Consider the following 72,089-nt stretch of genomic DNA (forward strand, 5'->3'; position numbering starts at 1 on the left):
AGCCGCGTTGCGACTAGAAGAAAAATATATTCGATTATACGTTCATCAACATGTTTTTTGAATAAAAAAATATGTACTGGATTACCGGAATTCTATGAATTTAAAATGGTGATGCATGTGAAAATTTGATTACATTTTTTGGTTATAATAATTAGTAATAGGTTGATCGTATGATTTAATTAAAATGTGGCTTATTAAATTTTCACTCGACAGTAGTTAAAAAAATCAGTGTACATGTATACCACATTATCTAATATAGATTTAAAATTTTTCGGGTTTAAAATTCTATACCATTTTTAAGTAATGATTATAATGATTGTTGGATTTACTCGCTCGTGCAAAATGATATAAACGTATTGTGCACCAATAAAACTTTTACAACACGTGGAATTTGCCAATTTTGACTAGGGCATAGATTCAACTTGCTATTGGCCATTGCACGAAGGGGGGCGGGGCAAGGGTTGTAACCATTACTTTTCGGAACTCCCAGTCTACATGTCCAATACACACCATGCCATGAATTCAGCTTGTTAAAGTGAACATATCATCAAAATTTTCAATACCCTGATTACTAAAACAATTTTTTTTAATATAATTGTTTATTAGTACAAATCGCATCGCATATGTTTGTTAATCGCATTATTGTAAGCGCAAAAAAAAAAACAATCGCAAGCAGCGACAAAACGAAAGATCGGTCAAAGTGACGAACACCGGACACGGAGGCGAAAATGGTGAACTGCAAAAAAAAAAAGAAAATTAGCGAGTTCGTTATCGTAATTGTTCGGTTGAGTTCGCTTTGTGACTCTGACGCGAGGTGAAGTGGGAAGGGGTCGCGTCCATTGCCCAATTCTGCGGCGCGCACGCCAACGATCATTTCGTCATTTAGACGCGATGACTCAAACAGAACAATTACGACACAGATATTTCAGGCACAACTTGATAGCGGCGTCACTTCCAGAACTCGACTTTTCTTGTTGAATGATCTGTAACGGTCGTGTAATTAGCAGAAAGTTCAGAGATTTCGCAGCCAAATTTAAAACAGCTTGCGTAATCCCCGACGTCACTGCATACACAGTCGATGGACGCGCGGCCGAGGCGATGGTGCTGACATTTAACGATGACTTTATGCCAACCATATAGGAGAGAGAAAAAGACTGACTCGTACAAAGAAGTCGAGTCGATTTCTCACCCCCACACAGCTGACATCAATAAATCTTCATTCTTCTTATATAATTCTGGAACTCCAACTGCAATTAAAACGGTTCGCGTCTCAAAATATTAAGCATCTCGGTTATTGGGTAGTAACTATTAATTATGAGAGAAACGTAAGAATTTTGTGAAAGTATACTCAGTACTAAAATCTTTCTGAACAATAAAAAAAATAGCGGTATAACCACATTACGGTAGTTACAAAAGTAGGTCGTTAAAATAACACAAAAATTTAAAACACTTTAAATGCATTCGATATCACTATATATTCCCTATATCAAGAAAATAAACATTAAAAAAGAAAGATCTACGCGAGAAAACAAACTTAAAAAAGAGTGAAGAAAAGTTTTGAGTTCCACTAGTACAAAGCGTAACCTAAGGAAACGACCGCAGCCGTCGACGAGGTAACAACGAATGGTTGCCGCTTAGCGAGAGAACGATGCCGTAGTGGCAAGCGGGAGCGGAGGGGACCGTGGCGGGTGGAAGCGCGGGGGCGAGCTGCGCGCGCAGAGAAAGGACGCGATTGGTGATGTAATCGCGATCGATGCAATCGGTTCGCTGCGACGGAACTGCCGCGCCACCAATGATCACTGCAACCTTCACACCACGTTCTTCTGTCAGGACGTAGTATGTGATAAAAAGTGCATGTAAATCGTAACACGAGTAGTCATGTTCGTGATGGAGAATGGAGGAGAGGAGCTATCTTCGGCCCTGCCACATTCGGGGTCGCCATGCGGGTGGTTCCGAAAGGTGGACCGCACCGGAGGTGTAGTAGAGCGGTGTAAACGTATGATCAAATCTGTCGGAAAATTGAAAGAATCCAAGTGGTGTGTGCAAACTGGAACGGAACGCTTGCAAGATAATATTTCTAGCATTCGGTATTGATCAAAGTGTGGCGAACGGACTTGCTCGGATCCACTCGTGAGCGTCCGCGTACGCTCGGCTTTTATCTAGGTCACACGTGTAAACGTTATCCCCACTACGCCGGCCTTGGCTTAGTTAGGATCAAATAGTGTACCTCCCCTTCTCCGTCATCACCACACACATGACGGTACTCGGTCTTCTATATCTATTATAAAACTTCGCTGTGTCCGGCAATCAAAGTATGACATTTTCTTGTCTCTTATAAAATAAAATATAGTCAAGTCTTCATTAGAGGAATTAAAATCTTCTATAAAAAATAAACAATTTATGGCATAAATAACATGACGTACAGCAATCTATTTCGTGGATACTTTTATCCTACATGTGTAAAATATATTGAATAGAGTGATGGCACTAATGTCGAGTGTGCTGTTGAATCGAACAATTGTATTATAAAAAACCCGTTATAAAACAATGGTGACCGTTGAGCGAATCGTACGAAACCAAGTCACGTTATCGAGTGAACGGCGTACAACAATCTAAGGCAGCGTGCAATTTGCGAGGCCAACCCGCCCGTAGCGGCACCATCTAATAAAACTGACTACAGATGATGAAAACAGCGGTTGGGCCGACCTCGTTCCTATCTAGGACAGTACCAAAAATAACTAGGCCATCGTTACAGCGCAAGCGTTAACGCTCTTAGGCAAAAAATATAATTTAACGGTCGATGGAAATGGACCCGTTTGGAAGAGGCCCGCTGTTCAACCAATTTACTAAGCCTATGGTGCACTGAGGCATCGTGGCTTCCTTCTCACGATTCTTTTGGACTAAATCCAATTGACAGTTCACATAAAACATCAAGTGGTAACCGTGAACCCTACCAAACAAGTTGGGGTGTCGAGTTGTACATACAGTAGTCAATAATTAATAGCTTATGGTTAATTGTTCTTTGTTTGCAATTACTAGCATTGGAGCCAAAGTATAAAAGTTTTATGATCTGTAAATATCTACCTGTTTTGCTTACTTATTAAGATGTCGGTTTATAAGATTACACATTACAGTTTAATATATCAAGAATATTTATATATGTACACAAACAAAAGATTTCCGCATATACTGACTCATTGCGATATCTCTGGAATCATAAGGCTTAAAGATTGAAATAGAATATTTCTTACGCCAAGAAGCAGTTAGCCTAAAACGGATATTACGAAAATCCTACCATCCTTGCTCTCACATAATATTTTTGGCATGTTAAAATTACTGCCAATACAGTTTATGACACTACACCCATGAGAAGGAAAACAGGCCACTATTATATACAAGATGATTGAGTTTTAAAGCTTTAAAGAGGTAAATATTTGCTGTCAATTAATGTAATGCATATCATATCCAAAACTTATGGTCTGAGAAATAATAAAGAAAGTAATGACACACAGTAATATAATACGAAAAACTGTTTTCAAAATTCATAATACTACATATTACAATTATTTAATGTTAACTATCAGTTCCTGCTGACTGTATTGCCAAAACATATTGGTCGGCGGCATTTCAAAAAGACCAATTAATAAAACATATTTCAGAGTGATCACTTCATACAGTGTAATTAGAAATAAATATAAAAGCTTTACAGCTTTATGCTTCCCAATCGGCTACAGCCCTTTGAAGCTTTTATACCTATAACTAATTACCGACTATATGAAACATAGTAAATATTAGTTACACCTTTCTATTTTTCTTTCCGTAGTGTCACCTAAATAAATAGTCATAACAAACAAATATGCATGCTGTGGCACTGCCACACGTCTGTATTTTATCGCAACTCCTGTGATAAGTGCGAAAAAATAAGGTACGACATTGGCATAATTAATTACATGAGCATTTGTGGCGAATAGCCACATGCTCGAGTAAATATTCATCTGCAAAATAAATACAGGATATTGAAATTATGCTTTAGTTGAAAGAAAAGTAAGCAATGGGCGTTTACCTCCGTGATAAATACATGAAATTGAAATTTAGCTTTAGTTGGATGAAAAGTAAACATGTCCATGATAAGTACATGAAATTGAAATATAGGTTGAGTTGAAAGAAAAGTAAACACTGCCGGCCATTGACCTTCCTAATAAATACATAAAATTAAAATTTAGCTTTAGAGGAAGAAAGTAAACATGGGCATTCTCATCCATTATAAGTATATTAAATTGAAATATACCTTTAGTTGGACGATAAGTAAACATGACCATTTACCTCCATAATAAATACATAAAACTGAAATTACGTTTTAGTTGTAAGAAAAGTATACACGGCCATTCACCTCCATGATAAATACATAAAATTGAAATTTAGCTTCAGTGGAAAGAAAAATTAACATGGGTATTCATGTCCATGATAAGTACATGAAATTGAAATTACGCTTTAGTTGAAAGAAAATAAAATATAGATATTCACCTCCATGATAAATGTACAAAATTGAAATTACGCTTTTGATAAAAGAAAAGTAGAAGGTAAATCGTTGCATCTGTGGTAGTAAAAGAAATAAATCATAATGCAACCGTAACACAAATAATCAAATAAGTTTTATAATAAAAGTTGATGTAACTGTTTATGAAAAAAATTCAACAAAAATATTTATCAATGTACAAGTAAAGATAAATAATTATTATTATTAAAAGATCCTCAAATCAACTTTGGGCACAACGTTAATTGTTATACAAAACAAAGATTAACGTGTTTTCTCATTTTGCATTTAGCTTGTAATTGAAAAAATTGCCATTACTAACTATTAATACCAAATGCATGCTCTAGTTAAATCATATTAGCGGAAATAAATCAAAAGCGAACGAAAGGAGACATCTATTTATACTACTACATTACTTATAAAACTGCTGGCAAACTGTTGTTTTACAAACTGCAAATTATTATTTATAATATTATTGCTATCATATCCGCGGCCCCTTCGCTAACCCAGGACATGAATTAATAGCAATGCTCTTGATTATAATTAAAAATTTAAACAATTAATCATTATATATAAATTTCGATTATAGTTGTTGTTTTTGATGAGTTACGAGAGAACGGATTGAACACAAGGAGTTGTATAATTATAGTGCGTCGTTTACGATTTTTAAGTTTGACGAGTCTATTAAAGCTATTGACCTATCTATCTTATGTTCATAAAACAAATCAAAGCTAGATGAGACTCAACATTGTAAAAAAAATAATCTTTTTAGTACTACCACTATCAATTTATAAGTGAATTTATAACATGACGTATTATATTTACTTAGCGATTTTTCTTTTAACCGTGACTTTTCGATAAAAACTATATTGAATTCTTAAAATTTCTTGTGGTGAAAATTGGCACTAGTTCAAAATAGTACAAATCAACTTCATGCAGATAAAGATGAACTAAATTCATTCGGTGTTCTAGACAGAAACAAATAAGAAACAACCGAAACAAAGAATCAATTGTTTCGTTACAATAATTTGTACTTTAAAATTGTAAAGAAATACTATGTAATGTCAAAAATTATGTAGACGCAAGGTTCACATTAGAACTCATCAAAAACTTTATTGAGTTACTCGTAGCTATCCGTAACAACCTTGAACACTGTTTCCATAGGCTCAACATGGGTTCACGCGACGATGGTACTAAAAGTTACATCTTTAAATAAGCCCTTGGAGGCGAAAGCAGTGGGGTACTAAATACCATCGTGGAGATTCTTGCACTGGGACAGACAAGAGTATTATGAGTTCGTGTAAAATAAATGAAATAGAATTCCTAAACAATTCATAGTCGCGTTACGCGGACGTCGAGATAAGAGCGCGATAACCCGCAATGGAAAACGCCAGCGGTGGAACAGTTGGGGATTAGATCATATCGGACGATGAAAGTAAACGCTCAGCTTTACTTACCTGGCGGGAGCCGGATTCCCGGACGCGGCGACCCCGACTTTGCCTGCTGATGGTGTGGCATCGCTGACTGCCCTCTTATACGTTTTTATGATGGGTGCGGGCACTACTACGCTGGCGCGCAGACCCACGTCGACGCAGAGCGATGCCGCATTGTGTTCTATACCAATATACGTATGCGCGGCAAATTTCTTTCCCCGTACCTCCTCCTCTCCTCCACCTCTGCCCCCTTAACACCGTTAGAACCGAAACGGCATAATGACAAGTAGAACACGCTAGATAGAATTAGTCCTTAATGACGCGGGGGCTTGTGAGCCGACTTCTATCTATATGGTAACACTGCATCAGTTTATGCGGCGATCTAATTTATCGCCCACGGAATTCGACCTGCCAGCCTGTAGTTGCTGACGTCATACGACTTCTACATAGATAGGTTAAGTTTAATATTGCAATGCTAACTAGAATGTATGATGTAGCGGAACGTCAAACGGTTTTAGTTAATATTTTCAATTGATTTTTGGAATTAACAATCATAACGGATTTTACCAAGGACTTCCCTTAAATATTTATTTCTTGATATGAAAGATTAGTATTTTGAATACTCTTTAATAATAATAAAGCGCTCTAAATGATTGTTCGAATTTCACAGTTTTTACCGGATAGGTATGCCGCAAACTCAACAACGACCTTTGGGATAAATCGCAACCAGTTGCGCTTTTACGAATTTAAAGCTTTTGTTGTGACGTTATTGTCGGTCGACGAAAACCGGTCCTTTTTACTACGTCATATCGTACCTTATGGTGCCACTGATGTACGTAATAGTATGAATAATATAACACTATTTTACACGTCTTCGTGAGAGCACGAGAGAGAAAAGTTAGAGACATCTTCACACGAATATAAATGCAATATCGTTTGTTGTTTGTCCGTGACTCCTTAATTTTTTTTCAGTTCACTAGGCAGAAAAAAAACAATGTGTTAGTTATTCAGGCAAGTTTCCTTCTTCCATAAGATTTTCTTCACTGCAGAAAAAAAGTATCTAATATAATAATTGTGCGTTAGTAAGAAGCCATATTGTAACCAAGTAGACGAATGGGATTTGTAGCTTGTTGAAGTGACAATTGAAAACGGTTATACAGTTCTAGTAACGCTGTAAATAATTGATCTGATAAAACCGAAAGCTAGTTCTATATTAATAACAAACGAAAACCAATAATACAATTTATATCCATTTTTTGTTAATTTTTCATTCTTATCTTGTTAATTATTTTAATAACAATTTTTTTGTTATTGAAATACTTATCCCAGTTGTAAATTTATAAATGTTTATTGTCCATATCAGTTATACCATATTGAAGGCTTTAGTAAGGAGTAAGTTTGAAATACGACCTTCGGGAACCCTTCACTGCAAATTGTCGTTTATTCAATTGTGGATACGAGGCGAACGTAGTCGCTAATATACGACCTAAAGCGCTCCGATTCACATGTAAAGGGGGACTCGGAGGAAATTTTTCTATTCACTTGATACTTGTTCTAAATTCCTTCAATTAAATATTTTTTTGGTGTTATCTTAGTTAGATACTTATAGACTTATTACATCTAAAACAATGTATGGACACCTGCGCGGATTATTTTGTATATCACCCAAATGCAATTAAAATTAGGTGATTAAAAAACCTCAATGATCTAACCGCAGTGCCTAATTATGTACGAGTATATCATCCCACGTTTCACCTTATATAATTTATAGTTTATTTAATAGTTTCCTACCTAATGTTTATTAATTTCTAATACAAAATCTGTCATACGCATCCCGAGAATCCAAAATCCGTATTCGAAAAAGAATATCTAGTAGAATTGAGAAGCACAACCTATTCTGTCTGAATAATTTTACAATCTTGTTTTTATAAAATAAGAACATTATCGTCGTCATTTCAACCTAAGAACGTCCACTGTTAAACATAGGCCTCTCCCGCAGATTTCTAATAACACCTCTTTACTAGTCATGTTGGAAATCTAAAGCATGCATCCTGATGACTAACAAGTTTGTCTGTATTTTCTACAATAATTTTAAAAATACTATTAATTTACCGGTTACGACCGGGCCTTCCGTCAACCTTAAAATTGTCTGTCCACGGTGTGGATCGACTGTCTAACCTACGCTGCGCTTGCCGGTCTGGGGTTTCCACTCCAACATTTAGCCCCAGCGGCCATGTAGTCTGCCCACTGCTACTCCTACTTGCTAATCCGGTGCGCTACCAGTTATCCCTCATTCTAGATACGATCGCGTCGAGAAATCCCGAGCATAGCCCTTTTAATGGCTCTCTGAACCACTCCGAGAGACTGCGATCTTGCCTATTAGGCCCGTAATGTGAGACTTCATTTCTCTGCCGTGTGCTGTACTGGTGTTACCATTGTTTGAAATAAATAGCCTGATATAAAACCTCATAAAAGCTCCAAGATCAATTCTGGAATCGTTAAATAGCCCTGTATTGTTTTATGTTATATTTAAATCTATATTGGACATCAAGACAGAAGAAAAACAAATCACGATAATTAGCCAAAAGCAGTACAAACGGTTTTTTATCGCAATATTCTTAAATTATAACCTTTAGTAAATAATAATTCGCGAATTATTAATTTCTTAATCAGACGTCAATGCGTGTTCACTCATTCTCATCAATGGATACTTTTCTGGCACAGCGACTAACTTGTAATAAATTCCGGTCGAAACTCGAATATAATCTCTTGACCAGGCAATTAACCGGCAACCCATTCACTAACTAGTCGTTAACGTTTTCCTAGTTCTGAGTTAGAACGTTTTTAGTTTCATAATATACATTGCAAATTATTGCAACAGATTCAATTATTTATATGAAAATAGACACGAAATATTATTACAAACTGTTTATTAACTCTATGCAAACTTACGTTTGTATATCCCCATACAAATCTATAGCCATATATGTTAGTCACTTTATCATCATCAACTTTATATCGTCCGAAAGACACCCACTGCTAGGCTTAAGCCGCCACGATGACCGGTCTCGTGCAGCTTGGATCCAGCGACTTCCCGCAGCCATTACTAATTTACTGGCCAAACTCACTACTTACCGAAAAAGTTTTTTGATTTGTATAAGTGTTCCATGGTCAGAATTATTACAGGTGTCATAAATAACGATAACGTTCTAAATTGAACAACTTCATATTTTGATTCCTGTTAATTTAACCGTAACGTTCGTTTAAGCATATTCCACTGAAAGATAGCATGAATTATGGTTCTGATATTCCTTTTTGAATATTTCTGAGATAAGTTGTTTAATACGAGAACACAATTTCTCACATAACTTTCTGCATTATTTAATTATAGAAATACTTACTAAGGCTTACGGAGTTAGGACCGTACCTACAATGAACTACTAAGTACTGTATACGAATATTTCTGTGAACTGTAATGTCCTGTAGCTAAACTGCAAATAAGGAGAATTAAATTACACAAAATATTACTAGATACTACCCTTACGTTTTAAAATAAACGGATATTATTTAAAAAGTATTTAATCTATTTACAAAGAAAATTACGAGTAGCGCACACTTATCGTCCATTCTTACTTAAACTTAAATGCATAACTATAATTGGCCATTGAAATCTTCTTGCAATAGGAAGTACATTTTATTTAAGTAAAACTGGTTGTTTTTTTAAATGTATAGAACAGTAGCTGCACTGCATAATCGTAAAAGTTAAATACTTATGCCGATGCTTACGTGGCAATTAATTAACATCACTGGCTTTAATTTTTTTTTATAAAAGAGGTTTGTTTATGTTTTTACACTTCGCGAAATAAAGACGCATATAATATTTTTTAATGAACTTAAGTACAAGTTTTAACCGGTTGACACTCTTTCGGCTAAAGTCTACAAGTTCTTTACACATATTAGTAATGCTTCTAGGATATACCACTTTATTACGAAGATGTATAAGTGACTTATTATTTTTGTGGTCCAGCGTTAAGGATTTACAGAAGAAGAAATAATATATGATACATTTTATAGACCGTAAACAACTTTTACTTCGTACACAAATAAATATACTTTCAATAAATTACGGAGTAGTATAACATGTATACGTACATCATTAACTACATCTTTGACTTTAAATGTGTATAGTAGAATAGTACGACTACTGATACCGGTATAATTTTGATTTGTTATTGATTTATTGAACGTGTCCTTATTTTTGTTATTTTACACTATTTATTGTTTAAATTCCCATTTTATCGCTTATATTGTCAAAATCGAATTAACTAATACCAAAAACAACAAGGTTTCGATTTTTTCCTCCGTGTTTATCAACTAAAAACAGAATCATTTTTAATTAAGAAAACTCTGTACTCCTTTGTAAAATTAAATGTATGTTAAAAGTAATGAATTGGGCCATAAAGGGCGAGAGAACTGCACATACAATTTATCAAACACTGGCGGTTCACAGGGAGTAATATCCGTCCTTTTGCTTCTCGCCGTCTATCATCTACAAATAGCTTTATTTTAATGTTTAATTCTAATTGCAGGATTAAATATGTGATAACCTTCATTTAAAAAATTCATCGCTCTAAGGGAAAAAACTGGTTTGAGTTGCAAAGAAGCGTTCAAAGGTATAAGAATAATACTGTTTCCAAATATTCTTTCTCAATATCTTGTGGAAAAGGCATCTTACTAACTCTTATTTTTATTTCTTTCGAAAAAAATTCCTTTAAAAATCTTAAAATGATTGGTTTTAAATGGTTCAGTTTCTGTAAAGCAAAATGCCTCATGCATATCCATGAATTGTGAACCCTTGGAATATAGTTTGCCTAAAGGTTATTACAGAAAAGGAAAACAAACCTAGGAACATCTTTTTCACTTCATGTTTCAAAATATATACAAAAAAATTTATCAGTTTAAATTCGCAAGTACGATTAATTGTTTGAAATTAATTAACGTTTTTAAGAATATTTTGCCCTCGAGTTTTGTTTTTAATTGACTTGTAACGTAAGTTAATTTTATCTATGCCGGAAATGGGTATCAATGCAAATACTTGATAAATTTAACTTTACTTCTCTAAACTTCTACAGAAATATGAATTCTGTAATTAAGAGCTATATTTTTATTTTCAGTTAATCATTAGCATGTACATGTTATCTAAAAAGTAAGTAAGTAGAAACTGCCCATGACCTTATCCGAATTGTCAAGATTATATTGTTAAGTATAGGGAAAATACTTGTTGAATATTACAAGCAGCTGAGTTCTTTGGAAAGTTACGTGTCCAAAGTAATTCAAAATATTTTGACGGGGATAAATTTTAGTTAGACCAACATTAAAGTGTTTTCCTTCCCTTTAGCTGCATATAATATGCGATCGCGACAAAATATTAACACTAGCGCGTGTGACAAATTTATTATTGCGAGCGGATGGCCTCAAAATCGGATCACGTGACCTACCGAATACACGGCGCCTGAGATGGATTTGCGAGCGTCACGTTTATAAACTAACTACTAAATATATGTAGGTCTAAGAAATTCTTGCTTTCTATAAGTTTTTACATATGGAAATAAAATAACATATCTTTAAAAATAACGTCATTATATGTACAGTTTGATCGTAGCTACACGGTGTATTTATTGAAAACAAATTATATCTAAAAAAACTTAGTCACCTACCGAATGATTGTTTCGGATTACTCACATATAGTATATATAAAAAGGGAATTATGAGAAACTGGTCTTCGTAATGACGTAGAAACAGTTTAAGAATGACAGTTGATTTACGGCGAGTATTGAAAATAGGTCAAACAGTTTACCTGATCCGACGATTTAGATGCTTGAATAATTAAAACTATTTTAGATTTTAAAAGATCAATTGACTATATCGAGACATATATTGTATTTTACCAATTTCTGTAAACCAAGCATGTGTAGGTTTAGTAACTTTAAAAATAATGTTTATGTATTTCAATATCATAATATGCACGAAACGTTGTGTTGTCAAACAAAGTTGTACTATCCAACCGTAGTCATCCATAGTACATTGCATGTATTACCTTTCGCGCACAGCTCTTGACCATTATTCTGTAACTAGGTCAATACTAATATTTATAATCAGTGTTGCATGCGCAAAAGCGAAAGTTCCTTTGTGGTAGTCTTTTTTACTCTTCTTAGTTAATTTCACTTTCTCATACCTTACAAAATTAGTTTATATATCTGCGGAAACCTTAGCAATTCATTTAACTTTTTAGAAAAATTTTACCATGAAATTTTGTCACTATTTAAGAAGATTTATTAAAATTTAGACACGACTTCTTTATATTTAGAGGAATGATTTGAAACATGTTCAATTAATGTCCTAAAAGCAAACACACCTTCCATAACATACGTGTTACTCTTATCCTAGGTAATCCGAATGTATTCAACAGAACATATACACTTAGCATCTCTTCCTAAAGAAATCGGTAAAAAGTTGCATAATTATATCAATAAACAATACGATGTCATTTTATATATAAATATAGCCAGCCCCCTTATTGGTGCAAGGCGACAAAGCCAGCGGTGCGGTTACATAAGGCAGAAAATAAATAGGTCACGCGAGCACGGAATCCCCCAGAGTTGGGGGTGAGGGGGTTCCGAAGTGGAGGGAGCGTCGGCGGAAAACTAGGTGGCCTAAATGTAGACCTAGCGCCACTGCACACTGTTGTCGCTTTTTTACTGTAGCCTAGCGCAGAAAATTATATATTCGAGGATTCCGCCCAACACGCGAATCCCCCGCTCTGTTGCTACCTCGATCAAATCCCCGCTTAGCCGCTATGTTCAAAATTAATTCAAATTCTTTTTAAGTTTTGTTCGATACTTTGAAGATTATACTGTTCAAGACATACTAAGAAACGTTTAATTATAAGTTAAAATATTTTATATCATTATTTTTTAATTTTCTTTATTGATTTTTTTTTGAATATTACAATTCAATATTTTCACTGAATTTTAAGGCGACTGCTTAAGTAAGCTTAATCTTATCTTCTTAACAGTAACTAACTAAGCTCGGGAGCTCGAGCCTCGGTTCAGGCTTTTATATTCGTTCTTTCTCGGTCGAACTCGCTATTTGCGTGGACAGACGCTCCAAGGAGCAAAGCAGCCAAGGATGTTGATCAATACACGTTTAACATTTCTATTTGTGGGATTCCCCGAATTTGTCGAACTGTCTACGTTGATTGTCATTATGAGAAAATTTCGATTTAATGCGATTTGCTCAAATGTATGGATACGTCATTCAATAAGAGATGAATTAATATGTCATATAAACAATAATTAATCTCGTGAAAATTTTGCACCTCAGGAGGTTTCAGTTTAATTTTTTTACCTTAAATTTTTTTGATATAGCAGTGTCTGTTACTCTGACCACACGCTCACACGTGGCATGACTGCTATTACTTATCGTCGTTATTATGTTAATAAAATCACGATCCAACACTTTTCAGCAAAGGAAGGATACTTTCAAAAGATTTACCTAGGGAATTTCTTTTTATTTAGGGGGTATTCTTAAATCCCTAGACAATATCACTAAATAACATTATAGATTAAAAACCAGTTTAACTGAAAGTCGTATTCTCTCCTTCTTTGTTAACATTCGCTTTCATACCACTAAGGAATAATTACTTATATCTATATAAAAGGGGAGCCCTTGTATTAAGCCGATATAGCGTACAACGATTGTAAATGTTTCATTGAGTTACCACAAAAAAGTTCGTTTTCCTCTACTGAATACTAATTGCTTGGTTAGAACCATCCAACAATATAAATTCAAATATTTTAATTTCTTTACACTGTTCAAAAAAGTTCTCTTAAATTTACTTAATGTAACTAATACTTATGTCTTGGTGATTTGCACAAAATAATCGAAAAGCGAAATCAAAGCAGATATTTATTTATGTTATACCTTACGTAAAATTATTATTTTGGCGTAACTACTTTTTGTGTAACGAGTGAAATCGGCTCTACAGCCTAACGACAAATAATTCTTCATTGTAATATGAATAACCAGCAGGTATAAGATTAACAATAAAGGTGCTGCTTATATATACATAGATGATTTAAATGTTTATATATACATAGATATTTAAATTACTTCAGATGTTTTATCGCTATTTTCACAAATATATAAATTTTCCAACACATAATACAGTTAGTTGTAACATATTCTCCGCTGTACTGTTACAATTAGTTTTCCTCTATTCTATGCTTTATTCGTATTGTTTTAGACGTGAAAGAGAAAGAAAACGAGTAGTGATTATTATTTTCAAATACCTATAATTTTTTATAAAAACCAATTTTTGAAAAAAATAATTAAAAATGGATATACTAGATATATCCGTAAAGGATATAAGTAGAATGCTAATAAGTCTAAAAAAAATATTTTAACTCAATTTTAATCGTTCAGTTTTATAGACAACAAAAGAATTTACATTTACGAAGAACGAATACGGATGGTTAAAAAATATTTATCTTAATGATTAATTCAAGACCACATATCTGCACGTGTTAATTTCAGATAATGCTAACAGACGTGTCCGTCTTCAATTTCTATGTTAAGTCGCATCGCCAAATACTGAGTTCGTTCTAAAATAATAAATGGCAATTGGATTTATATCGATGGACAGATGCCCTTAGTGTAAACGAGCAGCTGTGGGTGGAGACGTTAAATAGAGAAGGAAAACATATCTACAGATAATTCCTCGTAAATATAACACTTTATAGAAAACTGACTTTTGGATGTAACAGAATATATTACTTCCGTACTAGATATGCGTAGCAGTAGCTTCATAATTTTCGTTGATTTCAATGTAACTTATGTGTAATGAAATAAGGATAAAAATTAATCCTAAAAATTGCATTATCCTTAAATAGTAATTCATAATGTATTAAATACGTGCTTGTTTGTCTGTGAATAGTATTTTTAGGTACATTCAAATGCATATTTACGATGTATATGATTTTTAAAGTGGTAAAAAATATTCAAAATGAATTGCCGATTTATTTGCAACATTTTCTAGTCACAAAATGCCTTAAAACTTGTTCATCGTCCCGGTTGGCAGTGTGGTGCAGCCGGCATGCGAATCTAGGTCGAGCGCCACGTTCCACGTACTGAACTAACACATGGAACCTGCTGGTTGCTGCGCACGTTGTACGCACACATAGAACTCGGCCTCGTCCGAGATATAGGCCAAAAACTCGCGCATGCGTCGATAGGTCTCTAATCTACTGTTGTGGTAAAGCCGCAGCAGACAAGATAAACAGTAGCAAATATTGAAAACGTATAAAATCCCTAATCTACTAAGAATATATAGTTTTCAATGACTTTCAATCTGGAAAACGAAGATATTTCAAAATTAAAAACAACTATTTACTTAAGTAAAATATCTGGTGTATAATTATTTTTAATTTTATGTTTCATGTTCTGTCGTGTGGCTCTTTACATTACAATTTTTGCAGAAAGAGTAATTATTTGTGTCTGTTTAACGATAAATCAGTTTTTATACGAGTTATTCATCATTTATTTACTTTAGAAAGTGAGACCTGATATATAATTGAGTATAAACAAATTAAGAAATAATATTTTTTTAATCGGAAAATTACAGATATTACTGTTTATTTAATTTCTTCCATACAGTGGAAAATTTAGTTGTAGTAACTATAACGCACGTAAAACTCCGAACATTTTTAACGAGTTAAAATTAAATTGATAGATAAATGCTGGACACCCGAGAAACTTATTTGACTTTACTGTGAAATGTTGCTCTTTCAAGAAGTTATACGGACGGGTACTACCGAGTCATCAATTCCGGATTGGCTTTTTATTACTAGACAATAATTGCCTGGTAAAAGTCATACAGAGCTCTCTTAAGCTCACTTTTGTAAGCAACCAACATTTACAGATGATTGTAGTGGTCGTCGATAATTGTAAACAATTTAAAGATGTTTATGTTTGCAATACACAATTACACATATTTTTGTTTATTGTTGATGGACTTTACGATGTATATATATGATCAGAGAGACAATAGTTACACATTAAACAGGAATCAGTACAGAGAACGAAAATGTAAAACAAAGATAAGTAAAAATCATTTCAAAAATTAGTCAATACGTAGGAGCAATCAACATAGGAGCCATGAAACGCCACCGCAACAAAACTTCCAAGATTGTCTTCACTAACGACTGGGATAATATAAGGAAAAGTTTCCCCTTTTTCTTCCTACTTCTTAGTAGTTATATATTCTAGTCATCATAATTGAAATGTAATGCATAAAGGATTGGTTTTGGCTAATTTTTGGAGCACATTTATTGTGTACATTCATATAATTCGAAGTTAATTATTTAATGAGGTTTGTTTTAAAATCTGCTTGAAACATCCGTCTATGAAAATATGTTTGCATCTGTAATGAATGACGTCGAGAATATTTAAAAGCTTGCGGATACTTTTATAATTTTAAACGCATCTATTTTTCCAACTTATCTGTATATTTTGTATTAAATACATTTATAATGTGGTAAAAATAGTTAATAACACACAATTATTATTTAGATGTATATTAGATGTCATTATTTTTACACAAAACAAGCATAGCAGAAGCTTTGACTATATCTCCAGCAGAATTAGCGAGCTCCCGGCTGCATTCCTCCAGCGTCACAGACACTTCGTCCCCAACGGTTATCTTCACTCTAATCATTTTGATCGCGTGGTGAACGTTCCAATCGCTGAGCTCTAAAGCTTCAAGACATTCTTCTGGTGTTGCCTGTAAATAATAATTTTATTAGATAGAAAATAATGTTATATTATGTATAACTAGCTCTCCTCCGCCTGCTTCGCGTAACCCGCTTTTTGCGCGTGTAATTTCATAAAATGCTTTCTTGGTAATTTTTAACACGCGAATAATATTTTACGACCAAGTTTTATACCTATGAGAGCAATTGTAGTTTCTGAATATGCATTTTTTTGTAAACGCCTTTCCACCCCAACCCTTCTTGCGGGTGGAATTTCGTAAAATCCATTCTTAGCCGGGGTCTGATTGCGAAAGGAATATTTCTACCAAATTTCAAGTCTCTTAGCTTTATGCTTTCAGAGATAGAAGATATAAAATATAATAACAACAGTTAAATATAAACAGCTTTCCAACAACTGTTTTTATTGCTACTTATACTTTTCTTGAAATTCTAGGCGCGTTCGTGTGAGTACAATTAATCTGTTTTTGTGGTAGTATTATTGCTTCGCAATCGCTTATCCAGATAATACATTAGTCAGTTTTTAACTGATTACCTGTTGTTTAAGAACCTTATTCATTATTCTCACTTCGTCAGACTCTACTCCACGTTGTCTCCCGCATGGTTTTTGATCCGCAAACTCTAATAAATCTTCGACGGATACATGATCTGCAATAAACAAAAAATGTTACATTACGTGATTACAGTAACCTCAACTTAATATTACAGCGCCGAGTAAAAAGTATACATTGTAAATTAAAAGAATAAGCTCTTCCGATATTACATATCTGATATTTCATATTTCTCGTTTTTTTAAACTTATTTTTATCTATTTTTTAATATTTTGTCCACCGAATTTTAATATTGCACAAAAGATTCAAATCTACTACATGCTATTAAGTTATTTTGTCCACATCACTCGCAAACAATCAACTTCAACAAATCACTGGTTGTAGGGAAAGTAGACGGTTAAAAAAAAGGAGAACGATCACCTATCCATTGCCCTGATCAAGTCAAATCAATAACGGGACTCGTTACTACAACCATAAGGAAAGCAGAGCATATACGTATGACAATAACTTGTCGCTAATTCCGTCAAGGCGTTTCAAAACGGTCACGATCTTCAGAAATGAAGAAAAGTCTGAGAAGAAGTATTTAAAATTATGCACAGCCCCAGAAGGGGACAAGCATTGCTTCATCATAGTTAAAAATTAGACAATATTGCATTATATTCACTGGACAGAGTTAATACAGCGTTCGTTTCCGTCCGTTTATTGTAAAACACACAGTTTATTGTGAATGCGTGAACAAATAAATGTAAACATAAAATAGTTTAATAGGTCGTCCACCATCGTTCACCGAAAAAACATCAAGTTTCAGATTATACAGGACTCAATGCAAGAACAGGTTGAAAAAAATTACACCCAAAACACGCCGATAGGCAGGGGGTACTCAGGAGCAACCAATATACAAGCGAGAGAAATCATCTGTACGTGCAAGGCAAATATAGATTGATACTTTGCCACCAGATCACTAACACTATGAGATACTTTTTTAATATTACGATATAAAAACAAACCTTTGACGAAGGATCTTTCTTCGAAATACTGCTTTCGTTCTTTAGCAGGTTCATAATCCTTTTCATTGTCAATCGTTTCAAGATAACAGTTGAATGGGTTAACAGAGCCCTGTCCCGTTACGTTTGTGAATGGATTTGTGTCCACTTTAACAGTTTCCGGGCCATCGAATACATCGACTCCATTCTTATGCATGTGCTGTATGTGTTCTTGAATCCTCTGGCAGTTCCTTTCTTTCATTGAGCAACTTACGGTGTTTTGATATATAATAAGGCGATCGTTATGATCGTTGTTTACATTCGTGTTTATGTTCTTAGGCGTGTTGGGCAATTTCAAAGGATACTTCCGTATATGTCTTGGTTTATCGATTAATTTTGGTTTCGTTGTTCTAGGTGGAAGTTGTAGCTCATTTTTATTCTGGAACTAATATGTTTGAGGCCATTACTTTCAAAAAAACTAAAATTAATAAGTATAATTAAGACTACTCCGAATCTCAAAAAAGGAACAAAATAAAGATTTTTTTTTCCATTAATTTAACATCATTTAGAGAGTTGCGATTTATATTAGGGGAACTGAAAAGTAACGTTATTTCTGCGCAAGTCGATATTTGATTGTAATTTGGTAACTCATTACGTACTTGGACGACATTGTATACTAGATGGCAAAATATTTTCGATAGCGAAGGTGAATATATTGTTGATAAGAAAGGAAATGTTGTGAAAAATGTAGTCGTGTGAAATTGAACTTAAGAAAGTGAAATTATTTTCCGGTCCCCGTAATGTGAAAAACCAACTGGGTTATTATCTATACTACCAGAGCTGCCATTGATATAGAAAATTAATAGGTTTAAAATGAAGTTAAATAGCAGAAAATAAAGAAGGCTTTTTTATTTCCTACTATTTAACTGGGAATGGCAATAAGTGAAAAGGGGGGCTTTGTACTGACACTAGGAGTCATGCGATATACTTTTCATTAAGACTTAAATCTGTTTAATGTTATTTGTCCTTTATTATAGACATCAGTTAATACTACGCAGCAGTCCGTGACTATCGCTTGAAATGTCATATGCACAAGTGTAATAATTATCTGTTATTTATCTACCTATATAAATAAAAATGAATTGCCATATGTGTTGCTTTTATATTGCTGGATTGCAAAAATGGACGGCTCGACCAATTCAGCTTTTTATATTTTGCTTAAGGCAGGACAAGAGTTCTTATGAAGAAGAGAATAGATAAATTGCTAATAAAATGGAATAATTAAAGCAAACACATTTGTGTTATTTTTGTGTATCGTGTACGGTAAAAGGTTAAGAACTTTTGTATACAATAAAATATTTAATGAAACTTACATCGCCATCTTTCGTCCGTTGATCAACAGGCTCGTACGTCGATGGTCTAAAATTGTAATTCTGTGATGAATACTTTGATAAAGTAAAATGTGAACGAAAAGGCATTTCTTTAAAAAAAAACTCATTAAATAAGGTTTTCTGTCTGTCATCACTTTCATTGCAATATGATGTCCAATAAGATTGCCGAGAACGTTTCCCGACGACCTCAGCTAGGGTTTCACTCTACGTTTGCCAATCAACGGGGCTCTGTCTATATACATGCAATTATATATTATAACGTATTATTTTATTGCAAAGCATATAATTGTAGTTTCAGCTACAAGACATCCTCTGCTGGACATAGGCCTCCCACAAAAATTACTAGTGGACTATAAGGATATTACTATAAGGAGTGTTTGCGTCATTAAGGCTATAAACAAGGTGCGTATAATGCGTTAAAATCTTGTGAGTCCTATAAATACTTACTGATTAATGTAAGAAAGCTGCTTTTGCAGCGATAGAAAGTTTACTCGAGATTCTTTGAGCCGCGGCGCAGGCTTCGGTATTGTTGCGTGCATAGGCCCATGCGCACTCTCCGCTTGCGGCACAAGCGAAGTCGACGGCGTCGGGTCCTCGATCAGGCTCGTGTACGCGAGCTTGCTCTCCTCCGTTATTGTCGACTACTCCAAATATAAACAACACATCAATGAAACACAATTACAACTCAATTGAACAAGTTAAACCAATTTACCTGAATATCCGGTACACTTTTTGCTTCTTCACTGAAATTCCGCCTTTCTTGTTTACCTTAAAACAATAACCACATTATTGATGGTGAGCTACTTGAAAATAAATATTAAATTAAAAGAAACATTAATTATAAAAATGTAAAAAAATACTACACACACATAACACGTAGCGTTAAAAAATGATTATGTGATCTGAATAATTCATCTATTATATGATCTGGATCATTCACCTATTCTATAATCTGTACCATTCATCTATTCTATTATCGGAATCATTCATCTATTCTATGATCTAAACCATTCATCTATTCTATTATCGGAATCATTCATCTATTCTATTATCGGAATAATTCATCTATTCTATGATCTGAATCAGTCTAGTTTAGGTCAGTTAAAACCTTTTTCTTGATATGAAGATGGCCGACCGTTGCGCGTTTATCGACACCGGGAAGTGGTCACACTTTGTCATCAAAATCAAGTAGTCTCCCGTCAATCGTTCACCTACAAATTTTAACACTTAACGATAGAATTATCAAGTGAAACTACCAGAAAACACCCCTAGACCTGTGTGTAATGCCTCGTTGAAAAAAATGTAAAGAATTATAAAATAATGCCGTGACCATGAGCAGCAAGTAGAAAATAACGCATTTGCATATTGGGATAGTCGAATTTACTTTTTTTTTCATTTATTCAACATTACACAGAAGAGATTTAATTTTTTGAAAGCAGACAGCACAAGAAAGAAAGAACTTAAAACAAAATAGTTTAGAATCAGTGAAAGAGGACAGCCTCTGTTACGAGTTTAGGCATTAGCTTACTACTAGTTCAGCTGCGAACTCTAATGAGTCCGTCGTTAGTTACATTATTTAAGATGTAATACTCAAGCTTTAGTTAAATATTGTATTATGAATTATTTAGCAATTCTGTAGATAGATAGGTATTATTAACCGTTCGTCGTAAAAGATAGATATTTTAAACCGTAGATTGCCAACGGAGGCTGTACCGCCACCTTGTGGGCGCTGAAGTTTTTCTTGTGGGCGATTTGTGAGAATAAGAATTATTTTTTTAAATCGTGATTATTATTAGATAATGGACAGATACTTGTACAATAAAATATTAAATAATTTATTGTATATAATTACCTAATTTATATAAACTCTGCATTTGACGTGCATGAAACAAACACGTTTATTAATCAGGAATACACACGCAAGAATAAAGTAACTAATGTATTTACGCTAATTAACACACATACTACAATTAATGTATACAGGCTAACTATGCTATGTTACGATCACGAGGTACCGTACCCGAGAGCGAGTGTCGTTGGTTACGGTACCACATATGATGTGTTTCAAGTAATGCTGCTAGCACATACAGGCTTTTACAGCTTCATCAATATGGAGTCCGCGGAAACAGGAGGACCGCGGACTAAAGATTACGCTGGGTGATTGTACCCCACTTACAACGACACGCACGCGCACACACGTGGAGGGACTATACCCGTGCAGGTGTATAGTGTAGTGAATGAGGTGTACTGTAAGTTGAGCGAAGCGAGGACTACTCGGCGGTCGGGCCTCTCCGGACCACCCTTTTAATACGGATTAGGCGGCGCGGGGCCGCCGAGACATATGTATGAGCGTGATGGCTGTTTTGTGCATCATGACTGACGGGGCTCGATGTGCGGCACATATCCTGACGTCGAAACGGGGCGGAGTTTATTTAAATTCCGCTTTAAGGGCGGCGAGAAGTGCCGAATGCTCCTCGATACATAGAAAGAATTCCGAAGGCCCGGAGTCTCTGCGGAGTTTTGCGGCAAGTATGCAGACCTCGTCGAGGTCTAAATTGTGCGAGGTAGAGCGCAAGGGCTTTGAGTTCCTCGGTAGGCGGAGAGGGGAGCAGAGGTTTGAGAGGTTGTCAAACTTTCCCCGCGGGAGCAGACGGGAGCAGCCTGCCATCCGGTGATCCGTTAGGCACTTAAGCACCGGGGGCTGGAGAAGCAGTTACGAGCAGCGTGCCCATACAACTGGCATCTGTGGCACCAACGATGCCTTTACGATGCGGGGCCTCGAACGAGACCCCTAACGGGGAGCAGACCTCCTTGAGGCCGAAGATTTTCTTTCCCTCGGAGGAAAGTTTGGGTGTTGCTACAATGAGTGGTATAGGGAGTTTTGACGTTGAGAGTTTTCTAGACATGCGCTTTACTTCGAAGATTGGGAGGCCCGCTTTTTTGAGATCTTCGATGACGTCGGAGATTTCAATTTCGCGCGGTAGGCCGCGGATAACCCACCCTTAGGCGCTTATCCCCGGGGAGGGCGTACGTGTGGAAAGGAGATGCCTTCCTCACGCAGGTGACGAGAGAGACGACGGTAATCATCGACGGTCAGAGGGCTGATGATGATCCCTTGGCTAGTATTATTAACGTTTGTTTTGTCCATCTCATTGGCGAGAAGCCACAAGTGGACAGCTTTCCACGGCTATTTGTCGTGGAGGAAGATGGGCCGAGGAGGTTTAGTCCCGCTGTCGGGAGGCCTCTTTTTGTACCGGAGGGTGTTTAGGAGCCACCAAGGGGCGGGCTCGTGTACGGCTTTTTTGGCTGGGCTAGCAGAACGGGAAGCAGCTCCTTTAAGGTACTGCCACAGTGGGATGGGGAGGATGCAGCACGGAGCGGCCTCTTCCTCTTTCCCGTGACAAGAGTGAAGCCGTCGTTCCCGGGAGCTGGCTTCTCTCCATCGACCTCCATCTCTGAGTTCGAGCCTGGAAACTCGGATCCAGAGGTGTAGACCGAAGAGCCGTCGCTCAGGTGCCGGTCTTCGAATGAGAAGGATTTGCGCGTTGCATAGAGCACCGGGGTGTCAGGTGACTGCGGCGAGTCACTTAGGACGCGGGTGGGACGGTTCTTGGCGTCAGCTTTGTACTCGTTGGATATATACTTTGTTATACATATAATGTATAATAAACTATTTGGTAATAAGACATGGATTTTTTAGGATAGTCCACAAAAGGTTGGCCTAACATTTAAGTGAAACAATGATAACTCACCGGACGCTTCAAACTCGTGTGCGGCGTTATGATGCATGGAAACTAACGGAAATTTGAAGTGGAATTTTGAACGATCACTTGGCGAATTTGGCATCTTCTGATCACTGTCAAGATCGTTCATAGATCTGTAAACAGGTACAAAATTAAATTATACAATACAAAGTGATCGAGTTTATTTGCTGATACTGTAGTTTCATACTAAAAATATAGGTTCAATCTGCGTGAATACCTACTACATAGCCCAATCTTTAAAATAATGTTATTTGGAGTAAGGAGTTTTTTGCTCACTGGCAATGCGACAGTAAAAAATTAACTTAACCAAGAATATGCACATGTTAGGTCAATCGATTAGTCGTAATTAGTTAGGAGTGCGGTAACATCCTCGTTTTTTAAACGGCATTCTCTTACATTAGTTTATTGTACCTACTTATATTTATACTACATAATTGGTTTAGGGGCTGAGGAGTGCTATTTATAATGTTAATTAGAATGTTCCGCTAAACTATTTTATCTTTAATTCTTTAAAGCCAGCCTTTAAAAATACCAAAAGAAACCCAGCCCTTAAAAAACAAAATGAGAAGAGAGTATGAATTGTAACTTCTACAACTTTCCAAAATGTGACATTTGATGACGCCAATAATAATCATCGACTCTTTGTCTTATTTATAAAGCATACATGAATAGAAAAATATCAGAATATACATTTTCAGTAAGAACTAGGCACAAATAAGTTTTTACAATTAGAAACATTGCAATTTAATAAAACATATCTAAATATATATACTTATTAGTGATTTCGTTGGCAAGGGCTACAGCTGTGTCCAGAGTTCTCTCATCGTGTGCCGACATCGGCTTCATTGTGCCTGTGTTCAAGTTTTTCTTCTTCTCTGCCTTGTTTAGCGTGTGACACCTTGGCAAACAGAATAGAGATACAATCAGCGATAAAACTAACAACTGGTATTGGTTCTGAATTTATCTATTACTGAAAAATTGAAATAAAAGACACATCATGTTCAATGTTTAGCTAGATAATGTGCCGTTTCTACATTTTCTTACAAAAGCACACAAAAATTATAGATTATGCGAGCAAAGTTTTTACTAATCTATTGAAAGTCGTACCTCATTGCTGTATCAATGTCAAAATGTTTGCTTGATATCTGTAAAGTACAAATATAATCATTTTTATTTTATAATACTTTCTGTTAAAATATTTTGAGAGTACAGTAATGCAAAAGCAAAAAAAAACAAACAAATATATACAAATAGTGATAATTTTTAATCATTTAGTGACGTATTCAGGCTGATCGGCAGAGCACACCCACAACATTTAAGTGTTATAACTCTCTACTACTGACATTTAAATATTTAGGTGTATATTCAGTCAATATTGAAATGTTGCCAATTGTGGAATTATTATTCGATGGATAAAAATTAAAGTTTTAGGGATCAATGTTATATGTTATGTACACTATTTGATTCTTAAATATCTTTAAATAGAAAATCATTGCCATACCTAGACATGAGTTTGTATGTCATTCTATGGGCAATGTATGCGTTTTTACAATAGAATCCCGGATGATGAAAACTTTCGATTACTAGATTCAAAACAACTGTGGAAGATTGTTTCTTTAGTAACTTCACTGTCAATTTCTTTCATAGATTAATAGACACGCCTTGGGAATGTGGTGCTCTTCTCCAGGTTGTTGCAATGAGAATTAAAATAGCCTGCTAAATTTCTTTTGTCTGCTCTGATCAGACAGTCAGATCAGATCCGATTTATTTATTATTTAAAAAGGTGATTGGATCATCTTGAAGTCAATAAAAGACGTAATACATTCTATGTAAGATAAAATATCATGAATTTGTATTTGAATAATAAACCGCCTGCATAATAACTAGAAAAAATATTTTAGGCTTAATAAACGTCTCTGATTAGAAAGATGTCTTTTTTCAAAAAGTTTAAAAATCTAAATGTATAATGTATAAGAATAAAATCACTAGAATATATCTCACCCGCACCTCCACATACATTTAACCTCATTTAATAAAACTAATTCTGAAAGTTAATAGTCTTGATTATTCCTCTTTCCTGTTATTTCATAAGACTAAGAACTTACATCGTCCCGCTTCTTGCTATCCAAACTACGAAACATAGACTCCATTTCGTCTAATAAACTCTGTCCGAAGTCGGTGTAGCTCTTCTGTAAACAATAACATAAAGAAATATCAACTTACACTAATGTTAATCTTAAACTATAGTAGCCTAAATTTTTTTACCGGGATTATAATTGCCGAACCGACGGTCCACAGCACGTAATGTGGACCAATCATTCGGACTTCTAAATCTATTAAACACAGAGACTTATCTACCGTGCGTTGATAAAAATATTAAACGCAATGCTAATTGTTACGCAATACAAATTGACACTGTGCATCAAAAAATATTGAATCTTTTCTTCCTTCATCCATTCGAAAATAAAAAATATTTATGAATTGTAACTGATAATATATTTATTGCAATATATTTACGATTTGTATAATTTTCATGAACAACAGTTTTCGTGACTTACTGGATTCACAGGACTATCAAGCACAAAGTTATCGTCCCTTATAAATTCGCCCGCCATTGTTTCCTGAAACATTTTATTTAAAACCAAAAAATTAACGGGCAATAAAATTTGGAAAAAATGTGTAATAAGTACGTACACCTTAGGCAGAATTTGTATAAAAAAACACAACTAATATTGATATATAATTCTGATTATGTCATAAAATTTGAAAGACATTCAACATTGAAACCCATTTTCTGGTATTTAAAAGTCAATTAAATTTGTTTAAACAAAAATGTATAAATGAAACTAATTTAGTAGTTCCCTTTATATATTTTCATTAGTAATTATCAACAGATTACCCACAGCATGCGAGATAGTTGAACTCCAAACATAATTAAACACAAAATTACGTTTTACTCTCTACATAAATTATCTAATGAAGAACTTGAATGTATATCCCAATTACTCCTGGTTCCACTTTAAATTAACGCTTGTCCTCTCTCACTTATCCCCATTGTCTCACTTAATATCTGCCTTTTAAGTAATTTTCATTTTTATTCAATATCAACTTTGTCACCACAAATACAAAACCCGGTCGTTACTTGTAGTATTAAAAATTTGTAACTCTTCAATATAATAGTAAATAAATAAAAAAATATATGATATAGTAAAGAGGATTGAAAAAAGAAGTTACCTAGTGTCTAGGTAACGGTTGAGCACTACCAAGTGAAAATATTAGTGTGTGACATATTAAATTGTAAATTAATAATTTTTGTACTGTGCTAGCCTAGCTTATGTGCTATGGATTGTAACCGCGCAGAATTTGAATTATAAGATGGGCAAATATAAAAGTACGGTATTAAAGCTCACCAACCGTGTCAGTGTCAGAAATTTCGTGATACTCGTGCACCTCGTCGCTTTTCACGGCAGAACCAACGCCGTTGTCCGGTTTATGCGACCGAAGAGTGGCGCTCCGTACCTGAAAATGTAAAATAATACATTGAATGAGTAAATATACTTAAATAAGCAGCACACATGGCCGTTGGAGCTTTGAGCTTCTGGAGTAGGCGACTTACCGACTAGATAGTTTAAACCAGTCATATGTTCTTAAGAGAAATTGCTAATAATGTTTCTGTGAACAAATCCCTATAATTTTCTGATGATCCATTCTTATGATCGTAGTAGAGATTCGCCCGCAATTTCATTACGAGATTAAATCTAGGATAGGGAGATCCGTAGACGAACTAAAATAACCAACATAAGCAGGCTTAGCCAGGCCAAGTTAGCAAGTCGAAGTGGCAGTGAGCAGGCCACGTAACGCGCAGAAAAGATTCGACGAGTGAGGACAAGCCAGTAGATTATCTACAGCAAAGCAGAAATACCTCTTCAATTTTTATAACATAACTTGCCTTACTCAAGATTCCTTTACTACCAATCGATTCAGATACCGGCTTCGGAAGTGTTTTTTTCAAACTTTTTATTTTATTATCAGCATCTGTAAAAGGAAATGATCATCATGTATATTGAAATCTTATAAGATTAATGAAAATGCTGCCATATTTTTGAATAAGACGGTCACACCGTCAGTTGTGTTTCGGGAGGTTTGAGTTAAATGAATGGACCTCTTCATACTCACATTAGTATAGCCAATTCGATAGTGAATAAGTTGAATTACATTGTATTGTACATATTATTTATTACATATTCCGTCTATGTTGTATAGTATTGGAAATTTAATAACTTTGGCAAATTTATCTCGCTGAAATGTGACAATTTTAATTAAGACGAGGAACGCATTATCCCCCAGTTTTTAATAAACCTGCCTGTGTCACTTTATTTGATAAAAAAAAATGTTTTAACGAAAATACAAATTGACAATTCCTTACACGTCATATCTAGCTCGTCGCAATCTTTGCTGCTGTCAGCACGCGTGGCAGTTAGCATAGGATAAGGTGGTGTGCATGACGCTCCAGTTAGATGTGACGGCGAATTGGGATTTAGGAGAGGCACTTGTTCCAGATCCTCGGACGGTTTGTACGGGGTCACTATTTGGCGCGGCGGCTGTTAAAATAGAACAATAACAATTTTCATCGCAACCCTTCATCTTAAATTTGCATAATATAATCGTGGAAAAAATTAAAGACCCAATGTTCACAAAGTTTAGAATGAGATGAATTCACTATACCTAGTCTAGCCATAAGTTCTGTTACAAAGAAAATATCCGATAATTTCTAAAAATACAATTTTATTTTAAATTTTTATATGTAATTATGTAGAGTGATAAAGATACATTAACATACTAAAATAGTTATTCAAAGTATCCACCCTTAGCTTTAATTTAACGCACGCTTTTAAACGATTGGGCCATTCGTCGATGGATTTACGAACGGTTGCTATTGGAAACTTGGTCACTGCTGCCTTCAAAGATTTCTTAAGCGACTCAATATTTGGGTGACGCTTAAAGCAAGCCATGTACTCTAGCACAGATCACAATTTGTAGTCTAAAAAGTTTAAGTCCGAACTAGCCGAAGGCCAGTCGTTAGGCTTTATGAAGTCTGGAACATTTTGCTCAAGCCAAATTTGGATAGTGCGCGCTTTATGACTTAGGGCTGAATGCAATTCTATTCTCTTTAGTGCCCCGCTGAATTCAAAACATAATTTCTAAACAAAAACATACAATAATGACGGAATAGGCTGGGTATATTTTTAATCGTAGGAGCTAATGTTCGAAATTTAAATTGTTTTTTTTCTAAAATGTATGTAAACAGCCATTAACAAAATTTATGGCTAGACTAGGTATTAAAGAGGACAGGCTATAATACGACAGTTTACAATAAAACAGAATTAAAAACAAAAACCATTAAGTAGAGAGATTTTAAATCGTAAATTTTAAAATCACAGAGAAAATAAAACATTCATGGAAAAATGAAGAAACCTCCTACAATCAATTTAAAGTGTGGAGAAAATATTTAGAGAAAGGCATAAGATACAGTAAATCCCCGCTTAACGCGTAAGTACTGTACATCAAAGTAGAGCGTAATGCGAAACAGCAAAACGAGGCTATCTGAATATGTAAATGATGAGGTTTGGGGAAGATAGAAAATCGGATCCGTATTAAATTTAAGAAAGATATTTTTTTAACTAAAATAAAATGAAACATTTATTTCTTACAAAAATAAAAATAATCAAGGCGAATATACTTCTAAGAACAAATAAAAATTTCATTGTGTATTCTGTGTTTCCAATTTTCTGCCTTTTTGTCAAGAAGGCATCTAATGTAGTTAGCCTTCTCCGTTTGAGAACTTTTAGAAGTCGTCGGTATGTAGACAAAGCATCTATAACATCCCTTTTTGCTTTTTAACTCGTGTCAAAATTTGGATCATTTTCAACAAATTGGTCCATAATTTTAGTTATAGTTATCAAACTCCTTTTTATATAACACAAACGCCGTCGAAACTTCTTTACGCTCTCCTTCAAAATTACTACTATGAATATCTTTGTTTTTTTCTTGTTCATATAATTTCTTGAGATCTTCATTAGAAAGACTAGCCGCGCTTTTTTGAACTATTCTCTGTACTTCGACGTTCTTCCACATTTACCTAATTTAATCCAGTTTGTTTCGCTAATTTCACTATCTCTTCCATTATTTCAATGTCCAATGCCTTCGCTCTTACTTAAATCTGGCGAAACATTCTTTGATACTCTTTTTTGAAAAATCTCTCCGTGATTTCATTCTTAGAGAAATTTATGTTGACTACGCATTCATAATAATGTGGTTTTTGCAAAATTCTCTTTTTGATCGCTTCTCTTGTCCGTCTGTTTTTTCGCATTTGTTTAAATGTTTGCCGTAAGTAATAAGCCTTACAATTGAATGTGACACCTTGAACCATTGGCTGAATTACGTTTAATGAACCTATCCTGAAATTTTCAAAATTATCTATGTTTTTTATTAGACTCAATCACAGGAATCACAGGTACAGTTTAGATACGCTTTTCATCGTTCTTGAGTTTTTCGAGTGATAAAATGCTAGTATTTCTAATTTCAAAATCTCCGCTTACATTGTTACTTCCCATACGTGTTAATCGATCTTTTGCGGCTTTAAATCCTGGTACCCGTTTCTCTTAACGGGATAGAAGTGTTCCTTTTGGCAATCTTTTATCAAAAAGCGCCTGTTCCATCAACATTTAAAACCAATTCTGAGGTTTTCTTGTTTAAATATCGCTTTTTATACCGCTGTTAATTCAACCGCCGCTTTCTGATCACTACTTGCTGCTTCTCCTGTAATCTTTATGTAGTACTTGCCAAGAAAGTTTCACTTGTGTGGCCTGCCTCGGCCTAAATTGAATTAATAGTTTCTTTTATTTATTTTTTTCGTTATGACTGATTAATGGAATATTGCGTTCAATATCATCGTCAATCCATGTAGACAGCCGTTTTTTTTCTGTAATGTCATTTCTAGAACTGGTAATTCTTTTTGAAGAGCTTTACGTAGTTGCAGTTGCCGATGTCAGTATTTTTTCTTTATTCTTAAGAATTGTTCTTAGTGTTGAACTTACCAAATCTAATGCAGCACTAATCTAAGATTGTTATTCCTCAGAATCTAATCTTCTAATCCCTTGCATTTTAGTTTCCAGTGAAATATTTTTTCTCGTTTTACATTATCACCCATGACAAAACTGATATATATTTTTCATTATATAAATAGTTATATAGTATTGTATTAACTTATACTTACAACATTGTGAACTAATGTTTTTAAATGTTAAACTGTACAGGAAGCCTGTACAAGCATCGAAATAAACAAGAAACACAACCAAACTGTTTTAGACATGTTCTGTGCATGTTTAAAAACCCATCGCTACGCATAACTTTGGGGAATCCCCAGATTGAATTAAAAGAGCGCTAAACTGAAACAACTCTAAGGGGCATCTTACTGTATAAGGTGTTTTTAAATAATAATGCTGCATATGTTTCATATTGTGCGCCTTAGAAAGGTGATGCTGTGTGTCCCCATGTCTATCTCTCAAATGTCTTGTAAATCCCGTTGTCTACTTTCTCACCGACCACATACCTCCTGCAGTGGCCAGCCTTTCCACGCACCTGTTTCTTCACATTTTATTAATACAAAGAACTATATACACCTATATATAGATTATGCCTCCTGATGAAATATTATTTTGATTAAATAAAAATATCACTGCGCAATTATGGATTCATAAATAAGTATAGTTGAGAAAAGTAACAGCGTTACCCTGTACTTACACAACCCGCAGGATCAAGGAATGATATGTCACCGAAGTAAGCGCCGTCTAAACCGACATGTCCTGTGTGTTTGACGTCGCCTTGTGGGCTGGATATCATGCTACGCTGAATTGACCTTTTGCCAGTGTACGTGTGACGTTTAACGTCAGAGCGGAGCATGGAGGGGCGCGGGGAGCGCGTCGAGTTGCGGGCCGGGTGCGGTGAAAGCGAACCGGGCACGACCCTCTGAGTGACACGGTGTTGATGGTATGCAATTAATGGTGCTAGTGTTACAAGTGCTGGGTTAGATTTAATTACGAAATTGTAATTACTCACACAGACAAGATAAAAAATCATTTGATTTCTATAAACATAACATCACTTTAATAAGAATTACAGAGAAGAAACATAACACAGATTCTCAAAACAAATTAGTTAATGTTAAAATAAAATAGTTTTACAATTAACATATCAACTGTAAGGAGATTTTAAAGATAAAATAGTAAGCAAGCAGTGATTAAAGGGAATTAAAATAACAGCTTAATAACAAAAATATCTAACCTCTGATTTGACATATGGTTTCGTTTGATAAGGATCAAACAAACCACACGTACCGCCGGCCAAAACGCCGTACCACATCGAAGTTTTAGTCATATTTCTAGACAAAAAACATAACGTATTAAATAAATTAAACACTGTAGTCAATAATTAAGTATATTTCATGTGTTTTTTTTTTAAATCCAAATACAGCTGGATTTTCGTACGGTATTGGATGAAATGGTATCTTTTATTTAATTATTCGAAAATTGATAATTAATTCCTAAAGCAGTCTACACTTATGTTCACATAAAATATTCGTAAATTGGAAATGAAAAAAAAAATTAAAGCTATTACTCTTTTCCAAGTACTGTTATTATTTGCCCAACTTTATATTCCAAAAAATTGCTTCTTCTACCATCATCTGATTTCTTAAAGTTTGCTATTGCTTGAACCTGCAATAAAGAAAACGAACTTTCTGAACATTTTGTCCTTGTTGGTCGTGATATTATATTCATGACTGGTAAATATCTCATTCGTCATCAAGTACAGTGAAAAAAATTATTTTTAATTATACACACTTCAATTTCCCTTCTATGTTGTTTTATTATTTTTCCTTTAAGTAAAAACAGTAAATGAACAAATTAATAAATTATCGTTCTCCCAGTTTAAGTAAAAAACTAGAATTCATGAAACGACATAAATAAGATACTTTCACGTACCTGTTTTGGTTGAATATCTTGAAGCCTTGGACCTAGGTCCTGAAATTTTGGTCTGTCATTTGGATCATGAGACCAGCATTCCAGCATTACTGAATAGTATTCATCTGGACAACATTCAGGACGTTCTAACCTCTGTAATCATAGTGTAAGCTTATATTAATTAATTTCAATCGTGAAAAATACTTTTTATTATTTTATTTCAATATCATACAATCAGTCAACAGACTAAGGGCAGATGTGTTGGAAGATAAAGGGCGGTAAGATCTTCAGCGCATTGTCTGGTTAATGGTCAGCGGCACGGCGAGTTCGTTGGGATGATTTTATAGCCTCTTTCCCGGTGCACTGTGTTGTTCTTTAAGTGTTTGGGTGATTTAAACATTTTTGAAAACCACGTTAGATACTTGCTAGAGGATACATTTCTGAGATCTCTAAATTATGCCTTTACTAGAGTTACAGCCTAAACCCTAGAGCTAGAGCTGAACTCCACAAGCCCACATAGGCTTTGTCGTTGTTTTTTAAATCAAAAGCTTGTTGTGTAGAGAGAGTTTGGCATTTTTATTAAGCATTTATAGGCTTCTGTATCCGAGGTTCATCTCATCTCTTTTGACTTGTATATGTTTTTTCCACGTAAGTCTGCGATCCATGTACATGGCCAGATACTTTGCATTGCCATTTATGAGACAAAATATTATTTTCAAAACTAAGCTAATTACCTGAAAATTGGGCGCATCTATTGCCTCTAAAATCTGTTGACCGGAAAAGGCGGCCCATGGTTGGAAGCCGTAAGTAAACATCTCCCAGAGGCAAACTGCAAATGCCCAAACATCACTGGATGAAGTGAAACGCAAGTAGAGAATGCATTCCGGTGCACACCTAGATAATCAAAAACGACATTGTTACTTTTTATAACAATTTTTTTTTTACAAAGGAACAAACTTTAAGCCTAAAATGATGATTTTCGTTGCTGTAATTAATTACTTTAACAGTTTGAACACTATACATTAACATTAAAAGTTAGGCAGGCACATACATATATTAACATTTTATTATTGCGTTTTTTCATTGAGAAAAATAATTAAAACAGAAAAATAATTGGTATATTGTGATGGTTTATTAACCTGAAAATACCGTCTTCGTTTTCTACCAGTAGCACTTATGAGAAAAAAATTTTCAAAGCTCACCAAGTTACGATTAAAAATACTAACCAAGCCACAGGCAATTTCAGGTTAACATTGTAATTTGTTTGATAATAATCCTTCCCGACTCCCAAAGCACGCGATAATCCAAAATCGGAGATTTTTACCCTGTCTTTGCTAAACACTAGGATATTTCTTGCTGCTAAATCCCTGGAAATAGATCTTATTTCTTATTTTCTTTATAAAACATCTATAAAACACAACCTACCAATTTACCTTTTACCTACCCTTTTACCTATTCAATTACAAAAGTAATTGAATAGGTAAAAATATCTAATAATTTGTACAACAGTTAGCATTTTGATTTGACAATATTCCATTTTTTCCATGTCAACTATGACACATTTAAATTATAATTTGAATACTGTATAAAATAAATTGAGGAGAAAGACCAGTCCATCATCATGATATTAATAAATTGGAATTATTCTATAAAATATTTCCGTTCCCCAAAAATTAGTTCCAAATAGGAGAATATTGAGTAATTATTTTCCATATTACATATCCACAGTAGTCACAAAAATAACGTGAATGCTTTTATTTTAGGTATAAAGTAAAAAGTTATGATTATTAAAGAGTTTTATGGTGTGCTTAGTGCACACCATAAAACTCTTTAATCTCGAATCACTATTGATATGATTGAATTTGATCTTGTAATAATTATGAACGACATATATCTACCTATGAATCAGTCTTTTGTTTTCTAAATAAGTCATGCCATCACAGATTTGTTGGGCGAATCCGCAAAGGTTTGGAACTGGAAAGTTTGTTCGTAGAGACACTTCACGCAGACATTCTAAAAGCGAACGTAGTGGCGCCAATTCAGTTACCTACAATGAAAAATGTTAATAGGCAACTTGAGAATGTGGAATTTTAGAAATATTATACAGGTGCAGTTTCTGACGATATTAACATGTAGTTCAAGTACATTTGCACAAAATTACAACTTAAATTTGAACATTACATGGTTAAACTTTTCTAAGACATACCCTCCAGTCTTTCGCAAACAGAGCCTAATAAGAAATCTCATCCTAGAAGACTCCTATCCTAAAATCACACAAGACACACACTACACAATAGTAAAAATGGCGTAGATTTAATAATTAATGTTGTCAGATTTTTCAAAACATGAATTTATTTATAAAATTTCAGAATTTGAGAATTTTAGATAGACTGCTTTTTCCACTTTCTTCAAAAGTGATCGCATACACAACTGTATTAGATTTGCGGCCACACTGTTCGTATTTACTTTTTAACAAATGGTTCTGTCTCAGACCACATAAGTTGCACTGGCATGAGTTGACACTCGTAAGACTTGGAAAATGAAGTATGAGAAATTGCATGATAGAATTGGAACTATCACTTAGGACAATATAAATCTCAGTTAAAGTTTTCAGCTATTTAAAATATGCTGAATCAAAGTAGATTATATATCATTAGTTTCATGTCACAAATTTAATAAATCAAAATTATCCATACCAACATTAGAGAATCCAGGTGTAAAACAACACCATACAGTCTAACAATATTGGGATGCTCTATACTATGCATAACAGCAGCTTCCTTCAGAAACTCTGTTGAATTAGAAGTCATTCGTTCATGACCTAAACACTTTATGGCCACTTGAAGCTGTAAAATAAAATAAGTTATTTAACATTATTTTAATTAAAACCATTACATGATATAGATTATTTTGTGGATTTTGATGGCTCTTTCTAAATATTTAAAAAAAAAACTAATGTTTCTATTAAAATGCTACTTAATAGTAGTCTTTTATTATTAATTCTAAAAGAAATTAATTATTAATGACTCAACAATAGCATCACAGCCAAAAGTAAGTTTAGTCATAAGTTATACTCTAATGATAATAAATAGTAATAGGGAAACAATGATAGGTTAGAAGTTAAGGGCTGTGTGAATTGTAAATTTAAACATGCGGATTTCGTTGTCGACAGGAGAACACTTTATACTATGTATATAAACAATGATAGGAAAATATTGCAACTAAAACTAGCACAACCTAGGACAAGAAATAAACAACACAGAAGGATTTTCACAAACCTCTTGTGCTCATGTTTAATGTCATTTCTTCCCATGTATTCATATCATAATACACTTTGGATTATTGACAATAATTATCACTTAAAAAGATTGCCAGAAGAACCTAATTTTAAAAACTAGAATGAAATAAAGTTCTCTTTGAAAACATTAACATATTTATCCAAAAAATGAGAAAATAAAGGTTTGTCTTTTACAAAATAAATCACCAAGTTTCTTGTGTCTCTCATTCATATGAATCACATCACATTTTCATTTCATCACGATTATTGTTATCATATTTTCTTTAATATACAATGTAGTCTAATGTAGAAAAATGGAAAATTGTGATAAAACAACATATTTTCCCTCACATACCATTGATTGAATGAAAATTTGTTAGTCTGATGTCTAATTATTATTAAAGTCTTGCACTATTATTAACAAAAAACTATTTTTGTAACAATGATTATTTATTAATGTCTAATAGAATCAAGTCGCAGAAGTCCATCCTAACTAAGAAAGAACAAATACATAGCTACTTCGACCGGTCTAACATCTCCTGAGGATGCCCTGTGCAGGAGTGAAACATGTGTACATTATACATGTATAGATTAATAGTAGTAGTTGTTTTTCGCACTGTTTAACGCACGCGCATTTATCAGCAGGCTGACGGGCGGTGCACTTCATTGCATGACTGTTACTGTATAGCGGAAGTAGCTATATGTTAATTCTTTTCTTAGTTAGGACGGTCTAACATCTCCTGAGGATGCCCCGTGGAGGGGTGAAACGTGTAAAGAAGATTAATGATGGTGGTAGTTGTGTTTTGCATTGTTTACCATACGCACATTTATCAGCGGTCTGGCGGGCGGTGCATTTCATTGCATAACTACTAACTGCATAGCAGAAGTAGCTATATATTAGTTTCTTTTTAGTTAGGATGGACTTCCGCGAGGTAAATCCTGATTCTATTAGATATTTAAGATCAGCATACGTAGCTGAACAGGCACCTTTGTACAGAATGGTCTAACATCTCCTGAGGATGCCCCATGGAGGAGTGAAACACATGTAGAGTAGATTAACAGTGGTATTTGTGTTTCGCATTGATTACCGCATACACTTTTATCAGCGGGCCGGCGGGCGGTGCACTTCATTGCATGACTACTATTGCATAGCGGAAGTAGCTATATATTAGTTCCTTTCTTAGTTATTTATTAATGGAAATGATCCTGAAATGTGGCACACATTTTTCTAGTGAAATTTGACAGAACAATAACTTTTGACAGTGAACAAATTCTCAATAAACAAGAATGTAATCTTTATTATATTCATAAACAAAAAATAACTCACTCTTTGATTGCCAGTCGTCCAAGTTCCTTGCTGTACTACACCAAATTGTCCCATACCCAACTCCTTATTAATAGTAATGTCTTCAACAGATATAATATGTTTAGTGGGCACTTTGACATTATTTTCAGTAAATGGTTGGAATTCAATGGGCAGAGAGCAATGGCCAAGGGGCAACTGTAAGATATTTATTATATAAAATTTGTATACTTTAATGACTGAAATAATTTTTGCTAATTTATATTTTATTGAGAAACAAACAAGTGTACATACAAGTTACAATGTTGATATTTTTAACTGTTTGTTTTTCTCAAAAATTAGCACAATTATTTTAATTACTCTTCACAAATAATTAAAAATATTATGTTCTTAATAATTATTAATTAGTTATGTCTTGATTTTATTGCAGGTACTATTAAAAACTGACCGTTTCATTTCTTTTGTTAGTTGATAGAAGTTTTTTAATTTTTGATATATATGGATTGGGAAAATATTTGGAATAAATCTTTTTGTATCTTCTTTGTTCTGGTTTTGAAAGTCCAATTTGAACTAAATCTTCAGTTACAACAAACTTCAACTGGGATAATTTTGTAACTTTCAATATATCTCTGGAACAAAAATTTTACTATAATAAAGTACTGAATCATTCATAATAGATTTTTCTTCTTCTATTAGCCAGCAAAAATAAATGATGTGTAGGTTAAAGCATCCCTTTCTTTAGACTTTTACACATTAACATTACACATTTTACACATTACACATTTACATTTGCTCTAGTGAGGTTTACAAAAGTTTATCCTAAGACAGTATTTTTAGTGTAAAAGATAAATTATAACAAAGCTAATTTAGAGTATTAAAGACCTAATAGTAAATATTAAATGAGTATTCAAAGCCAAATGGAAAATTGTTTTCAAACCTGAATAATTCGAAATATTGTTGAAGTTCTGCTTCTTCAAGAAATTCTTTTAAATTTTCTTGATCGTCTACTACACATTCTGAAACAAAACATCCACGTAGAAATACATTTATAAACATAGTGTAACGAGTATTAAAGGAAATCTAATAACACACCCATAATCGTGTCACAAAAGTACAGTTTGAAGACTAAAACGCTAAATATGTTTATTTTAAGCTAACAACATAAATGTAAATAGAAACAGCAAGTTTATGGTTTCGTTTTTACTTTGTCAAAATAACTTTCAAGACAGAAGCGACAAAGCACAGATTATGTGAAGCGGTGTTAATATTACCACAGATTAAATAGTTTCAATAATAGACAAAATCTTTAGAATTTTTGACAGATTCACGACATAACCTTTTAAATAAATACTTATACTTTTTACGTATTTAATTTTCCGCATAGAGTTTACATACGACTTGTGGCGGCATTAATTGATTCCGCTGCACTCTTATGAGGAAGTAATAGGAACAGATATTTAGGTGTCATATTAAATCAATTTTGAAGAGAAATATTTAACGAGAATACGAGACTGCATCGTAACATACACAGTTAAAGAACATTTCACCCGCATATTTATCATCATTATATCAGCCGGTAGATGCTCACTGCAAGGAGTATGCCTCCCCCAAGGATCCCCAAGATGACTGGCCTTGCGTTACCCGCATCCAGCGACTTCCCGTATTAAAAATTCATACTTGATTATTACTAATCAAAATTTTTATATTATAGTTTATTTACATATCTCGCACATTGGGTAAGTACTCGACATGCAAGTAATTTATTTCTCTGTAAGAAAAATTAACAACTTTTTGTAGCCCTTTTCCTGTAATTTTAATAAAGGGCAACATTTTATTTAGAAAATATTGTTTCTTGAATAAGTCATATCTTTTTATAATGTTAGAGGTTTAAAATTTTATAATTTCTATTTCAGATTATTGTTTATAGACATCTTTATAATTACTAAGCACTTATTTCATATTCTGAGTACGTTTGTATTTTTAAGATTAAAAAGTTTTAAAAAATGTTGCTATCCTTAAAGTACGTTTCTTGAAATTCAATGCAGTTTATACCAAACAGCTTACACAAAACGTAGAATAGAACAGTAGGGTATAGCTGCTTACTTTTAAAGAAGAATAATAATAAATTTTACGTGTAATATGTATTATTATACTGTAATATAATGATTACTTGATTGAATACTAGCCATTTCTAACATCAACATTTTGTAATGTTAAAAAATATAAACAGGTACTTTTTTTAAAAAAGGACATGTGTGTGTACATGCGATTTAAAGCAATACTAAAACTTTAAACAGTTCATACTTGTTTTTATTTTAAATTAAAACACCAAATCATTCGAGAGAAGAAAGGTTTAATAAATAGATACAATCATCATATTCTAAAACAGTACCATACTATGATGATCGATCTTATAAGGAAAATATATGAAATGGGAATTACAAATTGATTGCAAAACAATCAAGTCAAAATGCGTATGACATTAACATTAGGTCCAAATGTTTCAAGACTTAAATTATACAGAGATGTTTAATTTATAGTTGCAGAGCAGGGTGCTATCAAACTAATAATTGTCTTTAACACAGTATATGTTGCATCATTAGCGAAGCACATTTTTAACAACCGCATGTAGTATTAAAAAGTATATTTATTTATAAGCAATATGATATGTTTCTCACAACAAGGTAATTTAAAAGATTTGTCTAAATTAGATTCAGTGTTCGATGTTTATGAATATTATACAATTTGTTTTACCAACAATGTAATCATTAAGACATACTTTTTCTGATCCTAGAGAGCATTAAACTTTTAATTTAAAGTCATGTTATCGTTGCTTGAAGAGACATATCATACAGCACCTTAGCATGCTGCAGATTTATTTGCACTTGCATTCCACTTATCCAACTTTGTACTTTAATCATTATTGCAATTTTAATTCATTTATAACACTTTATGATAAGAATTTTTTAAAAACAATGTAACAACTTCACTAAAGACAGACATTTAAACAATAAAGTCTAATTTATAATTACGAACTAAGTTTTTACTTTGTTAAAATATCTCTATGCTGTCGTAAAGTTAAATCAACGGAAAATCAATCTTTACGAATGTGTCGATTTTCAGTTGATCGAAATTATAAAAAAGTGTATTTGAAATCTGCAGTCAGTTAACACACAGTTCCAAATAGGCACTTTTTAGCGGTGTCAATAGCACCCTGAATTGTTTGAATATGTAAGGACTAAACAAGTTTAAATAATATTAATTATTACTATTACATACATTATCAATATAAAAGGGAAAAGTTATTTTAGTGTTTTATTATCTAACATTCCTATAACTTTAGGACATTTTATGCACCATATATTTTAAGTGTTGTTAATACAGGGTATAGTGAGGTAACTTACAGAAGGCGATCAAGCATAACAAGTGAGAAGAGTAAACTTGTAAAACTAGATTAGCAATAGGGAATATTACATAGCCTATAGTATTCCAAAACTGTTCTGGCCACAGACATGAGAAACGATATTTAAATGTTTAACTTAAATGTATGTAACAATTAACACTCATAGTTTATGTGCTTACAAATTTTCTATTGCTTTTTGACACAATATGAAAACCGAATTTATTCCTTCTCAGTGTAGTCTTTAATGTGTGTTTAGGAATAATTAATTATATTGTGCATTGGTGTTTAAAATACTGGAAGACAGTAGTTATTTGTGGAAGGAAAATGTTCAAATTTCCTTTTTGGAGACAGTAGTAGTATAATTTTGTTACTGGTGAATGAAGGGAAATCCAAGAAACAATAAAATTTAAAGGTGATTCCCTCTGACAAGAATGTATGTATTGTTAAAAAATCAATCTATGTTTTGATTTCTTTCTTAAATTTTAATGCAGTTTAATCTAATTATATTTCAATACAGAGCTAATGTAGAAAATAATTATGCCATTGTTATTCATCTTTGTTAAAAAGAATCACCTTGTATGGTTAAGCTTTTGGTAGATAGATATTCAATATTTTTTTGTATTGATAACAGAGACTACTTGAATTTTATTAGAAACGAAATCCAAATGAAAATTTAAGTCGATTAAAATAGTGCGAAAGGGCGACAGGTGTATTGATCCTCGTTGATATACATATTATCCTTGCACAATATAAATGCATTAACTAATCCACTAAACTTCATAAAATTTTCATATGAATATCCAACAATTAATACTCGTTTTAAAATTATCTAATAAAATATTATTCTCTTTTACATCACAATAGTAAGTTGAAATGAACATATTATTGTAGGGTATAGGGGCATCCTAACTACAACATTCCTTATGGATTCCCCAGGCAAAATGCCTTAAACATAATTTATTCAGCTCAAAATTGAGACTTAATTTCTTTTTATAAAAAAAAATCAACTCTTGGGTCTCACTCGGTGATCACAAAAAAAAAACAAAATTATTTGTGCAAAGAAATATTGTGCTCGTAAACTAATAAAAAATACGAGTGTTACAACGGTTTGTTTCTGTAAGAATAATTATTGATGGTCTAATGTAGTACACATAAAAGTAATTAAAAACAAAGAAATAATATATATAAAGAAAAAAAAAATAAAGTTTAGTGATACTAGTCACTTTGCTGCTGTTATAATTAAGCTTTATCTATTACAATGATTACAGCCAAATTTCAATTCACAAAATTTTTCAAGTGTCTATTGATTATAAAAATCCTTTTTACAATTATAAGTATGCTAAATAAAAAATATAAAAAAGTTTTAAATAAAGGGCACATTACTAATATATATAATGTAGCAAAAGAAACAGCTGCGAGAGGTTTAATTGACAAGCGTTTGTGTTAGTTAAATTAAAATGAGAGTAGTTAACACACAATCGTAATTTCATTATAATTTGTTAAATAGAAAGTAACATTTATTAAGTGCCTCACATCACAATAAAATATTATCAATAAGAGGATAAATGTTAATTACTTAAATAAGATAAAAAGCTAAGGATTATGTCAGTCGAAGTGTACCTGATCCTGACTCGTAATGAAACGAGCTAGCAAACAGATAGGGCGGGATAACTTCGATCCAATTATTCATTAAAACTATTTCTTTAACTCTTACATGTAGCTACATCTTAGATATGGTTTTCTTAGATATGCTTGCTATCTTACCATTTAGAATATTTCTCGTGACCCAAAATCCGTGCAAATCTAGACACTTTCCATTAGACAACCATATTTTAATTTCATCAATCAAAACACCATTAAACAAAGCATTTTTTAATCTTTACATTTATGCTACCTAAAAGTGGTACCAAATAATATACACCAAACATAATAAAAAAATAATAATACTTAGGCTGACTTGGGGGACTACCTTTTTTTAAAATTTCTCCATTGTTAAGACTAAATCTTAATAATACCAGCTCTACTCAAACATTCAAAAATTATTAATAACTTCTTTTATATAATTATTAATTAATAAGATCTGCACACCAGAAACTATATTTCTAATTCGTTTGTTGCGTAAATTTCGTTATTGTGCAAATGTATTTGCTGTTTCTCTGTATCATAGGGCCAAAAACATAATCTGTGGTATATCTCGCAGGAGCTTCCTTATATTCTAACATTACATCTTATTGATATTTGGTGACTACATTCATTATTGTTTGCAGAGACACAGTGAGTATGGTTAGATATGGCAAATTGACATCAGACATTCCATTCTATCTCGGGCATTGTTTATGCATTTCTTGTAAGCCTTTATGGAATTAACCATCCTTTAATGCAATTCAACATATTTTATCGCTCTATTTAATGTGAAATTATACCCTCTGTATTTGTATTAGAATATTTTAAATTTGTAAGGACCCAAGCTGTTATATCTTGGCAATGTAACATCAAAATACTATTTTCAATCATACTGTTTCATTCATCTAAATGCCCGTAACTTTTTTATATTGTTTGAATACAATATGATTATGTAATATTAGAGAATAATCTAAAACTTCGGCGTCTATAAACTTTATTGAAATTTAAAAATTGTGATCTAAATTTGACAAATAAAAAATGATCAAATAGCCGAAATGAGATACTGATCAGATCATTTAAAAGTAATTCTATGTTGATACATTATACATAGTATCATTAGGTGGTCATTTGATAGAATCGAGAAGAAATTTCCATTAAAGATAAAATTAAAATATAAGGAAGATTCATTGAAAGATATCTGCCCACAATGCATATTTATGGACTATAACAAGTGTTTATTACTAACTATAAAATTGGAGAAAAGCTATCGTATATGCACTAGACCGGAGTGAACAGTAGCGTTTAAATTGTCCTGATGTCTGGTTGCAAGCTCTTGCGATCACATGCCAGGTTGTTGCTACCGCTTCATCTGTTAAACGTCTAAATTGCAGATTCAATTTACAGATAATGCAACAGCTAAGAAACAATAAGACCTAATGTCATAAACTTTTTCTAACCAATTATCCTTGTATTCACAAGAGGACGTGGTCATGAATTACATAATTTTAACCTTAAGGCAATAAAATTATTGGAAAACATTTATTGTGTAGAGCACCTAACAAAAATGAACCTATCATATATTGTCATTTTTTTCATACACATTAAACTTTCTATAAATAGTCCTTGCGTTTTTTCCAAATCACAATATCAAGTAAAATATTGGTATAATTTCTATGTTAAACATGCAACAACGGGTGTGACAGCCAAGCAACAGGACAAATTTGGTACAAGTTGTTTTAACGAGCCAGATCGCTAAACGCCGCGCACTAGCTCTTACAAGCACGATGAGAGTAACAACATTGACAACGTTCGGTATGTTTTACTTTTACGATTCACTTTTAAAGGCGGGGCGATGTACGCGGGCCTCTTGTAGCAAACTTAATATCTGGGGTATCACTGCGACTGCGGGTCGCATTGCAGCAGCCGAACGATGGACGGGTCACTTTTAGCTCCCTCGATGAACTCCTCGAGCGAAAGCTTTCCATCCTTGTTTCTGTCCATTTGCCGGAAAATCTTGTCGGTTCTCTTCTCCGGCGTCGACTCATCTTCCGGCATCTTCATCACGGACCCGACCATTTTGTAAATCGCCTGTAAAAACACGGATAAATAGTTATAGATACAATAATAATTTTTAAAACCTATTCACTTTAGTTTCACTAAGAAATTAAATTTATATTATCTTATTTCGTCATTGGCTATAGCCCTGTAAATACTTTTCACTTCACAATAACAAATTATTTGTTAGAACATAAAATTATTTCATGGACTAATAGAATCGTGTTACGTCGTTAGGATTCAACTACACATACTCTTGCCTGCGCAAATTTGTTTTACAGATCCAGGCCATTGCATTGCTGAAAGCATTTTAGCAGTTTAATTATTGCTTGGACCTCGACTTTACACACGGTTTTTTTTTTCGTTAAATCCTTATAACATTTAATAAAGTTTGAGTTCTTAATTGAAAAAACGTGTAATTTTTTTTACATATTTTATTGGTTTGTTGTAATATAAATTATTTTAAACCCATTAAAATGTGTATTATTACTAATTTGGTTTATTGCATGAAAAGAGAATGAAAAAACTTTAATACTCGATGTTACTTTCTTTTGTCATCCATCAAATATTTACTAACAGGGTCAGATCAGAATTCTTTAGAAACGATTGAAATTAGATTGACTTTAAAATTAAGAATCAAAGTTCAGAAGGCTCTTTTATTAAGGATTGACAACAAAATTAACAATATTACATACAAACAGAGTAACAAAAAAGTACAGGACTAACCGTATGCCGTAATGATTCATCCATTGGCAAACCGCATACGTTAGTTAAAAATATTATTTTTGAAAATAAAAATTAGGTCAGTAATATATATTTTTACATACAAATCTAATTCTACTTTAAAAAGTTAGTTCGTAAATATTATCCTTTAATTAGCCATTTGCTACTTATTTATTTACTATATTATCAGAATCACATGCATTGTCAATGTTTTAAATTTTTTTGTTGTTGTCTTTATTTAACAACAAAACATGAAGATAAATAATGAACTATCTGAAATCATTTACAGTTATCATTTTTAACCGCAATAAGCTACGAGTAGAAACGCCTTTCGGTCTCTATATATAAAATTAAATACTTGTTTTAAATCAGAATAGGAGAGATAAACTGAATATACTTACAGTAACAATTTCCAACATCTCCTGGCGAGAGATGTAACCGTTACCGTCGAGATCGTACATGGAGAAGGCCCATTTGAGTTTTTGCTCCAGTTTACCGCGCGAAGTAACGCTCAATGCGCAAAGGAACTCCCGAAAATCTATAGTGCCGTCACCATTCGCATCAAACGTTCTGAACACGTGCTCCGCAAACTGTTATACAATAAAATTAATTACATACCACACAGACAGTTTCTAGAACATTGTAACTTTTTTAGCCAAAAAAAAATTCTTTATACAAATTTTACGGTATCGTCGTTGCTCAAACGTTTCGAAAAAAATAACAACTTTATAAGGCTAATTCAAAAACAAACAACTATTTGAGTTAATACTAATTCTGAATGTTGTAATAAATAAATCACCGTGTTAATCAACCGCCAGTAGTATATACAAGCAAAGGTATCAATGTATCAATTTGCGGTTCATACACACACACAAGTTACAAGAAACAATATTCGTTTATGGTTATTTAGTAAGTCCAAAATTAAAATCGCAAAGACAAATTATTAAAAAAAAAAACTTAATATAATGCTACATTGTCACTGATGATTACCCACATCAGAGAAATAAGTTAAAAATTATTAGACTTATTATTACGTAAGGCTTTTATTTAAGGGAAACTTTCTTATTAAATCAATTTAATTTGTTTTCATAGTCTATGCATGTGTAAAACGACTACGTTTGTTGTTGTGTCAGTTACACTATTTATAATTCAATTACGGCTGGAATAATTTTTAAGATCTTTGTGTTTGTGGATTTCTCTTTGTCCGGAATACAATTAAAATATGATGTTCATCAAAAGTAAAAAGTTTTAATATTAATAACAGCCATGTAAATAACTGTATGCTTGATAATTGTGTGAAATGGAAAATGTCACGTCTGCTCATTGATTGTGTTAGGCGGAATGAAATTCGCCGGGCTAGTTAGTAGGCAATAATTTTTTAACACTGTACTAAGAATTCCACTGGGCATACCTTACTTGCATCCCCGTACGGAAAGAAATTTCCATAGATTTTTTTAAATTCCTCAACGGATAAATGGCCACTGGGACAGTCTTTCAAAAAACCTTTGTACCATTCTTGTATCTCAGCGTCTAAAACCAAAAGTACATTTGATTAAATATGTAAAATTGTTTGATTATATTTTTATGCTTTATCATTAGTAAAATATTTGAATAGTGTATTTTATTACTATCAACATAGAATTGTTCCACTCTTTTAGAAATTAGCATGGTCTTAAATGCATTGCGCCCATCGAAAAGATTATTGTTTACAATTTGTTGCAGGAGCGAGATTTATCACTATCCGTATTAACTCGACAGTGTTGTGAGCTCTGTTTGCTTCCATGTGATCCGTTGCGCGATCAAAATGGTACTAAAGAACATAGTTGCTTTACACCGATTACAATTGAGGACATTCCAAGAGTTCTATTACATTAATTATTTAAATATTTTGTACAACTGAATCAAAAAAATGCAATTACCTGAAAACTCGGTGTTCTGTTTGAGATCCTCTAGTACTTCCGGCTTCAGTTTACTGTTTTGTTTCCCCATTTTAAATATTTTTTTTATCTGATATAGAAATTGTAACGATACGCCTACGATTTTCTTGAAAATTAATCAGTTTTCCATGTATTTTTCCTACAACATAAGAGCCTAAAGAATGTAAAGAAGAACGAGTAGCTACCTCCCAGTCTCCCATAAGCAAAATTATTAATAACAGATAAGCTAGGCTAAGCTAAACTTGTAAATAATTTATGGAGTAAATCCAAAAAGCAGTCACACATAAAACAAAATTAATGTAATTCGCTAAAAGTACACAATGTTACATTGAAAAATCAAACAATTTCATAAAAGCAGAAGTAAGTACTTTTCATACACCCTAACAGTTTTGTCAAGAAAGATTAAATGAATACGTAATGTCAGTTTTGTTCTGATGAACAATAATAAATGGATCGGAGTTTTTTCTAAATGAGACATTTAAAAGGGTTTCAATAAAGTCTAAAGAGAGAAGGAGAGAAAACCAATAGATTATCTAATGTAAAGTTTTAATGGCAATCCCAGATAACTTCTTGTCTTCTCCAGAAATAAGTTAGCTGGCGGTATCTAGTCTGCTCAGACAATTTTGTCTCTAGACTTTAATATTTTTACAACCGCCGCTGATTAGGTTGAACAGGCTCTGAAAGTATAAAAATAACTTTTTACTGAACAAATAAGACCGAAGTATAGATTACTAGTTACTAAAATTGTAGTACCATACTAGACACAGGGTACAAGAAAAATTAAAAATAAAATTTATTTTACAAACAAAAATTAGAAATTTAAACGTTTAGTGTATTTCATTTTGTTTGAATTCGTTACAACAGTCCTTTTCTGCAATGTCAAAAAAAAAGCAATTTCATTAATTTAACATAACGAAGTTTTTTAAAAGCTCGGTTCGCTTTTCTTGCTTTCAACAGATAGATTTACTACGTTGCATCTGTTGATAACGTAAAGTGCAAACAAATTTTGAAAAGAATTTCTTTCATGTTCGGGTTATTCTTACCTGTGTTAAAATACATAAGATGACTCTTGAATATCCATCACCCCGTTTTCAGTCCACACTGCAAAAGGGAACGAACGCCCACTTAGTTTTCTTCTGCAGCGACATTTTAGAAAAATAAGTGTAATAGAAGGCGTGGTGCTTAGTCAATAAATTATTTATACGAAACATATTATTCTAATTGTAATAGTCGCACTTCAAATGAGCAATCTGATCATTCGCCGCACAGAGTAAAAATATTTAAAGGTAAACATTTCGCTAAGCAAAAAGAATTATCATTCGCACTTTGCAATTAGGAATTACCTTAAAATACTCGATGTGAGTTTCTATAGTATCGTCTTACACGTCGATAAAAGTCGTCGAATATTTCCTTATGGATAGTATGGGTGCTGAAAACAAAGTGCAAGTTGTGTACAGAGGAGTAAAGTATAAAACTTTACGGCGGTTTTCTTCGACGAAATTAAGCAAATTTTTGTCAAAGCGAAAAATATGATAAAAACCATGAGTAAATATAAGTGTACCGTTAGTAGTTTTAATAATATTGAATATGTTCAATGCCTATTACATCTATATAATTTATGTCCACTACACCATATGCAAGGAAATCCATCATATGTAAATGTTAAACATTTATTAAGGAAATAAATTTGATATCTGAAGTTTTGACCGGGTATCGAAACACAAACTGGCAAAATGTCCTTAACATTTGATTATTTCTTGTTATTCATTTCGTACTTTGTTTTATGCTTGTTAATCGCCTTATATTATTAATTTAAAAAAGACTTAAATATGAATAGAAATAAATTGCTAAATATGTTTCATAGTGTAAAACTCGGTAACGGCACGATCAATTTCGCGATGATAAGAGAGAAAGAAAATTCTTATGCAGAAAAAAGGGAGAAGTTGAAAAAGACTTCTTTTACCATACTAAAACCATAGAGTAAAAACTTTAACATCCATCTAAACCTAAAAAAAATCCTCAACAAGCCTTACACTGAAACCTCGACAACATTACAGTAAAAATATAGTCACATTATTATATAAGCCTTGCAGTGTAATAGAACATACATACAAGAACATATTTTTGTAAGCACTATTTTATTATTAAAACATTAAATCAATAAATACTCATTCTAAAATACGTTTTATTGATTTATTTTTCTATTTGTCAATCACTTTTGCAAAGACAAGTACAAAGCCAGTTGGGGCAACTATTTTTAACCTAAAGAATGATGATATTGTTATTATTAGCAATATCATCAAGAAGCTCACGAAACTCGGAACAATGCAAAATTGCAATTAAAATGTAAAGATATGACATTTACGAACGAAGCATATCCTCTTCCTCGGGTAGTTATGTTCTCTTTAATTATGCTATATTTAGAGAAACTACATAAATTAAAATAGCAAAAGAAATTATGCATCATAAAAAACATTTTAAACTTCGTATATATAAATAATTAAGAATGCGTCGTTTATTACATTTATTAAAGATGATGATATTCACTTGTTTCGTGTGTTAAGTTGAATAAAAGCCGGGCTGTTAAAACGACTCTCTATTTAAAATAATGAAGACTATTTTCCTGTACACAGCTGTTAAAAATATTTATCAACATTTGTTGTAAAAACTTACCGATAAAGAAATTCTGTGAATTATTTCAATGCAAAGAAACTAGTGATCTCCCCTTCTAAGCGACCGTCACTGAAGCCAAGCCGCAATTGCAAAAATTTTAAAATCTCTTTGAAATTTAAATGATTTTAGACAAAAGCCTATAAAAATATCTCAAAGATGGGTTTTTGAGATATTTGTATGGGTCTTTACGGCAACGGTAAAACTTAAAATAAAAAAACTAACTCGTGAAATTTATTTTATTATTATTTAAATTTGCAAACACGCACGAACTTAAGTTGTCTTTGTCTAGATAAGAACTGCGTGGAATTCAAACCGATTCATTTTCAGTGAATTATAAGGGGCATAGTTCATGTAGATTATTTCGAGAGGCTTCGGTTCATTTCAAGACAGGTTTTAAAATATATGGTGAAACCGCCTTTAATCATGTCATCTGTCAACTACCCGTGTCTATACAACTGTTTTGTGTTTGAACTTAGTGAATTTGCAATTGTTATTCAAAATTTAAAGTTAACTGTTAAATAGACTATATAGATCTTTTATTACGTAATTGTCTTAATTTTGAAAATATTTCTTTCTGTTTTTATGAAATGTATTTGTTTGTTTGAAGTAAATAATCTAAAATTATTAACGTTAGGTGGTCATGCTGAAGGTGTAAAAGAACGTTTTTTTTTCTCCTACGTATTTAGGTGGCCTAGCGCTTTAGCCTACTTAGGTACAGAGGTTTGGGCTGAACGCACATTCAATTATATTTTCATAGACGATAAGAACTTAAAAACACGTATTAACTTATTAAGTTTATAAGTTTATTTTCGAGTCATTCGTGTGTAACTGATGTACATGGCCATTTCTAGAGTTTTGAGCTTCCAGGCAATTACAAATTATAAAAGGCAAAAAAACTAAATTAAACAACTATAACTTAACTACAGACGAGCAGTCGCCCGGCAAGACTATTTGTTTATCTGGCGCTGCATATGAATGTGAAAACATTCATGCGGTTAAAAACATACTAGGAGTTTCCAGAAGGAAAATAGACCTCAGCTTCAAAATAGGACATTGCACAAACACTAATTAAGCCTATAATATACCACTCTTTTTTTACCATAGTTTTAATAAATCTTCAAATATCAATAAACGGGATAAAACAAACTCAAGTTCATATTTTAAAAAAAAAGAACTAGGTCGTAATATATAGCCCTTTTGAGGGCCTATTTGTTTAAATTAAAATAACCTCGACCTTTTGATGGCCTAATTAGTTAACACCGTAGCACGAACAGGTGTTAAAAATAAATAGGTTTTACGGTCGCATCCATAAAGAGACGTAATTCCTGCTTGGAATTAATATGTATCTATTTACTATTGCACGTTGCTCCTGCAATGGATAATTGATGCCTATTGAGGGAATCTCATTTAAATCACTCAGGGGATTAAAAACGGCTGTAGGTGGTCGGAGCAGCAGAATTCCATTTTTATCAAGTGGAATATTTTGTTTAGAAAATCTTAAGTATTTTTTTGTTCATTTTGTGTTCTCCTTATGTAAATAAGTCGACCAGAAACCACAAGTGCATTCAAGCTTGTGCGGTTTGGTGCAGTTCATTTCGCAAGTTTAATTTCGACAAAAATTTTCAATGTCATCAAACAATACTTTTGTATAGAAAGAAATTAGCTCTTTCCTTGTAAAAGAGTTTTATAATTCTAAATACCCAAATCTAGAACATGTGATCTGATTTTTACAGTCGAAGTAAAACAACAAAAAAACAGAATTTATATATTGTATATGTTCGGAACTTTTTTGTATAATATAATATAAATACTGTGTAATAATTTATTTATATTACAGTGTTTACTGTGAATAAAGGGGATAAGTGAAGTTAATTCTGCTGACGGCTATAACAGATATTTTTGTCTGCAAGCAACAAAGGCCAAAGCACAATGTAAAAAATGATAGCTTTTATCGCTTCTTTGGGCAATAAGGACCCTAAAAATAAAAGATAAACTAGTTCAATAAACAACGAGGTGATGGTAAAGAAATATTTATCATAAAAAATATATTCACAGTAGAATTGCAGCTAACATTACATCTACCTACATTGGTCAGAGGTCTTTTTGGCAACAAAAAAATTAATGACCTAAAGATTTTACTATCTATAGAAAAAATTATTAATTTTAACAAAATATTTTGACCTATAAATCAACACTGACGCTTTCTTCGTGTCAGAAAACCAACGCTGGCTCTTGCTTTAGGACAAAAAACATTGAATATATAAATAACGAAATAATGTTTTTACTGATTCGTTCCAGAAATACCAAAGTTATTTACTTTAATACTGGCTTTTCAGTAAGGAGCATGCAAAAGCATAAGTTCAATATGTTTTAATATCACGTAGTATAATTTCAATAAAGAAATAAATGCAGTTTATAAGATAATTTTTATAAAACTTTTTTTTTCCCGCACAAATAGTTTTGAAGGTGCTACTGGAATATGTCTAAAATATTTACGTTGTAGATTAACTACCTACGTTACAAACGGTTCCTTTACAATGATATCAACCGTAAGTCGGTCCATCGCCGATCTATTTCTTTGTTAACATCTCTGCCTACAAATGCCTCAACTGTCTTGATGCAGATACTTCGTCTCAAAGGACTTGCAAATTCTAAAGCTCTTCAAATATTATCTAGTAATCTTCCAAACGTACAGCTACAAAGTAAGCTTGTTCTAGACAGTAGATAATGAGAAATAATATCAGATGGAAACCATATTGTAATATAGCAACTTCAAAGTACATCAAAGCAAAATACAACAAGGATTATAGTATTTTTTGACGGTATGAACGAATCGAAGGATTGATTTAGTAAATTGTAGCTAATTGCAACTTCAGTTCAAGTCTGTTTACGAAATAATAACGTTTTTATACCGATAGTTAAAATATCTTAAAACTTTGTGGATGAAACAATTTGATTGTTTAAAGAAAAAATGAAGTGGAAATTGCCCGGGATTTCCCTACGAAATCGAGTCAGGAATGAGATCCGTAGACGAACGAAGTTGATAGACATAACATACCGGCTTGTGAAGTAGAAGCGGCAGTGAGTAGGTCAAATAGGGCTCAAAACAGATAGCGGCTGGGGCGTTAAGGGCCTGGAGTGGAGAACTCGGACCGGTAAACGCAGCATTGGACGACGTTCAACCACTAGGAGGACAGAGGAGTTTGGCGGAAAACGCTGAATGTAGACCACCTCTAACTGAATTATGTGAAAAATTAATGAGTGAGGTCTCTGTCCACCAACGGGCGACCGAGGCCTAAAATGATGATGTGTGATGAACTGTGTAATAATCGTGTGCGGATACACAAATAAAACTTGATTCTTAAAATAATTGTTTAAACAAATTAAACATTTGCAATTTTTATTGTTGTTATGGCAAAAAGTATTGAAAAGAGCGTTCTTCTGATTTATAATAGCACGGCACGTTTACAACACATGCATGTAACGCTATAACATAATTATACATTACATGTGACTAATAAACTGCGTATCTGCGTAATTTATCGTCTAGACCACGGAGGCATTAGACGGTACGTCAAGTCGCCTCGTCGATATTCTAGATTAGCTGTCTTTAATCAATAAGTGTTTGAAAGTACGACAATGTATAATCTTATATTTTCTTATACTATACAACCATAGCCAGAAACGGAAAAGGGGCTAATTAATATTATCATAAACATGTAGTTTTAACGAAAAGACAAAACAATTCAGGGGCAGTAGGCAACGGTTAAGCCCTAATTTTGTAATTGTTTTGTCGCGCTGTCATTTCTCGAACTTCTTGTAATTTATTCCATAACCATGAATATGTCTAAGATCGATTCCTGGCATGGCATTTGCACATACAATAAAATTGTCATCTCTTCCGTGTCTCTTTTACAATCTTTTCCTTTCCGTAACTGCATGTGCCCTATGGTATTTCTATTTAATATTGCGAAGAGTCACATACTTGAACACTCGTGTCAACTCTCAACAAGCTTGGAATTACATTGTAGTTTGAGTTAACTTAAGACGGAACTTTATTTAATTTCTCAATAAATCATGACATTTTTGTTAAACAAACATCTTTATGTATCAAAGAAGTTAATAAATATAACGGACATCCAAAAAATAGAATTATATGTAGTATTTCTTGTTTCAATACACGTAGGTTACTGGTACAATAGGCAGAGTACAAAACATCAAAATATCTTTGTATGTATATCAGTGTGTAACAAATACCATTTAAGGTAACCGAAGTCTATCAAAACTTTCTTGCTGACTAAGATCGCAATTTTAATAGTAAAAAGTCTTATAACTAAAATGATTACGTGTGAAATCCTTCACTGGACGCTGAATTTTAATTTTTAAAGTTACGGTAAATTTGACAAAATACATAAGACAATGTAAATAACGACAACGCAAAATATTTTAAAAAAATATTTCAATTCCTTGTTCCGATAACACGCACCGTGATCAGTAGCAGTCTTGCATAGGGTAGCAGTCTTGCATAGGTAACAGTCATGCAAATTTTACCATTTCTTGACGAAACGTTTAAGTGTCGCCATTAAAACACACTACCAGCTTAGTGCAAACTTAGGCAATGTGTGACGCACTGCAGGACGTAATAACTCCGTAAATACAACGCCATGATTAGAAGCACAACAGGCGGGCCGCACGATGCTTTAATGTGGGCGAGCGCTAGTGAAATTATACATTAAAATATTATCCACTGATGAGATTTGGTAATCTTTTATAAATACCTTTTGTATTTGAACCAACAACAAAAATTTGAAAAAATTAATATTGCTACTGTGTTATTTATGCTACATAAATAATACGAGAGTAAATAAATGAATAAATGATCTCTGATAATTGAAAATTACTCATACCAAAAAGTAATTTTGAAGCGGAGTATGATTGCTCATGGATAAAATATATGATGATTCAGTCCGCTTCGTGAGAATAGACATAATTCAGTGTCCGAATAGATGATTATGGCGAGCGATACTGATGTCATATCGTGAAGCGTTTAGAACAGTACGTACTTATTTCATGACATCACAGCCGCGTTTATTTTAGGGTACAAGTCGGAGACAGCGACCAGATTGCATGGCCGATGTGTTCTACGTACTAAATCGAACAATGACACAATAAAATTATAGAAACTATAGAGTAAGTGAGAGTTTTTGATAGAAAATCAGTGTATCGTTTTCATTGACGGCTTCTTTACAATGTGCGACAGTATAAATAAAAAGATAAACACCATGCTACAGCTAGCATGTTTTAACTTAACATAATCCAAACAAAAAATTTGTTATTGAAGTTTAGAATGACTCCTGGTAGAACAAAGTATTTACACAAATGGGAACTTTTGAATTGAGTTTTCATTTACTGCAGTGAAAAAGACAAAAGTAGGTATAATGGAGAGAAATAAAAAGTAATTACTAGGTTATCAACATGTAAGAATAAAAGAGGTATGTTTCCATTCAATAAAATGTAGGAATTAATATAATGTTGGCGCAATTACATTCAAGTCTTAAACGACTCGTTTGAAAATTGCAAAATCTATGTGTTCCTAATGAAATGTTCGGTCAGTGTAAAAATATCTAAAAGTAATAACAAATTGTATAAAAATTAACATTTCTTTAACGAACTATTGTTGTTAATCGTTATTTTTTTATATGATGGCTCGGACTAAATTAGTGTGTGAATCATTATGTAAGCGAAAATCTAAATTTTAAAATATAAATCATAATCATAAAAGGTAAACAAATACTTAAATATAATAAGATTATAACGGGCGCGTTAACATCGAACTAAGGTTAGGTCAGGTTATCACGTCTGCTTTGGCTTTTACACATCAATGATAATTCAGCCAACATCGGGGTTCGTTGCGCAGAGGTGTAGACAGACAGTCGTTAAACGCGCATTATATTAACAACGATATTTTTATAACCACAAACTTTTACGTTCAGAGATGAGCAGCTACTCCGTTAACTATGGCGAGCAAGAAACCGTCTACGGGCGTAAAATACACATTTTTATGACATTGACTTGAGCTCCCCCCCACTAGCATCACCGCTCATTACAATGTCCCTGACATTTGATGTGTGTTTAAAATAAATATGCTTAAATTAACACGACCTTAAAAACGGTATTCCATTTGTATTTTTCTTAAACTCACTATGACGAATGATTATAAATATGCAGATGCATAACAAAAGAAAATACTGTATGGAATAAATTTTATGTAAGGCCGTTGAAAGTTATAACTATGAAAAGAAAAAATTAGTAAAGAATTTTTTTTTTTAATAAACATGTTAATAGCTTATCCGTAAAACTCATTGGAATATTGAATACGTTGCTGCATACAGGCCTACCGCATAGATTGGAAACGGGACCGGTTAGAAGTGGTCGTCGGTCGGAGCTCTCCACTCCAGAACTTTCAGACCTCAGCGACCATATGTATTTACGTTGTGTACCAATTGCTTGCTTTATATTAAGTATTTACTATCTTTATTGTCAAATACAAGTTCAACTATTAAAGATATATCTGTCATCGTGAACAAATTCGACAGGTTTTTCGCATTTAATAATTTTATGGAAAGGGAAATATTTAACAATTGCCAAAATTACGCCAAAGATAAGGTTTAAAATAAAAAAAATAGTGTGCAAATTTTCATTAAGGATTTAAAAAAATATATATAATATTTATAAATTGGCTTGTTTTAATGTAAGTGGCATCACAGGTTTAATTCAGGTTTACGGTTTTTTTTTATTATTATTGTCTTACTTAGTTCCGCCATCCGGTTGTTCCTTCTTATTTCTACTAACGTCGTAAGAATCAATGAGTAGTTTTCGACTTTTACAACCTTGAATATCTGAGCTCGGAACTAGAAACAGAACTGTCAGTGAAGAGTCTGTTTCAAGTAATATCACAAAAATAGGTTAGTAAACGTGATTATATTATGGATGGCCGTATGAGTTTGAGGCCAGTCTAGAAGCGTTTGTTGATAGCGTGGGTGTCGACACACCAGAGGTGTAAATGAAGGTACCTCCTCTGCGAATAGTATGAACTCCACATCTTTGACTCGAGGGATGTCACTAGGGTAAAAACGTATAAAGTACCGGCCCGAGGACCGATCCTTGAGCCACGCTCACCTGTAGCGGACGTGGGCGGGAGCAGAATTCCTAAACGCGATTCTGAAATGTTTGATCGCTCAGAAAGTATCTCTCTGCATACGCGACAATCCGGCTTACTGGCATCGTATCCATTATGCCATTATGTGCAGGAGTGCTTAGCGTGAAATTCTAACTATTTAGGACTAAAATAGAGAGTTCTTACGCTTCAATGAATTTCCTAATTCGTGCAAGGACTAATCTTTTTTAATTTTTTTCAAAAGTATTTAAAAAAACTAATGTGCTGGTATGACGTGGGATTGGTAGCGTTTTCAGAGGGCTTCAAGAACCCTATAACTTCCGCACTTCTCTACTGTTTGGGGAAGAATCTGTAAGTCATGGCCGTGTTAAAAATAAGGACTATAACATGTATTACGAAGGTCGGGAGTTTGGACACCTTGTTTGTTATGCCATCGGAACGCGGCGCTTTACGCGGGTGTAATTGTTAAGGACATCCTCGACTTCATTGCACGTGACCGGAAATGTTTTTTAATACAATAAAACAAATAACTATATACAAGACAAACTTAAGAGTTGTAAGCAACAAGAAAAAGTGAAATGGTTCATTAAAGCCGTCTTGATAAACTTTAGTAACTAACTAAACAATATTCAAGTGAGAAGCTCAGGTAATAACACATTAATGGTGGTGGTACTAAAAGTGAAAATTAAGGTGCAGTTACCAGCTCTAATAAAAATGATTCGAAGACGAATGTCTCACAGATAGGACATCGATTGTATTAGGAATTGAAGCTTTGGCTGAGGCGAAATTTTGGCGTATTGTCGAGAGTTAGTCACTTGTCGCATTGCCGAAAATATTACAAATCGTTGATGGCATATGTACAAATATAAAAACTTTTAGAACCTTTTGTTTAGATGAAATTTACTAATTGTTTCGTAAAACGCCTTAACCAGAATAAAGATTTAATTGTGCTGCTTTTAAATACTATTTGTTTTTATTTGTAAAGCTTCTTGCTAGAATAGAAATTGTCATTGATTTCTTTTCTCAGTTCTTAACTGTAGTTATAATTTACAGATATTATCTAGGAATTTTATCATAGGTATGGTCATAGATGTTAAATATACGTCATAAGTACAAACAACATTATATCAGAATGCACTATTGCTACTTGAGATGATATTTACCTATGACTTTACAAGCCCCACGCCACTAAAAAAAATATTAAAAAAAATAATATTATATAATATAACGAAGAATATTAAAACTCTTATACACTAAATCTCTTAACTAGTTATAGCAGCTGACACGTTATTAATATTAAGCTTTTTAGTGTGAAACCCCAAAAAACAGCGAAGACCAGGGGTTGATGTATTATCAACATTAGCGAATAAATAAACTCGCGAAAAATCATACTTATATACAACTTTTACTTCATACTATTTTCTCTGAGCACACAACGTAAAGCTTTGTAAAATAAATATAAATTATGCAGTAATTTCATAAAGCGGTTCTCTTTTCTGCCATCGTACTAAACTACTACACTAAAGACTGCGTTATTGAAAAAATTAATGTCTCTTTCATTATTTAAAATGACTATCTCGGAAAATGCGGTTTAGAATAATTGTTTACCCGAAATCGTACATAGTTATGTACAAATGTCAAAAAGTTATCGCGATGAAGTTTAGATGTAATATTTGTAATTTAAAAATGTATCCGTTGGATTTGTTGGGAGAATGTAAAAACAGATGTAACGGTTACTTTAATAGTAGTTGCAATAAGTAGGTGGTTTAAGTACAAATTTCAACAGGATGTGTTATGTAAATCGCTAACGGGAATTGTGCCTCGGCAGAATTAGAAATTGGAAATAGTACTCAGTATTCCTTTTCCCATTAAGCCAAAGGAAATCAATTAATTGATGCGATATAAACACACCACAAGACAACGTCTTACAACTAGTACTTTGATTATCAATTGCAAACGGAAAATATCCGAACTTAAATCGTAATTGTAGTTATTGATATATAAATGTATTAGGATTTAACATTATGCGAACAAGCGTAAGCCATATGGTCATAATTTGCCGTACACATGTACATATTCATGAACATTGTGTCTACCAGCTGTACTTTACATCTATTTTACTTTTGCTCACTAAAATGCTAAACTTAATAACATTACCATGCTTTTATATGATAAAACAATAAAAAAGATTACATAATTATTATGACGTAATTACGTCAAGACATCTTCCTTGATCGACAAACAATCTTACGTCCTGGATTGTATCCGCAATAACAAATAATTATCTAGCCTTTGTTTCAAGATATTGTCTTTGCACATTTACTTTGTATATAACATTTTCTAAACGCTTCGTGCGTAAAGGAAATAAATAAGAAGGAAATATTTTTTTAATTATTTACTGCAACTGACTTTAATTATTTATTGACTGACTTTATGCAATTTTCGACTAAATTATTTAGAGTGTATCTTTAGATAAGTACTTATAAATTTAAAATAATACAATACAAACAATCTGTACAACTAAATCCAATATAAACGATATTGTGTAAAAAATTAGTAATTACTTTATACTCTATTTTATCCAATGTTTTACAGACGGTAGCCTTAATAGTGTGTTGTAGATTTTTTTAGTACGTTACTATTTACAAAAAAAAACAAACGTTTTTTTTCTTCTTAATTTGTGTAAAATGGAATTAATTACTTATATAAACTATTTTGTTTCTATATATATATATATATATATATATATATATATATATATATATATATATATATATGTATATATAAATTTTTAAACAAAGTTAATATGTGAGTTTATAATTATTTTAACAAAGGTTTTATATTCGTCTTACGTGTAGTTTCTTTAAAGCACGTTACAAAAGCAACTTTCTCTCTACATTAATAAGACTTGTACATTATTTTTTAAAGCCTGCAATAATAATCAATGTGGTCAAAAATTACTGTAAAATATAAGATTTCAGACATGGTGTTATTAATAAACAATAAAAATTATGTTAATGAATGAATATTCATGTTAAGTTGATTTATATGGTAAACTTACCGGAATGCCAGCGACATCTTGATTACAGATGAAGAATTTTTTAAACTTGTTACTAAAAATCTCTTTCTCTTCTGCAATATTTCTTGGTGCCACGCGAATTCAGATTTTTTTTCAAGAAATTCCCTAACTATAATTTCTAACATTGAACTATTAATTAGGTAAAAAGGGGTAAATAATTTCAGGAGATTCAAACAAACGCAAAAATTAACCTAATAGAATAAAAAACCTGTCTTGACAAAACTGTATCAAAAACATTAGAAGACACAGAAGGTTACGTAATAAAAACAATCAACGTGACGTATGAACTAATAAACTACGGGTTATTTACCACCACAAATTAGGAAAATGGCAAGTGATCAAACACGAAATATTATTTTAGTTCTATGAAACTCAAGTCTGTACCTACATTGCGTACACATTCACTTAAATAAATCTAGACTCCAATGGGTTCTATGCCACTAATTCTCTGTGCATGTTTCTTAACAAAATTCCGTAAAGACAACTTTAACAAATTGTCTTCCACTGCATTTTGTAGACCTATGCGCCATATTTGCGAAAGGTTTAGGCAGTGTTGCCAGCTTATAAAACTTCTTCACTAAATTATGGATTTACAGTCTCGTCAATATTTACCTGAAAACACAATTAAATATTGATTGTGTTCGTTACTAAATTAAACATAATCGTAAATTGAATTATATATCTAAAAATATTTAGCTCTGCATTGAAATATACAAATGAGGTTTTTTTTTAAAAAATTGTACATAATTTATGATAAAAGTGCAATACAATTTTTATATTACACTTTTTGCCCAAATTATTTTAACAGGCGATTTATAAATAATTTTAAAAATATAATCATATTTTAAAAAAAGGCTATGGCTATTCAAAAGCAGCAAGAAATTCTTATTAAGCTGCATTATTCCTGTAATTTTTAAATGAGAATGGATTACTTACTATGTGGTATTAATAACAACTTTTAAAAATACTAAATTAAAATTTATTAAATAAAATAATGTACAAAATATGTATTATAGCATATTATCTCATGAAGTCAATACCATAAAACTTTGTTCGCAATACCAATCTCAGCTTAAAATTTAATTTACAGTTAGAAAAAACATTTATTTAAATTAGGTAAGTATATCATTGTGGTACCATTTTTAATTAAAATAATAACAGTCTTAACTTAAAAGGGTAAAGTAATTTTAGCTGGCAACCCCTGTCAAACCCTGTCAATACATGCTTGCACCCGCATTCGCAATCGTCTATAGCTTTGTATGTAGGATCTGTAAGTTTATTTTTAGAAATCAGAATTTCACACATTATACTTTAAGAATTTAAAATGTATCGCACGTCTATTATAGTCTAAACTAATAGTTACAAATGAACCAATAAAATTTTCCTAGAATAATATTAATTCAATAATATGCTCTTACTTTTTAACATTTTCTTACCCTATGTCAAAACATTCGGGTTATTAATTTTTAATATGTATTGCACATAAGAATTGTTGAAACAAAATACAGGGTTGAATATTTTTAGTAACAGGGGTCGTTTATCACAAGAAATAAAGTCTTTCAATAAATTACAGTAATAAACAATTTACAGGGTTTTGTTTTTTTTTAAAACAGTATTGCTTTCACAATTCTGAGCCGCGACTTTTGAAAACTGAAAAAAAAAAACAATCCCAATATTTCCTTAAAAATCCCCATATTTCCTTAAAAATAAAAGAACAGGAAATTTAAAGCAAATTAAATTTTGCGCTGAGTTTTGGAAATTTTTGAATGACTACAAACTCAACTGCAAGCATGAGTTATGATTTTGAGATTTGTTGTCGGCAGATTTGAACAGAGGTCGGTAGATGGCATTATTTCATATTACACTACGACATATATTTTGAATTATTCCTTTATTTATCAAAAGTATGCGACTAGTTGTGCTAAATATATGAGGCTAAACTTTTCGATCACGGAATGGGTTTGTATCTCAACAGTAGAAAATATTCATAACCACATAACTTTTGTTAGCAGTCATTTTTATTTATTAATTTCACATACTACTGGCATAGAGTAACTATACTAGTGTAATAGAGGGTTATCTTCTATACTTCAATTGGAACCTCGTTAACTCGAGCAAAGATAGCACCAGCACTAGAGAGAGGAACTAACTCAAAGTAGTAGTTATTATTTATTGCTTGTTTTGTATCTACCACAACAGATGACGTTAACTTCTAAATATTAAACTTTCATATTGATATCACCAGTATTGCCAGTATTAATATCTATCTGCCTTACGCTAGTGTTAATTGTTATTTGTGATATAAATAGGTTAGGTTAATGCTATATAAATAGTATAGGTTGAATTGTTTATTTTGAAAGTTCGTCTCTGATCACTATCACTACGTAGTATAAAAACCAAAGTCGCTTTTTGCCGTCTGTCCCTATGTATGCTTAAATCTTTAAAACTGCAACGAATTTTGATGCGGTTTTTTTTTAATAAATAGAGTGATTCAAAAGAAATCGAAAACTTATTTATTCAAAATAGATTGAATAAGGAATTCTTTTTGAACAAAGATATATGGTACAGAAACATAGTTATTTTTGAGGTTTAGCGCGCACTATGCCGCGGGGCAGTAAGCTAGTGTATTATAAAAATATGGAATAATGAAACTGTGCGAATGAATAGGTATACTTTTTAAAAATAATTAATTTATCCAACAATTACTTTTATTATTAAGAAAGTTTAATATTTTTGGTATTTTAAGCGTGAATATTGGAAATGCAACTTCGGGTAAGGTAAGGACACGTACGGCGTACTGGAAGTAATTAAAAAAGCAAAGTTTGGTAAAACTGTAGACAGAGAAAGCTATAGACTATAGACCGTGGGCTAGCGTGTCGCAGAAAGGGACAAAAACTGAAAATTTGTGCAACTTCAAGGTTACCTTCTCTAAGAATATTTTACCCCATTAATCTAGCGTTATTTCAGCTCCAACTGCAACAAGTCAGTGGCTACTTGCGTTGATACTCAGAATAAGATTTAAGAATTTTGCAAGACTAGGCTTAGAATAATAAGTGATTTTGGCACAGTAAAATGGAAAAAACATTTTTTTGTAAATATAGTTTTTATTGTACTATAAATCTTAAAATCTTGCGATACAGGGTGTTACAGAAAGGTGTAGCCATACATTAGGGAATGTACCTATCCATTAAACTGAACAACTTTCCGCAAGGAACATATGTCGAAATCCGAAAAAAAATTGTAGAAATCCCATACTAAATTAATCAACTGATAAGCACTTTTGTACAGGAGACCAAAAGTTTTTTTTCGGATTAACAATTTGTTTCTTGGGAAAAGTTGTTTACTTTCATGAGTAGTTACACTTCCCAAAAAATGAGTACACCTTCCTGTTACACTCTGTACAAACATACATAAACCACTGGAAAATTGTCAACAAATGACAAACCATCAAACGTTATCTATATTACAGATGAACTATTCTACATGTTACCGGCAGTCTTAAAAGTCCAAGTTCTCTATAGAATACCTAGGTCGTCTAGGCAGTGTATGAAATATGTTTTCTGTCATTCGTAGCCTAGCTAATGTATGACAAATAAAACAAAGAACATTCATTCCATCAATTTAAAATTGCTTTTGGCTAAACATCCTTCACGATATTCTAATCATATTATTAGCGTACTTAAATAATCACAAACCTAAAATCGCTTCAAAAATTAAAAATATTTAGACATCCAACAAAAAGAACATCGTGTCTTATAATAATGAGAATATTTTTTCACATGTTGGTAATCGTGAAACTTAATTGTTTATTTGTTTTCATATGAAGAACTTATAGTGCTACCGTTCCGACATTTAGTGGACAGTAGAGTGACCTGCGAGGTTAACCCCAAAAAGAAACAGGCAGGACGATGAAATAAACTAACACGTTTATTAACTATACACGCAAGAATAAAACAATAACTATGTATTTACACTACATTCACACAACCTGTAACTAATTATTACAGATTATATTATGCTATGTTACGAGGTACCGTGCCCGAGAGAGAGTGCGGTTGGTTATGGTACCCCGGTCCCTATATTCATTTACTCGGGCCTGCGCACTGTTGGGAAATGTATCGGGGCGTGGGATGCGGGATGGAGTTTCGTGTAAGCACGCTCGGCGCAGGTCGTCTAGGTGCGGGGCGCGGGGAAGGGTTACAACCGTCCACAATGGAACTTTTATTGAAATTTTAATGATGAATAACATTTAATTCAGTGGCAGCTCTAGCTCGTGTGGCGCCTATAACTATAAAGTTTGTCGTCGTAACAAGAAAGTTTTTTCATATTCCAAATATTATTTTGAAAATATGCCACGTGTCAATTACAATTAGAATTTTTAACATTATTTCTTTGCAATAAAGCCGAATTCGCAATGATTGTCGGTTTGTTGAACAAACGCGTGCCGGCGGGTGTCGGGTACGTGCTATTGATAGCAATACCGCCTTACGCGAGTATAAACTTTAACTATGTGCGATAAGGTTGATTTTAAGTTAAACAAAATGGTCGAAAAAGGAGCCGCCCATAGGGCGCTTGCGTTCGATAATTGCCGCCACCGCGCTGGCTGGGCGCTTCTGTCATATCATTGTTGTACCATGATGGTCCAAGACGATGCTCTTAGCTTTGTGTGCCGCGGCGCTCCCTGAGACAGCGACGCCCGTGTGCATTGCACACCCTGCACTATAGGTTAAGTTGTCCTTGACTTAATTACATCTGAAAACCGACAGAACTTACGTGATGACGCCACAGGTGATGTATAATAGACATAATAGTCATTATCTTTGCGAGCACCCCACTTTTGTGAGTGTCGACTTGATATGAACACATGGTTCGAACAAAAAATCTACGTCTATTTAAAGACCAAATGAAACTTTAAAATTTTTTAAAACTTAAATTTTTTTACATTTTCTTTTGTTCCGGTTTTCTACAAAAGAAGAAAGAAGTTCATTCTTACCTCTCCTTCCACCCCTATTTTGTTGGGAACAGGGTTTTTTATTTCTTAACAATTTTTTCACATGAATTTTTTATTTTCGTCCTCATCTTCCATAGTTCACAATATCTTTTTTTCTTCCTTCTATCATTCCATAATTCCATTTTCCTTTCTCAATCATTCCATTCCTTTCATCCATCCTCAAACACCTCAGTTGTATTTTCTATTGCAGTATCACAGCTTTATTTAGTTTATCAATATCAATTTGTTTCACAGATTTTTACATTTTTTATTTTAATTTCAATAAATCTATCTTAATAAGATTAAATATATAATAAGACTTACAATATTTTATATTTAACTATGTTTTATTCCTATTAATTAAGTATTGTGCAACTTTACTAAAGAATTTGAGGACGGACTCTCTTGCATTCTTTTCCATTATAATGGAGGCGAGTGTGGCCTTCTCAATCTTTTTTCCTATCCAGCATTCGGTCTCGTACCGGAGCCTTCCAAATGCAGGACATTCTGCTACCAGGTGGATTACGGTCTGTTCAACGCTCCGTTCACAGAAGCATGAGTGGTCCTCCCTGAGCTTAAACCTATGAAGGTACTCAGAGAACCCCTTGTGCCCCGTGAAGAGCTGGACCAAGACCGCGTCCACCTCCATGCTACGGAGCGTGCGGTAGGCCGCGACGGCGTCCGGGAAGAACTTCCGCGTTGTCGATGCCGTCGTTCCATTCATGTACCTGCTATTCCATTCGTCAAGCGTTCCCAGCCTAAGCTGTCGCTTGACGTATGAGATAGGGCATTTCTCATATTTTAGTCGTCTTTTACTCTTTAGGGCCGCGTCCTTGGCGAGTTAGTCCGCCCTCTCGTTTCATTCCGTCCCCGCGTGCGCTTTCACCCAATAGAAACTAACGCTCTTGCTATTTTCTCTTGCTTTCATACAATTCTCTTTTACTCTTATCGCTAAGGGATGGAGGGTGTCCGATCTTGCGAATGTCTGGAGGACGGACCGCAAGTCACTCAGTATCGCGCATGACTGCGCCGACCCGCTGGCCGCGTACCCTATTGCTTCCGCTAAAGCCAGCAGCTCTGCCTGGTATACCGTGCAGAAGCTGCCTAACTTGAGCTTTTTACTGTAAAGCTGTGCGGCGTCTCGCATATCGCAGAACGCCGCACCTACCGTGTCCTCAATGCGGCTGCCGTCGGTATAAATAACCAGTTCGGCAGCTTAGGTGGCAATTTGAGCAGCCTCCTCATCCACCTTCAAGCAGCAGAATTCCACACCAAACTGACCAGACGGGTGTGGTAGTCTCAGGTAGCTGACCGGCAACTCCAGGTCCCCCCCGTTTTATTTCAAATAAATGGGCTGCTTCTTGGACTCTAAGGTACAGAGGAAGCAGCCTGGCAAGGATAAGGACCGAGTTCAGGGACGCGGTCGTATCGATCCTCGCGATCTTCTGTGCGAAGCCCCTCTGGACCGCGCCCAACTGCCTGCGTACCAGCAGCTTCCTAACCGCCGGCGTCCATACACTCGCCTCATACAAATTTATCGGCTCGATCACCGCCAGATACATCGCTCTAATCACCACCGAGTTCAGGCCCCAAGATACTTTAGCAGCCCCGCACAGTTGACGATAGAGGCCCTGTGCTTTCTTGCTCACGTTCTTCAACTGTGAGGCCTTGTATCCGGACCTCCCGAGTCCGGCCAAGCGGTTCACCCCCCATGTTCAGTAATGAGTAATCATACTTCCGCTTATTGGTTAGCACTATCACCTTTGTTTTGTGTGGTGCAAACCTCAGCTTATTTTTGACTTCCCATTCATGAACATGGGCGAAAACCGCATTGGCTCGGCTCGAGATGTCCTGGGCCTTCTGCCCGGAGAAGACCAGCACGATATCATCTGCGGACGCCTGGTAGTGTGTCCCGGTCTTTGCCACCTCCTCCAGGGGAGGGTTGATGAGAAGGGTCCAGAACGTTCGGCCGCCTACGGATCCCTGTACGCACCCCTTGGTGGTCTCTTCGGCCCACTCTGTCCCCGCGTACACCTTTTAGCAGGCCACCAGGCGTTATCGAAGGCTTCCTCTATGTCCAATGATACCAGCACCGCGATCTCCTTCTCCTTCAACCGAGTCCGCAGATGCTGGACCAGGACATACAGGGAGTCCTCGGTACACCTCTGCCGCATTAAGCCGTATTGTTGGCGACTGATATAAGGCGCAGTGTACCACCGGATCCTACGGACCATCATTTTTTCCAGGACCTTGCCCAGAATGGGCAAGAGTCCGATAGGCCTGTAGGACTTCGGGAGTGCGTAGTCTTCCTTATCCGGCTTCCTAAACGCCACAACCACTGTCTCTTACACTTCTGTGGTCCGCATTGTCCTCCCCGGGGTTATCCTCCGAGAAGAATACCTCCGCCAGCAACCTGGCAGATCCCGCTGCGTTCAGCAGAGCTGTTCCGTCCACTAGGCAATTCCGCTCTCCTACGCTTGGAGGCCTTCGACAGGACCAACTCGCAAGCGTCCCTCACGGTTTCTACATACCGATCGACCATGCTATCCAACGCCCCTTTTTCGGTGATCTTATTCACCTGGGTAGGCGTCAGGCACCGATCCGATAGCAGCCGAGCGACAGTTCGATGGAACTCGCCCCAGTCTGCCCTACGGGTAGTGTACTACCGTGTGGTTTGCTCGACGTCCGTGCCTTGGGACCTCACAAGTTTCAGACAACACAATTGTCCTGTGATCGGATGAAGATACTGTGTCCGTGAGGTTCCAACCCTCCACTCGATCGAACGTCGGCTCAGACCCCTGGTTGAGCACATGGAGCTCTAGCTCATCCAATGCGGGATGCAACCTCGGCTCCCCTCCGGTCCAAGGTTTGGCAGCCCCACTCGGTGTTCCGGGCGTTCATGTCACCACCCAGCACCACGTTGGCAGTCTCCAAACCCTCCACGGCTTTACCGAGGTATGGTCCGACGAGCGTATTTGGCTCAAGGTAGACGGACACTACCCCTATCTCCCAAGCCCCAGTTCTCAGCCCGGCCACAGCAACATTGCCAGACGTGAGGTGAGGACATTGAGTGATTTTGATGGTGTCGTCGAATAGTACAATGACCGCCTTAACAACAACCGCGTTGTCTCGGGCGACGCATTGTACCACCCTTGTTCCTGGGTAGTGCCGCATCTCGCCAATAGCACCGATGTACGGCTTCCTGGATCAATGCGAGCGCCCAGCCTCTTTTTGGCGCTTCGCATATCAGCTCGGCTGGGAACGATTGACAAAATAGGAGGTGTATGGACGGTACGACGGCGTTGACAACGTGGTAATTTTTCCCGGACGCCATCTCTGCCCACCGCGTACTCTGCAGTGTCCAGATGGACGCGGTCTTAGTCCAGTTCTTTACGGGGCACCTAAGCGCTTCTGTGAACCGGGCGTGGATATGATCGTGGTCCACCTTGTGGCCAACTGTCCTGCGTTCGGAGGACTCCGAGTCGGCTCCGAATACCGATTAGGCACTAAAATCTGCGACGACGCTATATCCTTGCTTAAATGAATGATGAGATGCGACCCGAGTTTGTTAGGCTATATAGAAAAATTGTGATAAATGTAATAAAAAGAGATAAGACTCGATAATCTAAAAAAATGTTAATAAAATAAAACGAATGTAAGCAAAATAATAAGTGTATAAAAATTATTAAAAACAAATTTAAATAAAAAGTTGTAAAAAACTGAGGAACTAAGTGATGGATGCAAGGCATCGGAAAAGAGGGAAATTGAAATGAAAAGGCAAGACAGATGAAATGTAGAATGTAAGGAAATAATGAAAGATCTTAAGATGCATGAAAGAAGAGCGCAAAAATAAAAATATCAGTGAAAAAATTATTAAAAAGAAATAAAAGTCCCTAACCCATAAATAAGTTAGGGCTACGAGAGGCCTCCAATAGCGGGGGACTTTAAAAAAAAATCATGACGTATGCTGGATGATGGCCTCGCTGAACTTTGGCCACTACCTCGGAAGCTTCTTTAGAGCTGTGTGTATACACTCCGTTAGTTTGTTTGTTGTATTGCTTCTCGATTGTAATAAAATTTTATCTGTAAAGAAAATTTCTGTGTTTTTCGTCTGCGTATCGAAGTAACAGCTGTTTTGATCTCTCGACTCTATTTTGTTTTAGTGCTTTTGATTTAAAGTATGTATCTTCAGTAAGCGCCTAGACTTAAATTTTGTATGATAATCCGAAAAAGTGTCCTTGGTGGGATTCTTATTTCTCTGGAAGGGATTTTCTGCTTCCTTATGGGATTTCGACGATTTCTGGCCTTGACTGCATTAACGGCCTCGTTAGTTCGAATAGACCGCGGCCGGCCAGATCTCTCACGGTCATCAACAGACATGGTTTCAGTGAATCTTTGGATGGTACGATACACAAACTTTCGACTAATTCCTAGCTTTTTCAATGTATTAAAAATGTCGACTGACTCTTTACCTACTTTGAACAGTGCAATTACTGCAATCCTATTCTCTTTAGTGCCCCACTCCATTTTCAAAACAAATAATTTCTTATAAAAAACACAAAAATGGCTAGAAAGAAGTCTATTTTTTAACGTAGAAGTTATGGTTCCAAATTCGAATTATTATTTTTTTCAAATGCATGTAAATAGCCAGTAACACTGTTTCTGGCTACGCTAGGTATTTATCAATTCTATGAATGTTATGTTGAACACTAGATTTGATGATTTGAAATGACTATTTTACTGTTCTTATAAATTTTATTTGCTGCTTTTTGCGTTCCTGGCTAGCAGCACTGTCTTAATAATATTGTCGTGGGGTCTTCTAGCACACACACAGATGTCAGATAGCGACAGTTACTCTGTGCATGGGTAGGGATTAAAAAAAAAAACAAAAAAAAATCTTGTTGCAACATTTCGACAGATGACGCAATGACAATGAAAACTGATTTAAATTTTTATCACTCGTTTATGAAGAAATTTATAATTACAAGGTGCCATTTTATGTCTAAATGCATAAGTTTCTTACAAAAGTTAGAAAAGAAGTGAAAAATATATCATATCCTAAATTGGGGTAAGTAGTGCCATCTGTCGCATTTGCCATTTGTCGCAGTGCCATACGTCGTTAAAAGTATAATGTATGGAGCTGACTAGACATGCTACTGGTTACTAGTAACGCCAAATACGTTTGTGTAAGTAGAAACAAATGTTAAAATACAAATAAACATAAAAGGTACTGTATTTAGGGATTCCTCCTAAGGCCGGTACATATTGACGTAATAACAATACGAAGACCGAAGTAGAAGTGTGTATTCATTCGAGCTTCGCCCGTATTTATACCGATGTAAATGGACAATTTCATTTCTGTGCAAATCCTCTTTTCGATGCACCGCTAACGATGATAACGATAATGTTGCTCTTACATCACTCCCTTTGTAGCGAAGCGTACGGATGGCTTGACGGCTCTTCTAGTTCTCGTGAAATAAGGTTGCTTCGCTGTATATTGGAATTCTTCATCTTCGTTGTAGATGTTGGCGGGCTTCAAGCTGATCGACTGATACTGTAGATGGTACGTAGTGGTAGCTGTATCTTGAAAAACATGTTGCAGCGCTGTAGTATCTCGTACGGTTCGTAGAAGGGTAGCGTCAGAGGTACTGGATCTGTACCGTTACAAACAAACGCCTGTGTGCATATGGTCCTTTCCATTCTTGTACGCAAACGTTCGTGGTTGTGTTGAGCTTGTTGCAAGCGTTGACGTCAACGTAACCATAATAACTGCTATGTTGACGTTTTTCGGCGTTGATATGAACAAGTTGGAAGGTACTCGTAGCTTTGCTCCGTAGCTCCGTTCATTGCAGGGCTCAAGATGTAATGTCGTCTTAACGCTGTTCTTAATCCCAATAGTACAGTAGGTAGTTCCTCTGATCATTGCCGCGCGTATTGAGTGCTGTCTTCATGCTATAGTGTCATTTCTCGACCTGTCCGTTCGCTTGCGGATGAAAAGCTGTGGTACGTATACATTGCATTCCTAATTTTTTCATAAGCGACGCGAATACTGTGGAGTTGAACTGTCTGCCTTGGTCGGTTGAGATGCGTAACAAAACAACCAAAACAAGCTAACCAGTTGTCGTAGAGTGCTATGGCAATGGTTTTGGCGGTGATGTCTCGAACTGGTACAGCTTCAGGCCATTTAGTGCAATGCATAATCATCGTGATTCGCCTGTTCCTAGCCGCGTTGTCTATAGTAGGTGGATAGGCATAGCGGGCCAATTGATGTCTGAGTGAATATGTTCGAATTGTTGTGACCGCGGGTATGTATCGAGCGAAGTTAGTGTGTGGCGGGTTACTTGTGCTCGTTGACAGCTGATACATGCCATTGTAGAAACATCGACGTCGTGATTGATGCTGGGCCAGAAGAACTTCGATGTGATTTTTTTTCTAGTAGTTCGCACGCTGGGATGGCTTTTTTCATGTTGAGCCTTGAATAATACTCGTCTGTAGATCAAAGGTAAAAAAAGGGCGGGGCTTCATAGTCGATTTTATCGTCATTAATGTCTGTGTAGAATTGACTTATGAAGTGTAGTTGTCGTTCGCGTCTTGGGGTGTCGCTACTGTTTTGTGTGCGACTGAGAGCAAAAAGTAACGGTTTGTTATTGGTGTAGATTATTACGTGCATTTACCTTCAATAATTCTTCGCAGGTGTTTCACCGCGGTGTAATCGCTAGTAATTCGCGATCGTACACGTTGTAGGGTCGTCAGTAGCACTCATAGATTTTGAAGATAATGCTAGTGGCTTATTGTGGTCCAATGCATCAGTCATGATTGCGAGCTTTGAGCTGAATGAGTCAAGGTATTCAAAATGCTATTGCGGAAATTTTTAAATGCTACTTTGGCTTGCGGCGTCCATTCGACTATTATAATTTTTTTATTTTAACCTTTATAAACCAGACCTTAACCACTCCAAAATGGCATTGACCGCGATTGTATAAACATAGCAGTGTTGTCAGTGATCTCTTGTGGCTTGACAATTTCGGGGGGGGGGGGGGGGGACGGAAGTGTGGTCTTTTTTTTTGAGTTACAAGATTATATAATTTCTTCCGAAATGTTCTTGAAGTCACCAATGTGGGTTTTTCCCTAAGGTCGGCAGGACTAGAGGTAATAACAACATAGTCTTTTTTTACTTATACCGATGTAAATGAACAATTTTATTTCTGGAATTTCTCTTTTCGATGCGCCGCTGACGATGACGTAATGTTATTACTACAGTATCTCAAAGTCTATACTCGTATATGTCCCCGCCTATTTCGGATGGCTTGCACTGCCTTTTGTGGGTGTAATTTAATAAACTTCATA

At 34.2% G+C, this 72,089-nt stretch overlaps 3 protein-coding genes across 13 annotated transcripts; all 3 read right to left on the reverse strand.

Moving 5' to 3' along the window:
• Window positions 1–16,514: 16,514 nt before the first annotated feature.
• LOC137932411 (uncharacterized) lies at window positions 16,515–19,805 on the reverse strand. The gene is made up of 4 exons (XM_068776059.1): window positions 19,701–19,805; window positions 18,352–18,772; window positions 17,329–17,441; window positions 16,515–16,807 (listed from the first exon to the last, which is right to left on the reverse strand). Exons 1-4 carry the CDS (start codon window positions 19,803–19,805, stop codon window positions 16,604–16,606), a joined length of 843 nt encoding a protein of 280 aa, XP_068632160.1. The 3' UTR covers window positions 16,515–16,603.
• A 300-nt stretch (window positions 19,806–20,105) lies between these two features.
• Window positions 20,106–38,254, reverse strand: LOC137921890 (activated Cdc42 kinase-like). 4 transcript variants are annotated; one of them, XM_068764679.1, is made up of 22 exons: window positions 38,175–38,254; window positions 38,020–38,098; window positions 37,531–37,711; window positions 37,107–37,280; window positions 35,199–35,348; window positions 34,401–34,549; window positions 33,729–33,869; window positions 33,237–33,396; window positions 32,524–32,655; window positions 32,159–32,256; window positions 31,826–31,922; window positions 31,286–31,510; window positions 27,909–28,083; window positions 27,432–27,517; window positions 26,897–27,001; window positions 26,041–26,103; window positions 25,588–25,671; window positions 24,590–24,627; window positions 24,255–24,380; window positions 23,471–23,595; window positions 20,431–20,486; window positions 20,106–20,359 (listed from the first exon to the last, which is right to left on the reverse strand). In XM_068764679.1, the coding sequence occupies exons 1-22, from the start codon at window positions 38,176–38,178 to the stop codon at window positions 20,162–20,164; spliced, it is 2,646 nt and encodes an 881-aa protein (XP_068620780.1). In that variant the 5' UTR covers window positions 38,179–38,254; the 3' UTR covers window positions 20,106–20,161. The 4 variants fall into 4 exon arrangements, with proteins under 4 accessions (XP_068620780.1, XP_068620788.1, XP_068620801.1 ...); XM_068764687.1 differs by lacking the exon at window positions 26,041–26,103; XM_068764700.1 differs by lacking the exons at window positions 37,107–37,280; window positions 37,531–37,711; window positions 38,020–38,098; window positions 38,175–38,254 and adding an exon at window positions 35,781–35,867 and having other exon boundaries at window positions 20,109–20,359.
• Window positions 38,255–41,406: 3,152 nt separating this feature from the next.
• Window positions 41,407–60,281, reverse strand: Nca (neurocalcin homolog). 8 transcript variants are annotated; one of them, XM_068764801.1, is made up of 7 exons: window positions 60,141–60,281; window positions 48,167–48,252; window positions 47,867–47,924; window positions 46,806–47,500; window positions 46,298–46,416; window positions 45,288–45,476; window positions 41,407–44,196 (listed from the first exon to the last, which is right to left on the reverse strand). In XM_068764801.1, the coding sequence occupies exons 4-7, from the start codon at window positions 46,873–46,875 to the stop codon at window positions 44,002–44,004; spliced, it is 573 nt and encodes a 190-aa protein (XP_068620902.1). In that variant the 5' UTR covers window positions 46,876–47,500; window positions 47,867–47,924; window positions 48,167–48,252; window positions 60,141–60,281; the 3' UTR covers window positions 41,407–44,001. The 8 variants fall into 8 exon arrangements, with proteins under 8 accessions (XP_068620902.1, XP_068620886.1, XP_068620894.1 ...); XM_068764785.1 differs by lacking the exon at window positions 60,141–60,281 and adding an exon at window positions 59,735–59,975; XM_068764793.1 differs by lacking the exon at window positions 60,141–60,281 and adding an exon at window positions 59,735–59,975 and having other exon boundaries at window positions 47,867–47,959.
• Between the last annotated feature and the right edge of the window lie 11,808 nt (window positions 60,282–72,089).

This window comes from Battus philenor, unplaced genomic scaffold, assembly GCF_028537555.1.
Source record: "Battus philenor isolate CCGP_79_NKW_IND1 unplaced genomic scaffold, ilBatPhil1.0.hap1 SCAF_1, whole genome shotgun sequence".
NCBI classification, from domain to species: domain Eukaryota; kingdom Metazoa; phylum Arthropoda; class Insecta; order Lepidoptera; family Papilionidae; genus Battus; species Battus philenor.

What these genes read in the sequence shown, in the direction of transcription:
- LOC137932411 (XM_068776059.1), bottom strand. Translation starts at nt 19,805, where the DNA reads ATGCCTTTTCGTTCACATTTTACTTTATCAAAGTATTCATCACAGAAT. An exon ending in AACGGACGAAAGATGGCGAT is followed by an intron (nt 18,773 to 19,700) that starts GTAAGTTTCATT and finishes CAAACATATTAG; the next exon opens with TTCCAGAATAAAAATGAGCT. An exon ending in ATAAGGTTCTTAAACAACAG is followed by an intron (nt 16,808 to 17,328) that starts GTAATCAGTTAA and finishes TATTATTTACAG; the next exon opens with GCAACACCAGAAGAATGTCT.
- LOC137921890 (XM_068764679.1), bottom strand. An exon ending in AACAAAAGACTGATTCATAG is followed by an intron (nt 33,870 to 34,400) that starts GTAGATATATGT and finishes ATCTATTTCCAG; the next exon opens with GGATTTAGCAGCAAGAAATA. An exon ending in CTGAAATTGCCTGTGGCTTG is followed by an intron (nt 33,397 to 33,728) that starts GTTAGTATTTTT and finishes TTGATTATCTAG; the next exon opens with GTGTGCACCGGAATGCATTC.
- Nca (XM_068764808.1), bottom strand. Translation starts at nt 46,875, where the DNA reads ATGGGGAAACAAAACAGTAAACTGAAGCCGGAAGTACTAGAGGATCTC. An exon ending in ACAGAACACCGAGTTTTCAG is followed by an intron (nt 46,417 to 46,805) that starts GTAATTGCATTT and finishes TTTTGGTTTTAG; the next exon opens with ACGCTGAGATACAAGAATGG. An exon ending in AGATGTTGGAAATTGTTACT is followed by an intron (nt 44,197 to 45,287) that starts GTAAGTATATTC and finishes GTGTTTTTACAG; the next exon opens with GCGATTTACAAAATGGTCGG.